The sequence below is a fragment of the Oryzias latipes genome, chromosome 11 (assembly GCF_002234675.1).
Source record: "Oryzias latipes chromosome 11, ASM223467v1".
Lineage (NCBI taxonomy): Eukaryota > Metazoa > Chordata > Actinopteri > Beloniformes > Adrianichthyidae > Oryzias > Oryzias latipes.
The window spans coordinates 11,090,669-11,161,194 of record NC_019869.2 but is presented as its reverse complement, the minus strand read 5'-3'; the positions used below and the strand labels follow the sequence as shown (position 1 = coordinate 11,161,194).

The 70,526-nt window shown below is 40.2% G+C and overlaps 5 protein-coding genes and 1 long non-coding RNA gene across 6 annotated transcripts; 4 read left to right on the top strand and 2 right to left on the bottom strand.

Annotated features, from left to right (window-relative positions):
• Positions 1 to 29,080: 29,080 nt before the first annotated feature.
• Positions 29,081 to 30,941, top strand: LOC101159115 (gonadotropin inhibitory hormone peptides-like). Its single transcript, XM_004073848.4, has 3 exons — positions 29,081 to 29,416; positions 30,084 to 30,460; positions 30,570 to 30,941. The coding sequence occupies exons 1-3, from the start codon at positions 29,252 to 29,254 to the stop codon at positions 30,643 to 30,645; spliced, it is 618 nt and encodes a 205-aa protein (XP_004073896.1). The 5' UTR covers positions 29,081 to 29,251; the 3' UTR covers positions 30,646 to 30,941.
• A 2,497-nt stretch (positions 30,942 to 33,438) lies between these two features.
• Positions 33,439 to 43,369, top strand: LOC101171843 (acetylcholinesterase collagenic tail peptide). The gene is made up of 18 exons (XM_011480866.3): positions 33,439 to 33,607; positions 33,969 to 34,072; positions 34,153 to 34,286; positions 34,358 to 34,477; positions 34,611 to 34,655; positions 34,758 to 34,784; positions 35,531 to 35,602; positions 35,745 to 35,807; positions 35,883 to 35,909; positions 36,424 to 36,468; positions 37,424 to 37,459; positions 37,546 to 37,626; positions 38,288 to 38,384; positions 40,042 to 40,178; positions 40,253 to 40,372; positions 40,522 to 40,651; positions 40,968 to 41,070; positions 42,632 to 43,369. Exons 2-18 carry the CDS (start codon positions 33,970 to 33,972, stop codon positions 42,699 to 42,701), a joined length of 1,410 nt encoding a protein of 469 aa, XP_011479168.1. The 5' UTR covers positions 33,439 to 33,607; position 33,969; the 3' UTR covers positions 42,702 to 43,369.
• A 970-nt stretch (positions 43,370 to 44,339) lies between these two features.
• Positions 44,340 to 47,283, top strand: LOC105355092. The gene has a single exon (XM_023959913.1). The coding sequence runs from the start codon at positions 44,433 to 44,435 to the stop codon at positions 47,190 to 47,192; it is 2,760 nt and encodes a 919-aa protein (XP_023815681.1). The 5' UTR covers positions 44,340 to 44,432; the 3' UTR covers positions 47,193 to 47,283.
• An 850-nt stretch (positions 47,284 to 48,133) lies between these two features.
• LOC101158866 (peptidyl-prolyl cis-trans isomerase FKBP14) lies at positions 48,134 to 50,314 on the top strand. The gene is made up of 4 exons (XM_004073847.4): positions 48,134 to 48,436; positions 49,033 to 49,184; positions 49,615 to 49,742; positions 49,945 to 50,314. The coding sequence occupies exons 1-4, from the start codon at positions 48,243 to 48,245 to the stop codon at positions 50,101 to 50,103; spliced, it is 633 nt and encodes a 210-aa protein (XP_004073895.1). The 5' UTR covers positions 48,134 to 48,242; the 3' UTR covers positions 50,104 to 50,314.
• A 591-nt stretch (positions 50,315 to 50,905) lies between these two features.
• wipf3 (WAS/WASL interacting protein family member 3) lies at positions 50,906 to 67,473 on the bottom strand. The gene is made up of 8 exons (XM_011480865.3): positions 67,245 to 67,473; positions 65,013 to 65,119; positions 63,630 to 63,765; positions 63,217 to 63,348; positions 62,461 to 63,120; positions 61,290 to 61,421; positions 51,402 to 51,503; positions 50,906 to 51,320 (listed from the first exon to the last, which is right to left on the bottom strand). The coding sequence occupies exons 2-8, from the start codon at positions 65,100 to 65,102 to the stop codon at positions 51,280 to 51,282; spliced, it is 1,293 nt and encodes a 430-aa protein (XP_011479167.1). The 5' UTR covers positions 65,103 to 65,119; positions 67,245 to 67,473; the 3' UTR covers positions 50,906 to 51,279.
• An 876-nt stretch (positions 67,474 to 68,349) lies between these two features.
• Positions 68,350 to 70,245, bottom strand: LOC101159597. Its single transcript, XR_909579.3, has 2 exons — positions 69,941 to 70,245; positions 68,350 to 69,542 (listed from the first exon to the last, which is right to left on the bottom strand). It is a non-coding gene; the product is annotated as an uncharacterized LOC101159597 (long non-coding RNA).
• Between the last annotated feature and the right edge of the window lie 281 nt (positions 70,246 to 70,526).

Genomic DNA, 70,526 nt, shown 5'->3' with positions numbered 1-70,526 from the left:
AGAGGACAAAAAAAATAAAACTATTCAACATAATTTAAACATATTTAGAGTTATGAACGAGAAGTAATGTTTTTTTTTTTTTTTACATAATATGGTTTGAATGCTGCTTTAGATGTTTTTAGAACAGCTAGACCAGTGTTTTTCAACCTTTTCTGAGCCACGGCACACTTTAACCTTAAAAAAAATCCCGCGGCACACCAGCATCCAAAAATTTAAAAGAAAGGAGAAACTCATAGTCTGTATTGATCTACAGCCCCTGCACAATCTCACATGCATTTTTGAGATAATTGTTACAGAAAAAGCTGGAAACTGCAGCTTTTTTTTTTCTAAAAGATGCAATAAAAGTTAAGTTAGAAGATTTAAAAACAGTTTGTGTGTTCGTTAGTTTCAAGACGTTTAACAACAGATCTCCTTTTGCGCCGTCACTCTCACAACCCAATGCATCATGGGAAATGTAGTGCATAAAACGGCCGAAGATCGGTTTTCGGAGCTTCATTGTTTTGTTCACTTGTTCCACGGTCTGATACCGGATTCTGTGGAAAGCTACACCGCTAAAGACGAGCTTTAGCTGGTATTTCTGTTAGAACTGAGCGACTTTACGAGCTAAATCGGGACAAGGAAGTGAAGACTTTAAGCACTTCTGATTGGTCAGACCGATGACATGTGATTAACCCCCCCAACACGGGACTTTTCCAAAATACAGCCGAAGGTGCAGCTGAATCACGGTACGTCATTCTTATCAAAATGTCTTTAATAAAATAAAATAAACGCAAAGAAAAGGTATTTTACGATCTTTTATATTCCTAACTCCTCAGTGTTTTATCAGGATGTTTGGATGAACAGAGAGCTAAAATCCTGGAGATGGGAAATGTTTTTAGATCAGTTAATGAGGGCAATTTCCCACGGCACACTTGGCCATCTCCCACGGCTCACTAGTGTGCCGCGGCACACTGGTTGAAAAACACTGAGCTAGACCACAAAATGTGAACGAAAAAATCACTTCCAGATAGATTTTGAGTTAATGTCTCAATGGTTGAACATAATATCTTCTGCCAATCGATGCGTTAATTTGTCTTTCTTTCATGTTTCTGTCTCTTTACATCTCAGTGGATCTATCTGCTGCACTATATATCTGTCAGTCCATCCATTAATGCAGCAACATTTGTCATGTCTCTTGTCATGTAAATCATCAATCCATTAGGCCATCGGTGTTTCAAGCAACAAATTCAACAGACTTCTTACCTATTCATCTTTCCACTCTTTCTTTGTGCACTGGAGCTTTGTTTTGGCTGCAAATGCAAACAGAATTTCTTGTTGCTAAAATGCCACTACTTTGCACACAGAAGGTGAAGTGTTGCACGCATAACTTCCATGCAATGAGTCTAAGCTGAATGAAGGAGGGCCACAAATTTGCTTAGAATGCAAGATGGTTTGTGGGGTTATGCGCTTGAGAGCTGTGTTGGCCTATACAGAGCCTCGACAGGGACATAGAAGTTGTGGTGGGGGTCTCTCTTTTTCATGGGTGAGTGAAATACAGGGCTGGTTGTCAAGGTGACAAGTCCTGACAGAACCCTCCAAGCAAACCATCAACAGCCTCTCACCATGAAAAAAGCACACACACAGAACTTTTTTTCTTGTGCATTCCCTCCACATCGAAATCATCTTTTTTTTAACTGAAAGCTCACTCTGTGCTCACTTCCAAAAACCCCGTCTGTGTTTGACACATGCATCTTTTGACTGCAAGTTCAAACTAGCAGCTGAGTCAAAACATAGCCCAACCTCCCCCCATGCTTAGACTTGCAGTAACACTCAGCACTTCAGAAGTGCTTGAATGTGCATGTGTGAAGTAAATTGTAACTGCAATTTCATCACTGGTCCAGGTGAGGGCTGAGTGCTACGAGATCACAGCAGCTATGGGTGAAAGGTTTTAAGAACTGGGGATGTAAAGAAATTGGGAAGTGAATAATGCTTTTGGTTGTTTTTTTGCTTTTGCCCAAAAGTACATGCAGCTCCCACTTATTCTGCTTTTTCTGTTTTTAGATTTGTTTGGTTGGTCTGTGAGTTTAATAGCTTGTCTGTCTCCATACCCATTCGCATTCAAACAAACCAAATCATCAGGTGTATTTGATTCCCTTGAGTTGTTCAGAATAATCCAGCAGTTAATGCTTTGAACATGTGCCTTTCACAAAGTTGATGGGATATTTGTCCTCTTCCTTAAGCAGCCTTTGCTTCAGTTAGGCAGGTTAGTCACCCTGTCAGAAGGCACATTGGCGCAAGCCGCGGAACATTAGGATTTATTCCCATTTATTCTCGGGACAATTCAATTAAACAACTTTTTAAAAAAATAGATTTTTGTACTAAAGTATTTCTACTGAAAACGTTTCCACATCACACTAACACCTTAGTATTCAATAGCTAGAGTACAAACATTGGAAAAAGGTAAGAAACCAGAATTCCTCCCACCCCTGGCTGTGTAATTCAGTCCATAAAGATAATGAATAGAACGGGTGATAGAGGGTGGCTCTGCAAGAGACCAACATGCACCAAGAGCAGGTCCAACTCACTGGCGACTATCAAACCAAGGTGAGACCATACAGCCCTCATTAAGGCTCCCTGGACCTCATACTAAAGGCCTGTTCACACCGGGACGAATTTCGCCGGCGATTTTCGCCGACGTTTAACGCCTCGTGACTAAACAAAGGGCACCAATGAGAGTGTGCACACCGAGGCGAAAAAACGCCAAGCGCCAAAGCGTCAAAAAAAAAAAAACGCCTCTGGTTTTTCTTTTTTTTTTTTCGACGCGTCGCGTCGAAATCTATTCGACCAATGAGAATGGCGCTTTTGCACACGTGTCTGGAGCTTCTGAAGTTACAGTAAAACACAACTTGGGGGCGCTCCAACACAAAACTGCCTTGCTGAGCACACATACCAGCGAAGAAGTTAGACGCCAAGTAGCGTCTACACTGCCGCGAAGAAATAATGACGGACATTCTTAAATATCCCCTTACCAAGTACCAGTTGGAGCTACTGATGCTTGAAATATTCATGTTTTCTTTGTATGATTCTGACAAGCGCGTAAATACTTGCTCTCTTCTTCTGAGTGAAAAGCGACTTTAAGAATCGTAAAGTTGCGCAGCGCCACCTTGTGTACAGGAGTATTTCTGTTTACATTAAGCGCCATCTAATGTCAGGGAAGGAAATTGCATGTTCGCTCGGCTCATCGTCAGCGAAAATCGCCTGGGTGTGAACACAAAAGACGTGGCGAAAAACGCTGGCGAATAACGCCTGGCGAATATTCGTCCCGGTGTGTACGGGCCTTTACAGAGCACAATGGGGGACATGGTCAAATTCCTTCTCCAAATTAACAAAAAACATACATATGGACTTTATATGCAAACTCTTTTGAACATTCTTGCACCCTATGGAGAGTGAGCTAGTCCACAGTACTACGACTACTATGAGAACTGCACTGTTTTCCTAAATCTGAAGATTAACTTCTGAAGTTTAACTATCAGCCAAACCTTCCTCTCCAGTACTCTGAAACAGACTTTCCCAGGGAAGTTGAGGATTGTAAGTGGGTTGATTACAATGCACCTTCCAATTCTCCTTCATGAAAAGCAGACCCACCAGCCCACTATACTAATCCAGTTGTACCGGTCCCAACTGCCACATGATGCAGCTTGGACATGTCGGCCAAGACAGCCCCACAGCATCCAGAGACTTGAGGTACTTTATTAACCCCTGGTGACTTTCTATTGTGAGGCTCCTTAACAACCTTGGTGACTTCCACTTAGGCAATAGACAAACCCAACTTGGAGTCTCCAGCCTCTGCTTCCTCCACAGAAGATGTGTCACTAGGGTTGAGGATATCTTAAAAGACTTTACTTCACCGCTCAATAATATCTCCAGCCAAAGTCAACAACTCCCCACCAACACTAAAAAAAGACTCACAGCATTTCTTAATTTTGGTGTCCATCAGCAGGTGCATGGATTATCACTGCAACAGGCTACAGAGACCTTATTGCCACAGCTCTGAATAGCTGCTTAGATAACATGGGTAAACAACATGGTACACTGAACATAGTTATTTCAATTATGATTAAACCAATTTTAGCCTAAATCAAAAATACCTGTGTTGTTTTCTTGGACATAGTTTCTGCAGAGTGGCCTAAAATTTTGAGAATGACAAAAATATTAGTTTTCACAAAATTTGCTGCTAAACTGCTTTTAGATTTTTGTTTCAGGAGTTTCTGTGATGTACTGAAATATAATTACAAGCACTTCATACGTTTCAAAGGCTTTTATCGACAATTACGTGAAATTTATGCAGAGTCAGTATATGCAGTGTTGGCCCTTCTTTTTCAGGACCTCTGCAGTTTGACTGGGAATGCTTTCAATCAACTTTTTGGCCAAATCCTGACTGATAGCAACCCATTCTTTCATAAATCACTTCTTGGAGTTTGTCAGAATTAGAGGGTTTTTGATTGTCCATCTGCCTCTTGAGGATTGAGCACAAGTTATCAATGGGATTAGGATCAGGGGAGTTTCCAGGCCATGGACCCAAAATTTAAATTTTTTGGTCTCCAAGCCACATAGTTATCACTTTTGCCTCATGGCACGGTGCTCCATCGTGCTGGTAAACGCATTGTTCGTCACCAAACTGTTGTTGGATTGTTGGAAGAAGTTGCGGTTGGAGGGTGTTTTGGTAACATTCTATATTCATGGCGTTGTTTTTGGTCAAAATCGTGAGGGAGTCACTCCCTTGGATGAGAAGCAACCCCACACCTGAATGGTCTCAGGATGCTTTACTGTTGGCATGACACAGGACTGATGTTAGTGTTCACCTTTTCTTTTCCGGACAAGCCTTTTTCCAGATGCCCCAAACAATCGGAAAGAGGCTTCATGGAAGAATATGACTTTGCCCCCAGTCCTCAGCCATACTTTTTGTAGAAGATCAATCTGTCCCTGATGGGTTTTTTTTTTTTTTGAGAGAGAGAAGTGGCTTCTTTGCTGCCCTCTTGACACCGGGCCATCTTCCAAAAGTCTATGCCTCACTGTGTGTGCAGATGTGCTGAGACCTGCCTGCTTCCACTCCTGAGCAAGCTCTGCACTGGTGGCACTCTTGTCCCGCAGATGAATCCTCTTTAGGAGACAATTCTAGTACTTGCTGGACTTTCTTGGACGCCTTGAAGCCATCTAAACAAGAATTGAACCTCTTTCCTTGATGTTCCTGATGATCCAATAAATTGTTGATTTAGGTCAGGGGTCAGCAACCCATGGCTCCGGAGCCACATGTGGCTCTTTCATCCTTCTGTTGTGGCTCCCTGTGACTGGAAAATAATGAGTATTTTATAAAAATTAAATTTTATTTTAGTTTGTTCATTTTTCATGGCATTTCAAAGGTGCTGATGGCTCCGTACGAAGCGCGTGCCACGTAAAAAACAGCTTTGTAATGAGCTCGTATATATCGGGCGAGACTTGCAGAGCTGATAGCAGGAGGACACACGCGGGGCGGCTTCAATAAACACTCCGATCTTCTGCCGGGAACTTGACGTGCCGCAGGGCAGAGACCAACTCGCTGATGACAGAGAGTTCGCGCCAGTGTTGCCAGATAGAGTCACAGTTTTCCAGCCCAAAAGTTATCTGAAAACCGCCAGGCCCAGCCAAAAACCACCCAACACAAATTTTTGTTGATGTTTTTTTTCGTACTGGACTGATTTAGCAAAATAAAAGATTTTTTTTAAATAAAAGATAGTACAGACTAATAATAAAATGTGTACAATATTGAATATTTCTTCAGCGGGCCGCCTTCTTCCATTCATTTGCTTGACCTGTTCTATCCCCGCTATAACCTGCGTCTGGCTCTCTCATCCTTGTGCTGCGCTGGAGCGCCCCGACTATCGTGTCAACCTATGATGACCGTATTTTGCGCTCTCTGTGTAGGACACACTGAGGAGCGCAGGGGAGAACAACTCTCAGCTGCAGAGGATGTGAACAGGTGGACAGGTAGAGAGGAAAAGCAGGTGGAGAGGCGGAGGAGGGGCTTTGGCTTCAAACTCTGTCAGAGATGGAAACACGGGCGTCAGATGACGCAGCTTTCCCTGCGGGAGTTGAAGCAGAGACTTTCTCAGTGATGATTTCATGAACTCAAACATGGAAACATGATTACCAAGTAGAACTCTTCAAAATAATAAACCTGATCTCTCCACATTCTCAGTGTCTACCATGCATTGATAAACACATCGCTCCATGCAGCGATCAGACCAGAACTAGTAGCTCCTCCCACAAGCGGCCACGGTATCATCCTTTAAAGAACACAATGTGCATTTGCAGCGACGTATGCTTCAGACGATGTCCAATTGCCCAATCTACATGTCAATCAAGTCCCGTACTTCTCAGTGAGGATTTTGATAGTCTGGTGGATTTAAAAGAAGTACTTTTTTTTTTATTATCTTTTCTGGCCCGCGATCTACACTCATGTCATTGAAGATCGACCGGTCGATCGCGATCGACGTAATGAGCACCTTTGAATAATATATACATGCATAATATATATAATGATATCAAAACGGGTTGTGGCTCCGGGTGCTTTCTTTTCATTAGGGGCGGTTCCAAATGGCTCTTTGAGAAAAAAGGTTGCCGACCCCTGATTTAGGTGCAATCTTGGTGATCAAAATATCCTTGCCTGTGAAGCCATTTTTACGCAACCCAATGATGGCTGCACACATTTCTTTGCAGGTCACAATGGTTAAGAACAGAAGAACAATGGTTTCAAGCATCAACATCCTTTCAACATGTCAAGTCTGCCATTCTAACCCAATCACCCTGACATACTGATCTCCAGCCTTGTGTCCATCAACATTCTCACCTGATTTAACAAGACAATCACTGAAATAATCTCAGGGTGTCCTTTAATGACAGTGATAAAATGCAGTGTAAAGTTTTTTTCAGGATTAAGTAAATTTTCATGGCAAAGAAGGACTATGCAATTCATCTGATCACTCTTCAAAACATTATGGAATATACAAATTGCAATTATAAAACTTAAGCAGTAACTTTTCCAGTTTCCAATATTTACGTAATTCTCATAACAACTGTGGGTGTTTGTCTCTGAGTTGTGGTGCGAGACTATTGGTGCGGTACAACCCCTCCCCTTTTCCCTCTCTGAGAGATGGGAGCAGAGAGCTTGTAGTCCGCCCTGCATATTATCCTTATCACAGTTATACTCTCTTTCAAACTGAATATTTTTTCTGCTCCTGATTTAAAAAGATTAGATGAATTAAATACTCAGAAATGGAATTTAAAGCTTAATTTTCTTTATATATGTACTCCATCATTAGAAAAATGCCACATGTCAAAAACACAATTTTCATCAGAGTGGGTCTTTAAGACATCATTTCATTCTCAAAAATCCTACAGTTGATGCCAGAAATAATTGGTCCAATGATATATATCTCTGAACCTGTGGGTGGCTTCACTTGAGATCCAGTTTTACTTTGTCCCACCCAATCTGCCATTTTCAGTTGTTGGGAGGAACAAAACTCAGCGAAAGTTTTTTCACACTTCAGGCATTATTTCCCTTTGTCCAGAATCTTTAACATCAGAGATTATCTGTCAAGTGTAAAAATGCCTATTTTTGACTCATATTAGTAACAGATTGGATACAGTCTTGTCACTGAAATTTTGTAAAACCAGAAAACTTCTAATTTCTCAGCAGTCAATCCAATATTTGTGTAGCTCAAAAAGAATTGAAAGTAAAAATTGTCACTATCCACTATTTTGGTACATGTTTGTCTGCAAGCAGTCATACGCTGTCAGTACATTAAGACTCGGCCCCTAATTTCAACAGGTCATTTTCCAGCAAATAGCAAAGTTTTGTTTCACTTGGATTTAAACTCTTAGAAGATATTTTTTGGACCACCTAAACCTGAAGGCTGAGCTACTTTAAGCCTAACTTTTAAAAGATATTTCCATTTATCTGAGATTTGTGACAAATGTCTCTCAGCAAGGAGAGTTCCACACTTTCATTGTGTGGTGGCAAGCTGCTCGTTATCCCAAAGAGGTCAATGCTGCCACAAAATCTCTCGTCAGTTCCTGTCTCTGCATCAGGCCTGCGGGAAAACTCGAGTGCTTTTCCTGTCTGGTTGTTATGCGCTGACACTAAACACAAAAACACAGTGGCATGCTTTCACAGTCCCATCCATGAGGAACACAATTGGTGCTAAATCGCTTTAAAATCTCGCCTTAAAAGCTACTAACCTGTCTGCACAATCTGCACTGTGTAAACAGTGTGTCAGTGAAGAGTGGGTACACAAAAGCTTTTAGCTGAAGCTGTTGACACTACATCTGCAAATACCAACTGATGACAGCTTGCCATTGTGTGGGATATGGTTGAACAATAGCTGCTGATGACAAGCGATGGTTGGGACAACTCTGTAGGTTTGACTGGGGATGCATTGTTGTGTCTCGTGCCTTTGATGGCAACAGATGAAACCACTGACTGATCATGACTAGAATCTGTCAAGCAGTCATGTATTTTTTTCAATCCTAAAATAAACAAGTATTTTTATTTGTTACAATTTTTGGATTGATCTAAAAGACACATGAGTGTAGCTCAACAGTCTGTGGAAACATAATGACTTGTGATCAAAGCTTTTGCTCACTGTTATTGTTCAATAGCACATTGTTAAAACAAACCACACTGCAAACTATTAGATACTTGCAAATATTTTAAACCTTGTTTTTAGAAACTATTTTTCCAGGTTTGAAGTTGTTTCAACTTCTCTTTGCTCTACACCTTTCCAAGCTTTTCTCTAAAGCAGCACAGTCGAGAATTTTCTAGATTATTAAGAGCAGGGATCTAGAAATAAGGGAACTGTTGTTAAATGGAGTCTAAATTCATTTAGTCCAAACTCTTTGACAAAAGAAAAACTTGATCTAATACTCAAAAAACGTTGTTTTTTTTTTTTTTCAATTTAAAGGATGTTATTTTAAAATGTAATAAATGTTGACGGGTTAGACTGGCGTTAATGGACATTATTGTGGAAACAGAAAATTTAGATTAATGTTTCGACAATAAGTGCTACTTTACTTTTAATAAGATGGGCCACCTTAGATGGGACTGGTTTTTTATTCTTTTACATTTTGTTCTAAAATTAGTCGTTTCCACTTTATACAGACTTTTCTTTGTCAATGTAATCAAAATTGCCTACGATTAGGTTGGATACAAATACACTAAAAAAAATACAAACCTTTTGTGTAGAATTAGCCAAATTCAATTCAATTCAATTCAATTTTATTTGTATAGCCCAAAATCACAACAACAGTCGTCTCGATGGGCTTCGAAGTAAAACATGAAATCAAAAGGATCACGAATACAAAGAGTTCAATAGAAAAATACTAAAATGAACTAACAAACTGACTAAGCTATATTGGCATCCCTGCCCTTAGACCCCCCTTCGCGGTAAGGAAAAACTCCCAAAAAAAACGGATTCCGGAAAAAACGAAGAAACCTCAGGGGTGCCCACATGAAGGAGGGATCCTCCCCCAGGACGGACAGGCGATTTACCAGAAATCTTAGAGAAGAATTAACTTATCTAAATCTACAACTACATATATAAAAGTCCAGCAGACGAGCTTCATCCAGCCGTGGTTATCGGGACAGTCAAAGGCGCGAGTCGAGCCGGAGACAGGAACCACAGCCAGGTGTAGGAGCAGGAGCAGAGACGAGGTACTCGGTCAGGTACAGAGCAGAGACGAGCCAGAGATGAGCCAGAGGCAGGATCCACAGCCAGGTGTAGGAGCGCGAGCAAAGGTGAGGTAAACGGTCAGGAACAGGAGCACGGATGAAACAACTGGAGTCTAGAAGCACTCCCACTCCCCAGGAGGGGAGAGGAAAAGAGGGACAATACATGAATCGCACTGCACCAAACAGAGGCATGGAGAACTAAATGATAAATTATGATCAAGAATAGAGGAGAGGAAGGGTAGAAGTAAAAACAGGAAAGAGGACAGAACCCCAGTGCACCATAGTTACCCCAGCTTCAACTTCTAGCAGCCTTTTAAAAGAAATAGTTATTATTAAGTTTAATTTAAACAAACTAACATTAAGTTAAATAATCTCTGAATACTAACTAGTCTGACAATAAGCCTGTCCAAAGAGCAATGTTTTCAGTCTAGCTTTGAATGTAGAAACTGAGTCGGCCTCTCTTACATGAGCTGGGAGTTTATTCCATAAGACAGGGGCTTGGTGGCTAAACGCTCTACCTCCAACCGTACTTTTACTAATTCTAGGAACCACAAGCAGTCCTGCATTTTGCGAGCGAAGTGTTCTGATTGGTTGGTAAGGGACTATGAGGTCCTTAATATAGGACGGGGCCATTCCATGTAAGGCCTTATAGGTTAACAGGAGGATTTTGAACTTAATTCTAGAATCAACTGGGAGCCAATGGAGCGAAACTAACACAGGAGTGATGTGATCTCTTCTGCTGGTTCCAGCTAACAATCTAGCAGCTGCGTTCTGAACAAGCTGGAGACTTATTAAGGAACTATTAGGACACGCTGCTAACAAGGAGTTACAGTAATCCAGCCTCGACGTAACAAATGCATGCAAATAAATACCTGTATGACTGTATGACATTCCATTTGATGTAATTGTAAAAGTTTTGTTTTTCTTTTCCCTTTTTGAATGCTTTTGTGGAACTCCTTGTTTCTAAATTCTGAAGAATTCTTGTTAAGTAAAAATTACTGGTTGCATGAACAGATCATGTTAGTACTTTCTAGTGATGAATAAGTGTTCTCCAATTTTAGGCTACATCTTGCTGCAGTGTAATGATTAGCCTTGGTCTGATCTGTCCAACATTTGGTGAAGGAGGAAGAACTTGCCCTTAATGCTCCAGATCTTGGTTTGTAAGCTATAAAATGAAAAAAAGCTCTGCAAAAAACAGAGAACAAAAAAAACATTTTCTCACACATCAATCAGGTCACCAAAGCCACAACAAACCTTATAAGACATTCCTAAAATCATAGGTAACCCCTTTGCCACCTTTGTTTTCCCTGTGACAAAATAAACCCATCCTTGCACCTAAAGTCTGCGTATTTGTTTGTGATGTTGGCTTACAACAGTTTTCTTTCAGAGTTCTAAGAAATGAAAGTAAAAGAATTGGAAATTCCCAGGCTTAATGCTGCAGGACTGACTACATTTACGCCCTTTACATAGCTGCTCATGTGTGTGTGTGTGTGTGTGTGTGTGTAGGTGTGTGTGTGTGTGTGCGTGTGTGTGTGTGTCAGCACCCAACTTTTGGGTTTGTGTGCATTAGCTGTACAACTCAATCCTAAATGTTCAAGCTGTTATTGCGTGACATGAATTCATTTTTTGTACTTTTTCTCAACACCAAAAAGGTCACTAACACTTTATAGCTTCAGGGAGATCTGTATATCTGCACACATCGATCATGCTTATGAGCTCAAGCTATGCAAGATAAAAAAGTTACAAATTAGATGAAACAAAAGTCAAAGGCTTTTGCTCTCCTCTTTATCTTGCCATTTACTTCTCTTTGTTTCTTTTTCCCCATGTGTGATGAATGACTGCTGTTATGCTCCAGACTGTGTACGTGCATCTGTGCTTATCCATTCAACGTGTGGATTTTTGCATACATCCACACTTCTTTTCTAACTCTCTACATCCCGCTGTTGTAACAGTTGTTCTCTTTTCATTTGTTGTTAGGCCAGAGACTCACACGTGTTCTCATTCCCAAAATATGAGACTTGACGCAGCGGGACTGCATCCGTCATCACTTCCATTGTGGAAACCTATGTTGTGATCTGCCTTCTCTTCATTCATATTTTTATACAACTTGTCCAATATGCTGATTTCAGACTGCCCTGCTGCTGAATTTTCAAGCTCAGGGGGTTTTGGAGCAGTTGTGTCCCTTCGCCCACTCACTCTCACCAAGAGCAGATGGCCCTGACTGGGCTGGACTGTGTGAATGAGCCCCTATTGTCTTTGGATGTAGCGTAGCCGCCTAGCCCAGATGGCTTTTGTACCTTTTGTGTCTAAGCTGACTTTCTGCAGAGTGAGACAGGGTGTGCTGTCTGCTCCAGTGGGTGGTAGCCCTCCTCTCGCTTTCATTAGATATACCCTGTCTCCCTGTCTTTGTCATTTGATCCTTTGCTTTTCACCCAGTCAATTCAGTTCTCTACAATATATAGTCATGTCAGTGGAATAACACTACGTAAAACATTTTTGTTTTTAAATCAAATAACCATATAAATGTCAAACATGGGTGGACAGCGCAGTAGAGCACAGGATTTGAGTCAACATTTCTGACTAAATCAAATATATTACAAACATGCAAAAATTCAAGGTACATTTATATCTTTTTGTAATATAATTTAAGATTTTTACATTAACATTTTCAAGATGTTCATGTTTTTTTTTCTCATATTCCTAACTTTCTAATTATAATGTACTGTGGTTAGGGTTATTATTGCACAACAACGTCAGTAACTATGAGGCATATGTGGAAGACAACAGAAAATGTGAACGTCTGACCACAATTTAATTGCTCAGATCCAAAAAATAGATAGAATGAGATTGTTTGTGGCGCATTTGATGGTGTCATTTTCCAAATTCCTAATGTTGTCTACTTACCAACTAGTCTGCTTTCACTGAAGAAACTAAAGGTTTTCAATTATGTAAAAACTAAATAAAAAATAAAATTTTAATGGCATAAAGGTTATTTAGAATGGTAAAGTAAGAAGATTTTACAAATATAGAGCTAAATAAAAGTGCTAAATAGATCTCTGCTTTTGAAGCTTACTAATGTCCAACATTGCAGATCAGACAACCAGAATTCTTGAGCCCTTCTCCACAGACCGCTGTCAAATGGGAAGATGTGGTGGACCAAGCAGTATAAGACAAGGACAGCAAACAATTTTATCAAAAACTTTCACATTTATTTTCAAAACGTGTAAATGGGCAAAAATGGGCTCTTAAAAGAGGTCAAAGTAACAAAATTAACTCAAGCTTTAAGTTAACAGAAAACAACTGAACAGACAAACAAACTTACTTAAACTGACCTAACTAATTGAAAACACAAGGGAACATACAGTCAGGATCATATTTGGTTACAATCTGGATAAATGCATTTCTTCACATAGGTCTGCTCTGAAGCACAGAGTTTTACACTTAAATGTATTGACTTTCTATTTTTGCATGACTTTTTAAAGTTAAAAAACCAATGGTATGTTTTTTCTGTGCGCTGGCAGCTATGCGCTAACGTAGATGACCGGCAACTTATGATGACATCATCAAGCAGTAGTAATATACAAATTTATCAACTATTTTTTCCATATTTCTCTGCTTGGATGGACAAATGTAGGGATAGGGAGAAGCCGTAAAGTATGGAAGCAATTTAAATTATGCCATTCTTGCTAAATTGTAACTTTGGTGCCAAACCTGCTTTAACCCCTTCATGTTTCAATTTATTTTCAGTTATACAAGGCATTCTTCTGTGATTTTCCTGTTCAAGGTGATGCTAAATTAAGTGGCGTCTTGAATTTAATGCTACATTGCAACTTAGTGACACATTGCGTGAAGGGTTAGTTTCGGTTACATTAGAGTAGCCAGCAACAAGGCAATTTCCGATTCACATCATAGTCTCATCTCCAGCTGTTCTCTGGAAAAGTTTTAATCGTCTAATTAACATCTCCAGTTTTGCATATAGAAGTCCCAGCATGTGTCCTTTCCCACACAGTGCCGCCCCAACATGTTGCTGTGTTTAAGGGGTTTTTAGGAAATATGTGGCAGTGCTTACTTAAACATTCCTTTTCTTCATGCTTCAGAAAGCCTTGTCGTACAAAGTTAGACGTGTACTCAAGTAAAATTTTCTGTTTGCTTGTCTACTTGTGAGCTGAGAAGTCTTTAAAGATCCACTCCTATAAAAATGTGTTTTGTTGTTTTTAACATGTTCTTGTGGCATTTTTCTGAGGATGGAGAACATATAAAAAGATAATTATGCTTAAAATTTAATTTCTGAGTAAAAAGAAAACTGTATGGCTGGATTGTTCCAATTTTGTTCACCATTTTTGTTGCTAATTTTTGGTAGGGGTTGTGAGGAGCTGTAAGCTACGGGGAGAGCATGTAAACCAGGGTTGCCTAATCCTGGCCCTCGAGATCTACCACCCTGCCTGTTTTCCAGCTCTGACCGGCACTTCTTACTTCTGATTACCTGGACCAGGTGTGTTTAGTCAAGAGACCAGAGTCAGCACATCAGCAGAAAGCAGAGTAGAGAGAACTGGAAAACAGGGCGGTAGATCTTGAGGACCAGGATTGGGGTTCCCTGGTGTGAACAGGTCGGTGACGGGAAGTAGGGGCAGGGATGCTCTGCCCAAATAGTCCTGTCCACAATTCAGAGTTGAACTGCCACTCTGCAGAAACTATGTCCTTGAAAACGATACAGTTTTTTTTTTAATTTTGACTAAAAAGCAGCATAATCATCATTAAAAGACCTCAGAAAAAGCTTTTACAATAGATCAAAAGATGATCGGAGTGGGACTGTATCTCCACTCCATAGGCAGGGTGAATGTTTCTATGTTGCTCTGTGAATGTTCCCTGTGCAGCCATTTGCACCAAACTGCCAAAACTCACATCAGGGCATGACCTCTCTGATCATGACATTTCTACGCAACAGATAATTTACAGATGAAATCAAGTTATGACTCTAATGAGCGTTTTCACGCACTAATATAGACCTCATGGGGCAGTCCCAACATGCACACATCCATGCACATCAGTGCTAGTATGAGCTGGTCTCATCACACGGAGACATCGAATTCTCCGCTGGGCCTCCTGGGAGCCTTCACAGCACGATGGCTGGGGTTGGCCAAATCCCTGCCAGAGACAGCCAGCCTGTCTGCCCGGGAGGCTGGCAGACCAGCAGACTGTATTTACAGCAACCTCTGGAAGAAAAGGATTTGATTACCACATGGAATATACACAACTCATCAGTCAGCGGGGGATTCCGGCAGTCAGGGAGACAACAAGAGGTGTACGGTTCGCTGTTGTGGTTTTATCGCTGCTCTTATGTCTCCCAGACACACTCATTTAAAAACACACACACAGTTTTCTGAGATGGACCGTGGGTCGAGAAAACGGCGTGGTGTTTAAGTTTCAGTCCTCTCCGGCCAGATCAAACACATGAGGCAGCAGCTAAAGATGATGTCACCATCCCACAGCTGTCCCTACCACTCAGTGCTTCACTCAAACCCTGGGTGTGTGTGTGGGAAAGAGGAAGAGAAAGCCTGTGTGCACGAAAAAGCTCCAACGAGGTCAAATCTCTGGCTGTCTCCTTCCCTTTATTTCTGTCTTCTCTCAAAACTCTGGGGATCCTGCACACTGCGCTAAAAGCAGTGGTGTGGATCATGTTCCCCTCTCTATGCATGAGAGCCACGCATGCACACAAACCCAAGCACACACATGCACACAGGCGCTGTATACTTCAATTCATGCTGACGGGAATAGCATCGGTGGGAGAGTGGGAAAGGGAGGGCAAGAAAAGAAAAAGTATAGGGACGCATTTACAACAGCACCACTGCAAGTGATCCAATGTGAAAAAAGGAATTCACAGAAAACAGGCCACACACATTACTGCATGAAGGATTGTGTGGCTGTGCAAAATACCTCTTCACTCTAGACTAATTTTTCTGTCAAACGGAAAATTCTTAGAACTTTCCCTCCAGTAGGTTTATCAATATTTCAACAGAATCTTCTTTAGAAATAATGGGATGGTGAATGTAATACCTGATATGTGACTGCCTTTTCAAAAATGCAACTAGAATTAAATTTGTGTAACATTACTTTTAAATCTTGATGGCTGTTTTGTTTTACAAAACATTATCTTTTCATACAGTTTTTAAAATTTACAATTGGGGCATGTGTTTATTATTCTAAAGACATAAAGCATCTTGGGTATGCGTGATGCATGATGGGATATTGCTCATATCCTTGTTTGTAATGCTAGGAGCTAAGAGCTAAGTCCGGTAGGCGAAGCAGCCAGCCCAATCCTATGATATTTTTCTGATTTCCATCGAGACAATAATAGATCAATCATTCTTGCTTTTATTTTTACCCCTATTAAAAGCTCACAGAGACACGGCAGTAGCGGCAGGAAGCGGCTTTTGCAGCAAGATGGACGGAGAGCGTATCAGGATGTGAATGAACGTGATAACCGATGCTTTTGTGCTTCTTAAAATACAATAATTTGATCTCTAAATATCCTCCGTGTCTTCAATGCAATGTAATGAGACACACACAGCCAGAAATGTGAAAGTATCTGCTGTAAATCTATGACGTGAATAACAGGATAAATGATCGGCTAGTTAGCATGTAGCCTACTAGCCTTCAAATGTAAAGCCACTGCTAAAGAGTATGTTAATAAAAGACATGTCCTGAATATTATTATTCTTATTCGACCCTAAACTACAATATCAGCTGGCTGTCTGTCTACCAGCCAGCTGCCCGAATGCCGGCATGACAAGCAAAAGAGCTCTGCGGCGGAGCTATGTCCGGTGAATCGTGTGGCAAAGCAGCAAGCCTAGGTATCCTCAATCTTATGATATTTTTCTTATATTCATTGAGACAATAATAAATTGATCATTCTTGTTTTTCTTTTTCCTTTCTTGAACGAATGTGGGTCCCAGAGACATGGAAGTACCACTGAAAGCGGCTTTTGCAGCCGGATGAGAGCATATCCGTATGTATGAATGACTTATGACGTGAATGACTATTCAGTTCGCACGAATTAAAAATTTGAGGAAACAAAATAGTATTTTGAGGGAACGGAATATCATCTTGTGGGAACAGAATATTATCTTTTGGGAACGAGATATATTGTAGTTTTCTAATGTCATGACACGGGCTCCGTAGGATGGCGCCAATATTGCTTGCCATTTTGGTTGCAACGCTTATGTTATGTTGGGGGTGTGAAGAGCTGTAAGCTAGCACAATACCATGATGGGTAACGGGAAGTGTTGGCGGGCTTACTTTGCGCCAACAGTCGCGACCACAACTAAAGAGCTAATGCTGCTCTGCAGAAACTATGTCCAAGAAAAAGTTCTAGGATTTTGGCTAAAAATTGCATAATCCTGAACAAAAGACTCATGGGAACTAATAAATCAAAAGAGAATTGGAGTGGGACTTTAAACAATCAATTTAGAATATATTCACCTTTTTACACCACAAATATTATAGACCAATATTATATTTTATATTATGTAACTTGGGAGCAGGAACTGTCTTGACGCTGTTCTTCCTTTTAAGTTATTAATTATCTTGCACTTTCTTGAACTGGGAAAAATACAAAGTACAAAACACAAAAATTATGTTTCAAAGGCATTAACACATCCTCATTAAGAGACTAATACAAAATAACACAGTTTAAGATTGATGTGCTGCTGTGCTTCCCCAGTTCCAAATCCAAAAAGGAAGATGCCAATAAAAAGAAAGGGCAGCTCCCAAAATGCCTCTGACCAATAGGGGGCCAGAACAGCCACATGACCAAAGAATGGCAGGCGCATGTATGCATGAAATATAAGAAACAATCTAATTTCAGCCAAATGGCTTCCAAATATTATTATTTTAGAGAGCATGTAACTTTCATTAAATGAGGAAAAAAAGAGTTACACAAAAGAAAAATGGTAATCGCGGCATTAACTGCTGTCTGTATCTCCAGTTGAAGAAGCAGAGCGTACCAGAGGTGGAGAGCTTCCTGTAAGTGAAACACGAATCCTCGGACTGTAACAGCTTGCAGCCTCAGTAAGTGCTCGGACGTCAACACTTGGGTTTAAGCAGTTTTGTGAATGGTGGTCCTGGGAGAGCTGCTACATTATCTGCATTGATTTGATCAAGGATTTTGGGTGTGTTTCCCATCATTGCTGCGGAAGTCAGCACACATTGGTCACAGAATGGCAGACGTCAGCTACAGTCAGCATTACCTTGCAATACTTTTTTTAATAGGTCAAGGAGAGAGCTTGACAAATTTAACTTAAAAATAAGAGATTGAATTTTTTACTGTAACATTTGAGATCTGTGATATTTTAATGTGATATGCATTGAAAGTATCTCAGGAATTTAACGACTTAGCAAAAAGTAGTTCACTTGAAGTTTCTTTTATTAGGTATACTTGAGTAGACGTACAGCAAGTATACTACAGACCATGTAGTAGTGTGGGAAGTATACCAAGTACGTCTTCAAACTAAAGTGGAACATTTTAAGTTTACAATATAGATAGCATATAAAAAGTAAACTTCAAGTACACTGTCTCCTCACTTTTATCAAAAACTAAGTATACTTGTAATACACTTAATTTGATTACTAAATTGCTTAGGGAACACTTAAATAAATATATTTTTAACATTTTGGGGATTTTCTGCCTTGAAATCTTTTTTCAAACCATTATTTGAGTCCCACTATTTAATTATATTATGTCAAATTAATAAATGCAGCGCTCTTGCCTGCTCTGCTTGTAAAGTTGCCTGTGTAGCACTTAGGGAGAGGGTTGAAGGTCGCAGTGTAGCTTTCGGTGTGGGTGTCTTTGGACCTTTTGACCCCTCACGATCCCCTGAACAGCAGCCAAACCACCCATCCAACTGGGAGCAGTGAAGAGGCCCATAGGTCAAGAGAAAACAATCAGCAAAAGAGCTTTTTCTCTGCTGTGTTTTTCTGGTCACATTTGCCTTAATTCTCACTTTTTTCCTCAAACCCCGTAGCGGTAAAAACATATAAAATGCTGGAGGTTTTATTTAAGCAGAAATAAGGGAGAAAGGGTGTTTATTTTCCTTTTTGACATTAGTGTGTCAGAATTTATGTCAGTTTTTATGTTCTAAGGATCGTGAAAGTCATTCAACAGATAAACGACCATGTAAACATTCAGATCAAGTGAGAGCAAGGAAAGCAATAAAATGACTTGTTTACGTTCCACCCAAAACAGCAGGCATTTCTAAACCTCATTGAACATCAATCTCTCATCAGCAAATCAGCTATCATTCTTCTTTTATTTCATTAACTTCTGTTTTATTTTTGTGATTTACTATTTCCAACATTTTTTGTATTTCTTTGTCTTTCTTTATATATTATTATTTTGCACACTCTAAACCAACTAAAGTCTATTTATTCTGATTGAAACACACATCTGTAAGAAATATTTCTAATATCTAAATTTGTTAAAGACATTGAAATCAATATGAGAGTTTTTTCCTTTTTAACCAAGCATTCACTTTTTCACACAAACCCACACATGTGCCTTTCCCAGGGCCCCTTCCTCCCCCTTTATCCTTCCCATCTTCTTCCTCCTCCTCTTTCTCATCAAGAGGCATTTGCTCAGCTTCCTGCCCTCCCAGCTTTTTTGCTGCATTTCTATTGGTTCTTTCCAGTTTTTTCTCTCTAAACTCTGGTTGGTCAGTGGTATTGCTCCACCCTACTGTTTTTCGTCATCTGTCTATCAAGGTGCCACCTCCATCTCCTACTCCGCCTATTTGTTGAGGCTCCGCCCCCTTTCCACACTCGGATTTAGTGTGTCAGATTGCCACCTGGTGGTGAGGTGTACTTCTGCTATTAAAATTAATCAAACTGTATTTTAATTTAAAAAATATTTTTTTACTATCGTCTATGATAATTTATTCATAAGTAAACATGCACAGATAGATATAATATCGGTTTTTAACAGTTATATGTTAATGCGAATAAAGAACATATGTTTAATCATGTTAAATGTGTTCGATTCATTAACAAAAACATTAAAAACTGAAAAGGAGTTTGTTTTTTTCAAGTTTGTAATCAATAAGTTGGATAAATGTGTTATGATCTATTTTAATTTTTTTAAAGTATTCTGCTCTTTCTAAAGGTTTTCTAGATTATCTAAATAAATTCCTACTATTCATCTTGATTTGAATGAACTTTTACTGCTTTTAAAAATGTCAAATAGTCCAACTAGAATAGTTCATTTCGGAGATGTTCAAAGGGAAAGAAAGTGTCCTCTGATTTTGCCTTTGACCTCTGCAAAAATGTTAACATCGGAGTGGATAAATAAATAAAAGTTCCACTTAGAATCTGTTTCTGTGTCAATAATCTTGACAATCTGAGTTATAGGACAGCAAGGACCACACAGGCAGTAGCACATGCCCGGCATTGGAGAGTCAAAGCATATGTTGTAGTGCAATGATCCAACAGAAATGGATTTGATCATTGATAAAATCCTAACCAGTCACATTCACATGCAGTTGATGAATGGGTCTCCTCACAGAGTGTGCAAGCATGAGAAGTGTTGTGATGTCTAAGTGGAGGGGAAGATAAAACTCCACATAAATCAGCTTGACGTGAGGGATAGGAGCTCATTCCCACAAATCATAGCAGGAATCTGAGGGTGTCCCAGTCCGAGTGAGGAATTCTGGGACTGTTGCCAAATTTCGGGGTAGACTGAAAGATGGGTAGGGAGTGTGGGTCCATATGCTCCTCTTCTTATTTTTTTTATTTTTTGTTTTTTAAAGTGTGTCATGTGGACAGTTTCTTTATTCTCTGCCATTTTGTGTAAACACAATATTTTCAAAGCAAGCAAAAACTGAGACTTATTATTTTTATTTCAACTTTCGTTTTTTTTTCACAAAAAAAAAACATTCAATTAAATAGTGTTATACTTGGATTTGGTTTCCTACTTCCTTAGAAAATGTTATGGTTGAAAGTAAGTGAAAGTTAGGACGTTTTTCATTAATTTTTAAAAAGGTTAATTAAATTAACGTTTAATAGGAATTGTAATCTAATGTTTTTGCTTGGCAGACAATTGACATGCTGTTGATAATAGTTTGCACCAACGTCTAGATTGAAACTTTAATTTTCTTAAGATATACAATCCAATGTAATATTCAGAGTGTTTCCATTAGACGGTTATTTCCAGATTTAAGAAAGCTTAATCTTCTTGGCCCTCTTCCATGTTGAACTATCATGATGTGGACAGGAAGAGACAACACAGCAAAGACCCTTTCAAATTAGCATACAGTGGACTTTTTTAAGCCTTCTGGCTATTGTTGGAAGCAGATGCTCTGGTCTGGTTGGTGTGACACATGGTGGTATTTCAATAATAAAGAAATATTAAGCTATTTGAGTCAATCAGGAAGAAAATTCAACACAACTCAAGAAAACAAAAACAAAAAAAGAAGTGTTAAAAAAAGGACTCGCCTTCCTGTAGATAATAAAAAAATAATAATCAGGAAATTAAAGTTAATTTATATCCTTGTCAATAACTTATTTAACAAATAAAAAGTCGTAATAAATTGATAACTGATATTAGTTTAAAAACATTTTCTATAACACATTTACATCATAATTAGTATTTTTAACAACTGGAAAAAAATGGAAGGAAATGAAAAATAAAAGCAATTTAGTTAAATCCGTCTTTTATATAGAATTAAAGAGATTATAGACTCAAAAATAACACATTTCCCATTTGTTTTGCATCCTAAAATGTATGTGTGATTAATTTTGACATGTTCTGGCTTGATTTTATCACCTTGTCATTTTGATCTCATTTTGATCTTACATAGTCATAATAAACATATCTCACATAATCATAAATAACCTTTTTTTTTTCTATGTATTTACTGTTCTTGCTATGTTTGACTGACCGGTTATTGCCAAAGTTCTGATGTCGTAGCAGAACAAAAATCCCCTCTGATGAGAACTGTGTTTTGGTGTTTTTAGTACGTTCTTTTTTTTTCTATGATGGTTAACATATTATTGATTATTGTTATTAATTAATAATTTCTTATTATTGTCATTATTGTTATTATTATTATTTTATTGATTAATTATTATCAATATATGAAGAAAATTAAGCTTAAATTAGCATTTTTGAGAATTTCTATATACGAATCGTTAGGAAGCAGGAGCAGATGAAATGAACTGTTTGAAAAAGACTGTATTTTTGAAGTAGAAAATACGCTGAGTGGGCAAAAACGCTTGCTGCTCAGGGCTGTCAGCAATGGCGAGGGGAAAGGGGGGGCGGTGTTGTTCCGTTGTCCGGTCCACAACTCAGAGGTAAATTTCTAATGAACCACAGTCGCTTTGCAGAAACTATGTCCTAGAAAATGACACAAGTTTTCTTTTTTATTATTTGGACTAAAATAATAATTAAAACACAAGTAGAAACGCTTTTAAAATTGATTAAAAAATGATCGTTGGCCTTAAAGTGGTCAACACACAGTTCAGCAAAGTAAGTTGACCCCAGTTTATTGTAACTACTGTAGCAAATAGACAAGAGGTTTTTAACTGCAGCATGAGAGTAAAACAGTTGTAAATCTGTTGGTTCTTCAGGATAACTGCAGGGATTTTTTTCAAACTTAAGTGTCTAAAACTGCCTCCACTTGTCGTGAGTTCATTGTGATGATCACTTCTTGAGCCACTAGATGTCACTAATTCAGCAAAGAGAAAAAGAAATTCGGCACTCAACACTTTTACTGCCTAATTTCAAATCCATTTGAACAACATACACAAGCTAGCGCAGATATATATCACAGTTAAAACAATTATAGACCAGAATCTACAAGTGTTATAAAACAAGGTGCTGAGATTTGTCCAAAGCAGATGTTATTCATTGCAGACAGAGGTGTTGTAAATCAAAGCGGGGCATATTTCTATCAAGCCTGCAGCATCTGTTTTCAAGCATGTAGGAGGAGAGAGAGGACGAGGGAGGCCCAGGAGCATGTAAGTGGAAAGATGAAAAGACTGTCAGGGTGGTGAAGGATGAACATTAGCAAGAAAGAATTACAGTGGCAGAGTACAAGGTCCTCAATGAAGTACTCAGTCGGCTCTGTGAAAGAACAAAGAGAGGGCTTGCAGATAGGCTGCTGGATAAATATTGGATGTATGATCGTAAATCCGAAACCCCAGAGTCTGCAAGCTGGGTCAACGAGAGGGAAGCACGAAGACAGGGAATGAGGAGAGGTGGACATGCAATCAATAGGACTAAAAAAGTAACGTTTTTTTTCTCCTAAAATGTGTTTTAGACAAAAGGTCTAAAGGTCTTTTTATAATGCAAAAAAAATCATTAGCACAATTGACGCACAGCTGATGTTGCTGCTGATTTCCTCTGTTCATCAGAGAACCTGCAAAAGCCACAAAGTCTGGGTCGGCCTGCTCTAGTCATGTTGATGAATGGAGGCAGTAATCCTGCTGGGGTCATAATTTGTGACGGTTTTGCCAAACTGGGTGGGTTACTTACAGCCCAACTGGTTTCTTGTATGCTGGGCTGAATACCAAAGCCTCAGAGGATTTGATTAAATTTGGTTTAGTTTCAGAGGTTTCAGAAGTTTCAGAACAGATTAAGCTGGAGAAAATATTTGCAAAAGTTGCAAATATGGTAAACCTGTTTTTGTTTTGTTTTTTACCAATGAATGGCTGTTTCCTCTTACCAATACTGTAATACATTTTTTTATAAAAGGAAAAAGTGATTACTTAAAGATCAAAATTGTGTTTTAGGTGTTTTAAGCATGTTCTTGTGGCATTTTTCTGATGATGGATGACATACATAAAGAAAATTAAGATTAAAATTGCATTTAAGTTTCGTTATTCAAATCACTGTCAAGCAGGAGCAGACAAAAAAACTTGGTTAGAAAAAGCTTGTAAGTGGGATGTAGGAGCTACAATTGTTGGGCCACAAGCTCCCTCCTCTCCATTCTGTTGCATGTGACTAGATCCCTGTACGTCTTTGTTTTCCTCGTCCGAGCTGGCATCTGGCTCCAGCTCGGACGAGGACAGCCTGGACCCTGGACAGCTTGCCAGGGCCCATTGTAAAACAACAGAGTTCATACTATGTACATTCAGGTAAATAGAGCTAAACGACAGCGCCTGTTGTGAAACCATTACAAACTGTAGATCTTTTCATGACAGTGCAGGTTCATTTTTGCATCCAGCATCTACAGTATTTGCCTGTCTGCACATCATCACCTTTCTTCTTGTGCATTTACAATACATGCCTTTGAACCATTACAATGTGAAAACTAAAATCAACAGAATAAATCATTCGAGGAAATAAAATGCACAGGGATAAAACAATGTGAAAGAAAAACAAAAACAGGCAAATCAAAGTACATCTTTTCCATTTGTCCGAAAAAAAAGTGTCCTAATGTCCAAGGTGTTACATTTGCAGTTTGTTCTTTGTACTTCCTACAAAATGAAAGACTAAAAATCTTGTGAGATTAATCATATATATCTGAACATATTTTAACTGATTTTCACAGTATAATTTTAGGAAATATAAATCAAATTTAATTTGACCAATTCCACAACTTATGAACAACAACAACAAAAACATGTAGTTTTAAATCTGTGGACTTGTTGACGTGCGGCAACAACAGCAATGAGTGTCTGAAGCTAGCAGAAAGTAGGAGGAGGAGCTTTTTTTGGCATCATTCTTGTTTTAGTTCATAGTACAAAGATCTCAGAGGTTGTGGTTGGCACAACAACCACAATTATTCTGTTAACTACAACAGAAACATAACTACATTTGCACAACTATTTCTAAAATATAGATGTGTTTGAAACAGTTTCTTTTATTTCTTTTTTGTTGTTGTTGCTGCTGCTTTTTTTACGCAAATAACTGGAAGGAATCCAGTTGCTGTCATAAAAAGTAAACAAGAGAACAGTGTCTTGGTGTTTGGATGTTACATTTCAAGACCTGGATGACAATTAATGACCTCCCCCTAAAGCCAGAAAAAACTGAGGTCATCATACTGGGTCCTAAAAACCTCAAAGATGCTCTGTGTGATCAGTGGATGGCGTAAGTATAGCCTCCAATTCCACAGTTGGAAACCTATAGGGTTTTATTTGACCAGGAATGATCATTTAAGGCTCACAGGCGCGTAAAGGCCCGTACACACCGGGACGAATATTCGCCAGGCGTTACTCGCCAGCGTTTTTCGCCACGTTTTTTGTGTTCACACCCAGGCAATTTTTGCTGACGATGAGCCGAGCAGACATGCAATTTCATTCCCTGACGTTAGATGGCGCTTAATGTAAAACAGAAATACCCCCTGTACACAAGGTGGCGCTGCGCAACTTTACGCTTCTTAAAGTCGCTTTTCACTCAGAAGAAGAGAGCAAGTATTTACGCGCTTGTCAGAATCAAACAAAGAAAACATGAATATTTCATGGTCCGGGGATAATTTAGAACGTCCGTCATTATTTCTTCGCGGCAGTGTAGACGCTACTTGGCGTCTATCTTCTTTGCTGGTATATGTGCTCAGAAAGGCAGTTTTGTGTTTGAGCGCCCCCAAGTTGTGTTTTACTGTAACTTCAGAAGCTCCAGACACGTGTGCAAAAGCGCCATTCTCATTGGTCGTATAGTTTTCGACCCGTTGCGTCAAACCAAAAAAACGAACCCAAGGCGTTTTTTAAAAAGTGACGCTTTGTGGCGTTTTTTCCCGTCGGTGTGCACACTCACATTGGTGCCCTTTGTTTAGTCACGAGGCGTTAAACGTCGGCGAATATCGCGGGCGAAATTCGTCCCGGTGTGTACGGGCCTTTAAAACTGCATTTTTTTCACCTGAGCAATAGAGCTAAGATTAGAGATATACTCTCTAAAGGTGATGCTGACAAAGTCATCCATGCATTTGTTACGTCCAGACTGGATCGTTAGCAGGAACTAGCAGAAGAGATCACATCACTCCTGTGTTAGTTTCACTTCACTGGCTCATAGTTGATTCTAGAATTAAGTTCAAAATTCTCACACATTATTATTACCATCCGCTATAAATACCACAGTGCATGCAGCTTACTATTAACATTTTTGAATTAAATGTAATAACAATAATAATTAATTGTTAGTCGGCTGCTAGAAGTTAGAAGCTGGGGAACGTGTGGTGCACTGGGGTTCTGTCCTCTATTTTCATTTACTTCTCCACTCCTCTATTCTTGATCATTTATTTATCATTTCAGTTCTCCGTGCCTCTGTTTGATACAGTGCCATTCATATATTGTCCGTCTTTCCCACTCTCCTCCGGGGGACTGGGAGTGATTCCAGATTCCAGTTGGTTCGTCCGTGCTCCTGTACCTGGCCGTGTACAGTGATCCCTCGCTATATCACGGTTTACTTTTCACGGTTTCGCTACTTCACGGATTTGGATTGTGCATTGTGTTCTGCATTCTGATTGGCTAAAAAGTCACACAGCGAGTAGCTCAAGAATGGGACCCTTTGATGAGCCGTTCATTACAGTTCTCCAACATAATCGATGGGGGCATGTCGGTGTATAAGGATCTTATAGCAAAGAAGAAAAAAGAGCGACAACAACTGCCTATCACTATGTTCCTCTCCCGAACAATCACACCTGCAGCTGCACCGCGGGCTTCAAAAGGAAAAAACGCTGCAGAGGATGCAGCGGCTCAGTAGGAAGAGCAGTGAAAAAGAAGACCGGAGTCACTATCTGTCCCACTGTACTTTTTTATTTTTTCCATAATCATTTTAAATTTTCTTCCGTTTAATCCACTCGGGTCACGGTGGGCGGGGCTAATCTCCGCAATTTAAAGCCTACTGTTCTTATCGATGATTGAAATTATTATTTGACAGCACACTACAGAAGTTATTTGTTGAAAAAACGTTTCTAAAGTACTTTTATTTGTTAAAAAAAAACAATTGATTTAGCCTGTTAAATGGTTTGTTCTTTCTTTTCAATGTATAAAAGTGTATTTCATTGTACAATAATTGTAAAAAAAATAAAGGTTTCTACTTCACGGGTTTTGTTTATCACGGGTTCTATTTGGAACGTAACCCCCGCGATAATCAAGGGATCACTGTACCTCGCCTCTGGATGCTGCTGTGCTGCTGCTCCAACACTTCCCTTTGGACCCTGCTTTCCCCCAACTCCATCTGGATGAAGCCCATCCGCTGTAATATTTAAACATGTAGTTGTAGTGTTAGATAAGTTAATTCTTCTCTAAGAGTTCTGGTACATCGCCTGTCTGTCCTCGAGGGAGGATCCTTCTTTCATGTGGACATCTCTGAGGTTTCCACAAATTTTTCCGGAATCCGTTTCTTAGGAGTTTTTCCTTACCGAGAAGGAGGGTCTAAGGGCAGGGATGCCCACTTTAGCCTAGTCTGTTTAGTTTAGCCATTACTTATTGAATTCTAAGACTTCATGTTCATTGTACAATTACCGGTATGAAGCCCATTGAGACGACATGTTGTAATATTGGGCTATATAAATAAAAGTGAATGGAATTTAAGTTTTTATGGATACAAAAACATATTGTGGTGCAAAGTTCCAGGATGTAGAGGTGCACCTATAAAGTCAAATAATAGAACTGTTCCCTCCACTTGTTTGAAATCTACTTTCTGAGAATTCACATGCTAAAACACAGCCTTAAGAGATATGATAACAATTTATTTGATCCCGAAAATACATGCTGCAACTTTTTGGGAGGAAAATAAACGCTAAATCAATTGTATCTTTGAATAAAACTTTGCAAAAATGAAATAAATAAAAAACAAAAATAAATTACTTCAATCTTTCTTGGTCTTCCTTTTTGTGTGTCATTATTCTACTTATTTTGTATAAAGATTTTAGTACTTGAGTCTCAGCAGACCATTTTATTGGAGGACGACTATAAAAAAACAAGTAAAGTATTTTCTTCCGTTCAAAACCTAAAAACTCTTGTCATAAATTGCTGACAACATTACAGCTGTTTGCAAAGGCAGAATCAGATGATTTTAGCTCTGGTATACACCAAAGAGGAACATGGCAGCATGAAGATAATGTCAGCGTCATGATCAAATTAAAACTCTTTGCCAGTTGTCAGCGTCAGCCTTTCTCAACAAGCATTCCTTCCATTCAGCTCTGTATTAACTCTGCAGTTCCAAAGCGTCATCGGTGCAACTCTAAGCTCTGCTGATTCCTAAAAGAAACAAAGGATGCTTCTTTGAATAGACTAGACTAAACTAGACTAGACAAGACTAGAATAGAACTGAGGAGAAATAAAAAGGACACTTTAAATAAAGGAAACACTGCTGGAAAAAAAAAAAAGAAATGATGGCGCAAATAAAAGACACACTACAAATAAAAAGAAATGCTGCTCCAAAACAAAACCAAAATGATGCAAACAACAAAAGCCACTACGGAAGCACCGCTGTGATAAGGAGAATAAGATCAGGAATTGGAACACAAACGAGACAGTGAGTGAAGATGTTAGTGTCTAATGTCGCCGTGTGTGCCTTCTAATGTGTTGTTTGGTTAGGCCATAGCCCCAGGTTTTAAGGTAAACTGAAGGATGCCGGTTTCTTGTTGGCTTCACCTAACATGGAAAATCCAGTGTGTAGAGAGACCATTAAGGAGAGGAGAATCGAGTTATTTAGCTTTACTTCAACATGCAACGAAGCACGGTTACATGAACCACAGCACAGACTCAAAGCAGAGTGTACCACAGACATACACAACTCACAACAATTACTGAGCCTGGAACAAAAACACAAACGAGTGGAAACAATTGACAGATAAATACTTCCAGCAGCCTATTAACCCACCACAATACTTTTTCCTTTCATGGGCAAGTGGTTTTTTTTCTTACAATCTAAAAGAAATTACAATCATCTGACATTTATTTGATCATTTTTATCCTTTTTTTACACACACTTTTTTCATTTTTCCTATTCATACATTTACATTTATTTGTTTAAGTATGCGTTGAAACATTTTCATTTAAAATTGCATAAAGTTTGTGTAAAAATAATTACAAAAATGTTGCATTTATTGTAAGAAGAAGAAAAAAACACCAACAAGGAGAACTTTCTAGTCAAAGAGGCTCAAGGTTATAATTTTAAAACATTTGTTGGTGTTTTTTCTGTTCTGATAGATGACTCCTATCTGGTAAACCTGGATACTACAGTTTACGCTAAATATCTCTTAGTTTTCTTTTGACTCAAACTAATTGAGGTTACAGATTCATTTAGGAGTCTAATTAGTAAATACCTTCTTGGAGCTATTCTTCTGAACTGCATGGTACAGGATTGGTTGAGAATTTGCCTTATTTTAATGAGGCTCAGGAGGTGGGTGCATCTTCTTTTCTTGCATGTGTAGCATTGCTTTGATGAAAGGCCGCTGGTGACGTGTGTTTACAGCGGTTCTTAAATATCAGGTGAAACAGTGCAGGGCGTTGTAAACAAGGCATGAGTCCTGCAGAAGTTGGAAGAAGCTGTCAGACACTGATGTTAACATGTTGACAATGATGATGTTGTCAGTGCTTCTGGTGCTGGGAGGTCTGGGGGGGGCAGCAGCGTCCGACCTTCATGTGTTTGGGAAGTCCTTCCACGGTGATGACCCCTTGGAGAGCAGCCATGACAGCCAACTGAACATGCTGAGGAAGCAGCTGCACCAACAGGTGAGAAGCAAACAGGAACTCCTTCATTGTTCCATCAAACGTATTGACGGTTTTCTGCTCTGAACTGGTCTGTAATAAATGCTCTCAAACGTATAAATTGTAAATTAGACTGTAAATTAAACTGTTTGTTTTTTTGTAATTCAGCTGCTTCAAACAGCAAAAAATGAACTTCCTATGTTCACATTAGGGAGGTGACAAGGTTAAAATCAAAACAACTTTTTTACTCAGCACTTAAGTCAAAGTTGGAAACCAAATTTACTTTTGCTTTTGTGTTTAAGTCACTTGAGATGAGGTTATTATTGCACCTAAACTAAACTAAGCTAAAATGTCTTAAAACTAAAAGATCTTTCCATTTAAATCATATTTAACTTTAACAGAACTTTTTTTTACAGTCTTCACTGTTAAATTTTACCAAACAGCATTTTATTTTGAAAATTGATTAAAATTATATGTCATAGTTGGTGTACATAGGCAAAATGCTTCGAACTTGCTTGAAAAGCACATAAAGCAATCTTTATCAAGTGGCTAAAACAATCCACAGTAAATTAAACTGAAAATAACATATATAATATAATACGCAGCCTGGTAAAAATCCATCTCCTTTCCTGGTCTCCCTTAATCTTTTGGTTTAATGATGTTTTTGGTTTACTAACCTTTTTTTTTTTAGACAAAAAGGGGAATCCGCAGGAGTTTGGATCTGGAGAGCTTCAATATTCGTGTGACCCCCACATCCAGCAAACTCAACCTACCAACCATCATAAAGCTGTATCCACCCACAGCCAAACCTCTTCACATGCACGCCAACATGCCGCTCCGCTTCGGGAGGGAGAGCAGTGCCAGTGATGACAGGGTGTCAAACTCTTCCCCCAACATGCCGCAAAGGTTCGGGCGGGCCTGGGAGGTCCTTCGCATGTGTGGCGGCTGCCGGAGTGTCCGTGAAGCACCAAGCCCTGTGCTGCCGCAGAGATTTGGTAGAAACACTCCTCACTGGGGCTTTCTGAACACTCTGGCCAATGAACAGCTGTTGAACCCTGAATTGCGCTGGTAAGTGATTAATCCAACATGATGACTTATATGAACTTGCCTCATGGAGGAGCAGGAATTCCCTGACATGCTTTGAATTTTCCATTTCTGTGCATCTCCCTTCAAACAGGAACAAAGACATTGACCTTCCAATCAGCTCAGAAGAAGAGGAAATGGAAGGAAAAGACATTTACAACATGAAGTGATCTTTTTAAGTTTACCTTGACGTTAAAAACAGCCAATTCATATTTAGATTGTTTGTTTGCTGTATTGACAAAAATGTTCTGCCAATACATTTAAGCCTATTTATAGACCATTATTAAAGGTACTTATGCTGGAAAACGTGTCTTAAACGTGCAAATAAAGAATAAAAATATTATAAAATAAACCTTTAAGCATTGAGACAAAAAAAGAAATCTCTGTTTTCCCCCTAATTTCACCTTAACCTCACTTTCATAGCCTAACTAAAGGCATTTTTGCTTTATCAGACACAGAATTTGGTTTTATATTTTTACCAATAAAGATTATTTCAAAGATTATAGTTATTTCAAAGTAAGCAAGACCAGACCTGTCTGGTTAAAAAAAAAAAAAAAAAGTCTGTGCCTTTACTTCCAGTAGATGGCCACTAGGAGGAGACAAACACGCAGATGTGATCTAAAAGAGTTTTCTTTTCAGACTTTCACAAAAACATGAGAATTATTTTTTAACCCTTGTGCTATCCTCTGACCACACTCTTCCATTGACGTGTTCTCCCTACCATGACAAAGGTGGATAAAGGTGAAGAGGATTTCATGTAATGCATGAACATCAGTGAAGATCACAATTCATCCAAAAAAAAAATTGTTAAAACTATAAAAGCACAGCAGACTATGGTGGATGCCTGAAAATGCCCCACAATAATAGACTGTCACACTTTCAGTGGAGGAAGGATTCCTACAACAGGACATTTCTGTCTGAAGGCTTTAAATTACATCACCACAGCAGATTATGTCTTATTTAACTCCTCGCATCAGTGAAGCCTTTGTGAGTTAGAATTTGATTTTACAAACCAGTGTGCGGCATGACATTGTTTTTTCTCTGATTAACAGTCCATAAGTCTGAAGATTTTGTTATCAATATTGTGTTATTTTTCCTTACATCTAAAACGTTTTTAAGCTAAAATGTAACTGATTGTGTGGCTTATCTGAGCCATCACCTCCACTCAGGACAGCTGGTCATGACAAACATTCAGAGGAAAATAAGGAGTCTGGACAAAAATCATGAAGATGGAAGATGTGTCTTCTAATCATTAACATGATCTGTAAGGAAACAAACAAAAATATATGTGAAATACAGACACTTAAAGGATCCAGAAACAATTCTAGAGCCTTAAACCAATGATAACATTTTTCTTTTTTAGTATACCCAACCTTCAGTTTTTTGCATTTTACTAGGAAAACAAATGTTAGCTTGTATTGTGTTTCGTAGCACTTCTTTTAAAATGGTAATCAGAGATCTTAACTTCAATACGTCCTCTTTTGTATATTACTGTGGAAGTAATTAAGGTGTGGGAAAAGGTGTTGGAAATTCTATTAAACAACAATCGTTTAAATGAGTTTGAACGTTTTGAAGTAACAGAGATGAAAGTTGAACTAGCAATATTAACCAGACTGGAGGACATTTGAATCAAAAGCCTTAGGGATTGCTTTCAGCAAATTATTATATTATTTTCTATCATTTAATTTAAACTTACTGGAAGAAGCTTCAAATGAGATCATCATTAACTCGATACCCCCTAAATGAGAAAAAGGTTTGGAAGGTATATGAAACCAAACATTTCTCCCATTTTTAGAAGAGACCCAAGGCCATTTAATTTGAATTATACCATCCAAACTTTTAAACTCTATGGCTTAAAGTACACCTTCACTGTAATCCTGAATTATTGTTCCTTTTTTTAAGTAATGAGTCTTGTTTTTCCATATGAAGTTGACTCTGACCAGGTTTATTGCTTTTTCCGCATACTTAGAAATTGACAGTGAATGCTGGATAAATTAATCTTGATAAACATTCCAGTTTGGTGAGAAGCACTCTGTCCAGAACAGAAATGTTATGCCGTGACCACATGTTTAAATTGACTTTACACTTTTCTAAAGTTTTACCTAAGTTTATTTCCTCCATTGTGTTGCTATCTTTGGTAATGTGAACACCAAAATATTTCATTAGCTGTAAAAGGTATGTTATGACTGACGAGAATGTTGTATTGGAGCCATTCATTCATCTTCTAAACCCGTTTTATCCTTTTCGGGGTCAGGGGGCTCCCGGTCACTTGTGGGCGGAGGCAGGGGACACTCTGGACAGGTGGCCAGTCTGTCACAGGGCCACAAATCACACACGCATGAACTCTCACATTCTCATCTATGGACAATTTACAGTATCAAATTAACCTATGAAGCATGTTTTTGGACGGTGGGAGGAAGCTGGAGTCCCCGGAGAGTACCCACGCATGCACAGGGAGAACAAACAAACTCCACTCAGAAAGGTCCCCCATTGGTGTTCTGTGTCCACCCAGCTGGGACTTGAACCGGGGACCTTCTACTCACTGTGTGCAGCGTATTGCAGCACTTTGTAAAATGATCAGGAAGAGCTCTTCTACTGCTCCTAGTTGAGTGACGATGTACTACATGGTAGAAACTAAAGCATGGACCAAGTTTATGCCATCAAGTTTAAATTTTGGATCATGCTAATGAGATAAGGGTTTTAGAAATATATGTATCCAATATGATATGAGTAATCATTTAGGGTTAAAATAGAAACGCATGTTCAGAGGTCTGGCGTTTATTTATTTTGAAAAATAAAAATACAACTCTTGCAATATTTGTTGTTGCTACAAAGGTCCAACAGGCGGAGCCATTTCTCCTCCAGAGAGGCCATAAGGATTCAGCACGTTTATGATCACAGATCCGACAGCAGTCCTGAAGTTGATCCACGTGACCGGGGGGGGGGGGGGGGGGGGGGGGGGGTGAACCGCTGATCCATTTGACCGGCTGAGGTTGAAGCATCCTTGCTGAGCTGCCTCGGTTCTGCTGTCTCTGTTCAGCATCGAAGGGGGAAAAAAAGATTTCAGGGGATACAGACAGATCTGCAGAGACGCCAGCCTGTCTGTCTGCACCTGCACATTCCAAGAGGGAGGTGAGAAAAATCCTGATGGTGTTTTTTAATTCGTTTATATCTGCAGAAATATAACAAGAAAGGAGAGGATCTTTGATCATAAAGGGGCTGGGTCAGCATCTTTTAGCACCTCTGACTGGACATGACCAATGTTAAAATCTCTCATTATTGCTGACGTGACTTGTGTCAGTCGATGCACTTCTGGCAAGCTGCAGCACGACTGAAAATGCAGCTGCAGCGCATAGCTTCAACAAGTTCATTCTAACAAGAGAGAAAGATGGAGCACAGACTCCAGAGACACTCTCAAGAAGTGATACTCTGTCCATCCAGGTGCAGAAACATAGGTTTTCTGCATCACCCTGTGATTTATGCAAATTCACAGAATGGAGCTGGTAAAAATTGCTGTGTCCGTCCAACTCCTGCTGTGTCCTGCATGGGGCCTTTTCCATCACTCGTACATGGACAGCTTCCTCTCGGCCCGCTCAGGTAAGACCTGCAGCTTTGAACCTGCAGCAGATCTGAGTGTTACAGGGGGGAAACATGTTGCCCTGGCTGTGAAACCGCAGGGGTGCAGAGGGGCACACTGCCAGTGATGTATGTCCCAGATGAGCTGTCGAGGTTTGACCCATGTTGTCTCACGGCGCCTCCTCCACCACCACTCTTCCCTCCCCCACCTAAACTTTGGAAACGGGGCAGTCCTGTAAGTATTCCTATAATCCATATGTCTACTGTCATGCAACAAAACTGTTTATCTCTGGTTTTGGTTTGAAGGACATTATAAGCCTGTTAGAACCAAGCATTGAAGGAGAAGAGGTCCAGAAAAAAGAAAAGGATGTGTCACATGGTTGTCCACCAGGACCACCAGGTCCTCCAGGACCACACGGACCTGAGGTGAAATTCATGTGATTTTTTTTACAGTCTGATTATCAGTGGATGGAAATGTGGTTCATACAACAGCAAAAAACCTACAATAGTCTGTGCAATGTTGGAGAAATGAGTATGAATATGGTGAAATATGTTTTAGGGTCAAACTGGATTACCTGGCATAAGAGGGCCAAAAGGGGAGATGGTGTGTGCTTTTAGGATTCATCTTTTTTTAAATATTGTATTTTGATAGTGCTTTCAACCTTGTCCTCATCCCTTTTTCCTCTATTCATTTGTGCTTCTTAAGGGAGAAATTGGACGTCCAGGAACAAAGGTGTGCAGCACTTCCTGTCTGTCTGGAACCCCATTTCAGATGTCTTTGGAATAACAGGACCTGGATTTTTCTACCCTGTGCAAACATTTCAAATCTTTAGAATTTGATTTGTCTATTGGTGCACTCTGAAAATCTAGTGTTGAGCTGTGGCGTTTTTGTCTAAGGACACTGTTACTGCAAACATCTCTAAATGTTGTCGTTCTTTATGTTTTCTTTAGCCCTTTTTCTTCTTTAGTTCATCTCTGCTCCTTTTTTTCTCTGGTTTCAATTCTTTTGGCCTGGTTCCATGGGTCCCTCATGCTGGACATGAGACTTGCTGATCCAGCCTCTCCAGCATTGCACTGCATTTTAATCTCTCTAAGTGCTTTTGCTCACTGATAAATCACTGCCTTCATACAGAAGGTTCACAGTGCCTCTAGAAGAAGCCGTTTTAATGACAGACAGCGAAATGAGAGCATGCCACACTTCAAGCACGAACGTTGTTAAAGTGTCACTGAGATGTAAAGCTGCTTCCTCCCTGTTGATTTTCGAGGAATTTTTGTAGTTGAGTGTATTTCAAAATATAAGTTATTACTTTTCCACCTATCTTTAGTACTGTTATAAAAAACTTTTGTCGGAGACCCTTTTTTATGATTATGATCAGTGATCAGTGTAGAAGAAACATATCAATGAAAAGAAAGAAAACATACAGTAGAAAACAATGCTGAATCAATTTTGTGATTGCACTGGTGTTTGTTTTTCCACAGGGTCGTACTGGAGCTCCAGGCCTTCCAGGAAAGCAAGGACTTCCAGGACTGCCTGGTCCAGAGGGTCCTAAAGTAGCTATCATGACATTCCCTCCCGGCAGATATTTTAAAAAGCAACTGAAGCTTGATTTGGGATACAAAAGTCGTTATAGTCAGTTACATAACTAATTCATTTTATGAGAAGTGACAGTGGATTTCCTTTCTGTCATTTAAGGGTGAGAAGGGGGACCCTGGACTTATGGGTTTACCAGGACTGCGAGGTCCACCAGGGATGAAGGTCAGTCAAGTCTATGTGACACAAACATACAAATGCAGAGGAGGTGTTGGTCTCTAACTGTTCCTGTCTTTTTAGGGTTTACAGGGTTACAAAGGTGACAAGGTGAGCTTAAAATACAATGTCCTCATTATTTATTGTTGTTGTTTTTGTTCTGACAGAAAGTTTGAATGCTGTACATAGAAGAAAAACATAGTTTGGGTTGATTTTAGTTATATCATATCAGTGAAAATGTTACTTGCTCAGTATATTTTTCTGTTACTTTCCAACCTGATTGCACAGTTACTGTATGAAAAGGACATTTCCCTTTACGTTTTATTTACAAACAACAAATTTACAAAACGTACATTGTAAATATAAGTACGTAATGTAATGTCATGTATGGGTACCTTTAATGTAGGCAAACTCATTAAGGTTTGGAGAGATCTTTAATTTGATCCAAACCACAGGCAAACTTTAGCAGGACGTTGCAAAAGTCTTGGTTGCTGTTCAGACCATTTTACACATGTGTGCAAACATTTAAGAGTTAGTTTTTTTTTCTATTTCAAAAGCTTTTTTCTTTTTGGGATAATTTTAATGCGTTTTCTGCTATCATTCATTTATTCGTGTGTTTTACAAGGGGGCCCGCGGAGACACTGGCTTCACAGGACCAAAAGGAGAGAAGGTTTGACAAAAATGTTTTTTTTGGTTTGATACCAGGTCATTTGAGATAAATCTGTAGTACTTATGTTTGATAAAACTTGGAGCACCTTGTATCTTTTTCAAAGACTATATATTTGTTGTTGTTCAGATACAAAATCTCTTTGAGTAATTTTAGTTTGAGCATTTATGCTTCTTTTTTTTTTTTAGCCTTGATTTGAGTGTTTTCTTGTCTGATAAAGGCCATCGTGGATATATTCACAAACAGTGTAGCATCAATGATCTTGATGATGCCATTGACTTGTTTTCCAAAAATAAAAGACGACAGTCAAACATTTTACCAGCCTCTGTTTTGTCTTTAACCCTTGTGCTATCCTAGGCACTTTGAAATTGGGAGTTGGGTCATCTAGACCCACTAGACAGTGCTCTGAACCTTTTTTCTTCAATGATTGGTGATCTTCACTGGTGTCCATGGATTACATGAAATCTTTCCACATTTATCCACCTTTTCATGGTAGGAAGAACATGTCAATGTAAGGGTGGGGTCATCTAAGATAGCACAAGGGTTAAACAAGAGCCTAAAGTATGGAAGGTTTTAAGAATCGTAATTCAATGTAACATCCAATTCTCAATTGACAATTAAATTTGCAATTTGATCATCTGCATTAGGATTTACACTCTGCAAAATGCTTTTCAAAATGAATGGTCAATTGCATGTTGAATTGTAAATCGCAAAATGCATTGTCATTTGAATCATGACTTTTTTTTAAAAAACAAAACAATTTAGAATGCAATTGATTTTGTTTTTACTTAGTATTTTATTTTTAAAAGTGTCATATTGAATTCTAAATGGCAAAATGTATTTTTATATTCCAAGCCTGGATTGCATATTGAAACGTCAATTAAAAAAATGCATTTTCAAATTGCATGATCAGATTTCAAATAGAATTGTCAATCAACCAGTTTTTCTGTCTGCTCAGGGTTCCATTGGTTTGCCAGGGATGTTTGGACAGAAGGTAAGACTAATAACAAAGACTCAGTCAGAAAACTAGTTTCTTATTTATTTACTGTTTAATATCCCTCACCTTTGGTCTTTTTCAAGGGTGAGATGGGACCTAAAGGAGCGCAAGGTTCTCCAGGCAGGAGAGGACCAACGGGGCGTCCGGGAAAACGTGGGAAACAAGTAAAAAAAAAGACAGACAAGGATTTGTTTCTGAGAAGCTTTGTTTATTTCATGTTCCAAACACTTGGTGGCATCACTTTTACATCAAATTCAGTTGATGTTTACAGATTTAGAAATTTAGTGCAAAAGGCTGAAGGTTTATGGAGCGATTCTTTTCTTTATTTGCTAGACACAGATATAAACACATGAGCAGTCTGATCACACAAGGATCTAAAAAGAAAACAAGTTTGTGTTTAAAATTATCAGCACACATGTAGACGCATGCAACCTTTCCCAAGACCGTAATTGAAAATGAGTTTCAATTACAGTAATACTTGAGTATTTAGTATTAACATACTAAAGTTTATAAATGTTTTAAGTACTTTAAGTAAGTATTTATTAAGTATTACGTATTTTGTTTTTAACATACAGTAGGCCTATTTTAAAAGCTTTTTTTTCTAATCACCGGGGAGTGTAATAGTGGAGAATTAAGAAACTGGGCTAATATCCTCGTCGCTGTAGTGCTAAAGTAATTGTAGTAGTTTAATTACAGCTTGTGCATTCTGTGCTTACTTTTTTAGATTTGTTTTTTTAATCTGGAAACAAATACATAAAGTCTTTTGAGTCTTAACTATAAATCAGATCAGATCATCTTTTATGTTTACTCCTCTGATTTTTACAGGGCATGAAGGGCCATACTGGAGCCCCAGGACTCATGGGACCCCCAGGACCTTCAGGTCCCATTGGGCATCCAGGACCACCTGGACCTCCTGCTTCAGGTAAAGCATAGTCATCCACCTCTCCTCTAATCACACTCATTCTGAACAGGGGTAAATGTGTAAACTTCCCTGCCATCCTTATCGCGGGCAGTAGTCAAAGCAAAGACTGCCCAGGCTTCTCTCCACAGACTTTCTCTGGTACTGTTGGGGGAACCCTGGGTGGCAGTGGCTCAGGTGAAAGAGCAGGTCGTCGGCGGTTCGATCCCCGCTCCCCCCCTGCCAGCTGTTGTTGTGTCCTTGGGCAAGACACTTCACCCTCCCTGCCTCCAGTGTGGCTCCACTGGTGTGTGAATGTGCATGAATGATCCCGGTGATGGTCAGAGGGTCCGTAGGCGCAAACTGGCAGCCACTCCTCTGTCAGTCTGTCCCAGGGTAGCTGAGTCTACAACAGTAGCTTACCATCACCAAGTATGAATGAGGAGTGAGTGAATAATGGACACACTGTAAGCGCTTTGAGGAACAAGAAAAAGCGCAGATAAATCTAATCCATTATTATTATTATTAACCCTAAGGGGCTCCCAAGGCAGCCGAGAGACATTGTTCCTCCAGCACCCTGGGTCTGCCTAAGGTCTCTTCCTGGAATACCTTTCCAGGGAGGCGTCCAGGAGACATTTAAAAGAGATGCCCGAGCCACCCCCTCAGAGTGCAGAAACAGTGGTTCTATGCTGAGCTTATCTTGGGTGACCAAGTACTTCACCCCATCTCTGAGAGAATGCCCAGCAACTCTGCTGAGAAAACTCATTTTCAGCTGCTTGAATCCAGGATATTTTCCTTTTCCATGAACTCCATAAAATAGCTCATGAACATAGGTAAGGGTTGGAAAATAAATAGACCACTAAATTAAGAACCTTCCCTTTTGTCTCAGCTCCATTACAACGACAGATCGATATTTCAGCTGCTGTATTTATCCACCTGTCAATTGCACGGTAAATCCTTTGCTTACGTGTGAATAAGAACAAAAGATACTTAAACTCCTCCACTTGGTTTCAGAAGCTTTTTTTTAATCAAGAGCCATGGCCTCCAACTAGGAGGCGCTAATTCTCATTCCAACTGCTTTACACTTGACAGCAAACCGACTCAGTGGAAACTTAAAGGTTCTGGTTTGACAAAGCCAATAAAGCATAATCTTCACATCAAGTACATCATCTTTACATCATGGACTGGCAAACAGGGGTGATGGTCCACCTGGACGAGTAGAGGGTGTGCCCCAACTACTCCTTGGGTAAGAGTACTTCAGGGTACAGGAGGGCAGGACTTGTCTGATAGTTAAACGTCTGATATGCAAGGGAACAGTGTGGTTTTGCTACTGGAACAGCGCACCAACTCCACTCTTTACACAGAGTATTCGAGGATTAATGGAAATTTCCCTTCTTAGTTTACATGTACTTTGTGGATTTGTAGAAAGCATTAAACCAAACCCTCTGGTTGTTCTCTGGGAGGTAGGATGATGGGGTCCAGTGCCCCCTGCTAATGGTTGTCCACTCCCGGTATAACTAGAGCAGGAGTTTGGTTTGTATTGATGGCAGTAAATTGGACCTTTTGCCTGAGCATTCCTGCCATTCCATCTGGCAGGAATGGCCGTTGTGGAATCCTTACACACAAAATTTTAAAACACATTCATATAAACTAAAATGTAACATTTGTGTGTGTCTTGCAGGTGTCTTCCTCGTGGGTGAGAAGGGGGAGAAGGGCCTTCCAGGTCCACCAGGCCTTTGTGACTGTGGTGGTGCTGTTAGACCACATAATGCCCCTTTTGGCAGCTACACTCAGCGTGACTCTAATAAAGTCACCACTGTAAGACCATAGATTTTCATTGAACCCAATAAACCTATATCCTCTATCAGTTTATGTTTTATTTTTTTGTACAGATATTTGTGCTGAGCAGTGAGGAAGAGATGAACCGTCTACATCAAGACAATGCAATAGCATTAAGGAAAGATCAAGGGATACTGTATTTTAAAGACAAAGATGGATGGAATCCATTGCAGGTGATGTCTAAGTTGTATTCCAAAAGTTAGATATTACATGGTATGTAGGAAGACAAACCAAAGTTTAAGGAGTTTGCATTGGCCTGTCAGTCTGGACTGTAGCTGAGTGAAAACTCTTAAAACTTTTTCACTTCTCAAAACTCTTTCAGCCTTTTCAGCCCTTCCAGTCTACTGAAACAATCCCAGAAAGAGTGGGTGCTTGTGGAGATGGAAAGGTACAGGCCCAGCATGGAGAGGAGTGTGACGATGGAAACCAAATTCCCACAGACTCATGTCTCAGTAAGTTTGCATTGGACTGGATCCTGATGCTATTATTTTAAGTATACAGAACCAGTTTTTTTTTTTTTTGCTGAATAACACCAGAAGGTACCTTGTAGTAGAAATTAACTGCACCTCTTGATCTTTCAGGCATCTCCTCCTTTACCTTTCGCTGCCAGCTTTTCAATTTTTTTCTGCTTCTGTTCAATTAAATTAGTGGAAAAATGCTGTACTGGCATCACTGAAAAGGACTACAGTGCCAAAAAAGTTAGTAATGTCTTATGTCTCCCCTCCCTACATCTCTGCTGCATTCATCACCTTCTTCTGGGGACTGCAGACTGCAAGTGGGCCTACTGCGGTGATGGTTACCGACACGAGGGTATGGAAGAGTGCGACGGAAAGGACTTTGGTTATCTATCCTGTAAATCTTATCTTCCTGGGTATGTTCACTGCCTATCACTCTAGATGTGCATGTAATATTTACATTTTTAGCATAACATAGTCAGACAGCACAGATATCACAATGATTCTTCAATGATTGATCTTGTTTACTGCTAATTTAATTGATTTCTATTGCCTAGTGTTGTAACACACTGGAGAAATTGTTTAAATGCATCAAGTGTGAGGGGCAAACAAACGAGCATCTCTTTTGTTCCTCATCTGACATCATCACATGAAATTTCTTAGATGACCTTTTGTATCAGATTTTTTTTGTGAGTTAGGTCATAGAGATTATTAAAAATGTAAATTGACCAGATGAAAGACAGAGGGCAGAATATATTTTTTATATTGATCTTCTGCATCTCCTTTTACATTACTTGTACCTGGAGACAAGACTGCAGTTATAGATGATTGGATCAAATTAGGGTTACAAAAGGTATCCAGAGTGGGATTACACTAAATACTCTAAAAAAAATGGGACATAATGACTCCCTGCTTGACTCTCAGCATCCTCCAATCAAGTGTCACACTAACTGGCTTCAGCTTGGACACATGAAGCACAGGGTGAACCCGCAGGGTGGTAGAAAGAGCCAGTTAAACCACCACAGTATTAATGATCCTGGAGACAGAGAAATGTCCCAGCTTTTAGGACTGCGGTTCACTGGTATCCAGCCTTGAGTGGCAGGTCAGTGGGGGACAGCCAAACCTTGTCCCCCACGCAATACACAGGAGAGGAGGACCAGCAATTATTGGCTACCAACGCAAGTCTTCCCAGGTTGTGAAGGAATGGATAAACCTGTGAAAGGGTATAACACGGGGGGGGAGAGATAACATGGGGGGGGGGGGGGGGGGGGGGTAAAACTCAACCTGGTCATTGGGTTGGGGATATAAACCTAAAGATAAAATAATGGCCATCTCCAGGATTTTGCAAAAGTCTGTCCAGAAGGCAATGAAAAATATGCCAATTTCCACTCCTCCTGGAAGTAGTGGCTGTCACTGTTGACTTTTTTTATCTACAATTGACATTTTAAAAATGAGGTAGACGGTGTTACAGCCATTCACAACGGCTTGAAACGTAATTTAGTTAACCACAATAAAGAAATTGTACACATAGATTTTAGGAAATGCTGGGGGCCGTGTATTATGCAGGCCGGTTGAAATTTTAAACACAGGCCACATTTGGCCCATGGGCCCGGACTTTGAACTGCTTTAAACAATGTACTCAATTCCATTAATTCCTCTAAATTGTGAGCTTAATTAAAAATATTAATAGTAATATCATTTCAAATGAAAGTACACATAAATTAATTTTTGACGAGAACAGTTGTTTACAGATGGGTTTTGTAGCAAATACCAGTAAGATTTTACAAAATTTTGCTCTCTTGCACTAGAATTTGCAGGGATTAACTCATTTAGAAAAGTGGTTTTGTATTTTTGCTAAGACAACAGAGTCAGAGATTTCAAGTTCAGGTATTTCAAAATGTATATCACAGTGGTAATAACTGTCTGCTTACAAGTTGTACTGCTTAAATACACTCAATATTTGTGTTTCTTTTTAAGATCATTTGGACAACTGAGATGTTCTGACTCATGTGTCATTGATTCAACTGGCTGCAAGTACTTCACCTGAAGTGAAATGACACAAAGGTGGCTGCGTTGGATCGTTTTTGCATTACGCTACTCTGATCGTGGGGGATAATCTTCAGATTTCTTCTGTATTTCTCCACCTTTGATGACCTGCTTGGAGCCATGCATCAGTCACAGGGGTCAGTTTTAAAATCAGCTTGGGTTTAATCTTCAACTGTCACACCACTGGCTTCAGCACTGTTACAGACTGTGGAGACAGAGCAAATGAATAAACCAGTTAATGATTGTATCATGAAAAAGTTACAATGCTTATGACTTGATGACTGTTAATGCAGAAATAAGCTATGTCTTCTTGAATGCAAGACACAAAAAACTACACATTATACTGTATAGATCTAAGTACTGTTGTATGCACATCAGGGATGTATGAATGTATTTAGTCCTGTGCAATGTCTTACAAAACATAATTGTCAAGTGCAATGTTGTGATATTGCACGTAAAGATGTTTCAGTGACCTGAGTCTTATTATCAGATGAGTTGAAGTAAATTTATGAACACCTCGATGGTTTGGTGCAAATAATTTAGTGAAAAGAACGCATGTATTTTAGAAAAAAACATTTTTATCATTGTACAAACAGCATGCACTAAATATGTTGTTGCATGACAGTTAATTTAATAAAGCTGATATAAAGAACCAGTCTGATGAAAATCGTGTTTTTAACCAGTTCCTGCTGCATTTTTCTCACAATGGAGAACATATTTTAAGATAATTAGGCTTCAATTGGCATTTCTGAGTATTTCATCAATCAAATCGTTGTGAATCCCAAACAGACGTAAACATGCTGTTTGAAAAAGATCGTATTTGTTATGAAGAAAATACGTGCCACAAACTCCCTCCTCCGCTCCATTCTGATGCATCGCCTTGCAAACAAATACATCCATCAACGTCTTTGTTTTCCTCGTCCGAGCTGACATATGGATCAAAACCATATGGCTGGAAAGCTCTAATATTGCTCGCCATTTTTGTTGCACTTTTAATGTTAAGTTGGGGTTAGAAGGGGCTGTAGGAGGAGAGCATGTAAACCATTGACTGTATAATAGATCTGGACAGAGCGATTCCTACCCCCTCACGTTTCAAGGAAGTACCCGCGAGCTGGCTTCCTTATCGCGTGTTTAAAAGTTATAAACCTACCAATCAGATGCCTCAGTAAAAGCGGTGCCCACTGGGCCCCCCTCATACGTTTGACAGATTCTCCTAAAGCTGATTTCAGTGGAAGGGGGTGTGGACTTCGAACATGCCAGAAACGCTGAATCAGACCACTCGGACCAATCACTGTCGAATGGCTCCAACATGCCGACGTCTGTATCACGGATAAATAGAGACTGAATTGGCTTCATTTTGCTGGAGCCGAAAGTAAGGCATTTTCTATGAGTGACGTCACAGCCGCTCAGTCCAGTTTTCTCTTTTTCAGTCCATGGTGTAAACAGAGGGCTCTCAGCATTGGGGAGGCGAAGTGGGGGCGGGGTTGCTCGGTGCCAACAGTCCCGCCTTCAACTCACAACTCAACTCAACTCAACTTTATTTATAAAGCGCTTTTAACAGAACAAGTGCTGAACAAAACAAAAATTAATAAAATCACATGACAATATAAAGATCTCCATCCGGACGGACCTAAGGTTAAGAACTCATGCAAACGGACAAACGACAAACGTGATATGTATTTGCGGAAAGCTGTGCAAGAATCATCGAGGCCTAAAAATCCATCAGGCCAGAATGAAATGCTTGGAGCGGGAAAGTGAGGTGCAACGCACAGGTCTTGAACCTGGTGAGACGCAGGAGGAGCCCGGCCAGGAGGCAACCCACAGAGCCCAGTCCCTCCACGTACCAAAGCCTCCCAACCCCAGCAGAGTAGTTCTGCAGCAGCGGATTAAGTGGCCCCCAGCCAAAAAACTGAGTGAGTGGCGCCAGTTTGATGAGGATGTGTCCAACATCATCCAAGCCGCAGCCAAAGGAGATGCTGAGAGCCGACTCCAAACGATGACTACCATCATAGTTAGCTATGCTTCAGAGAGATTTGGCCACATAGAGAAAGGACAGACCAAGCATACCCCCTACACCAGGAACCGCAGGGCTACTAAGATACATCACCTGCGTCAGGAGCTGCGCACCCTCAAGAAACACCACAAGAAAGCTACTGAGGAGGAAAAACAATCATTATCAGAGCTGAAAAACATCCTGCGAAAGCAGCTGACGAGCCTACGCAGAGCTGAGTGGCACCGGAGACGGGGTAGAGAGAGAGCCAGGAAGCGTGCAGCCTTCATCGCCAATCCCTTCGGCTTCACAAAGAAACTGCTTGGGGACAAGCGCAGTGGTCAGCTTGAGTGCTCAACAGAGGAAGTGAACCAATTCCTCCAGGACACATTGAGTGATCCCCTGAGAGAGCAAGAACTGGAGCCCAACAAAGCTCTAATTAAGCCAGCCCCACCTACAATTGAGTTCAATCTGAAGGAGCCAAGCCTGAAGGAGGTTGAGGAGATCATCAAGGCAGCTCGCTCGGCATCTACCCCAGGCCCCAGTGGTGTACCTTACGTAGCATATAAACGCTGTCCACAACTTCTCAGACACCTGTGGAAGATCCTAAGGGTGATTTGGCGGAGAGGAAGAGTTCCTGACCAGTGGAGGTGGGCTGAGGGAGTGTGGATCCCCAAAGAGGAGAACTCGAAAAACATCAACCAGTTTCGAACCATTTCGTTGCTGAGTGTTGAAGGGAAGGTGTTTTTCAGCATCGTTTCACGCAGACTGACAGAGTTCCTCCTCAAAAATGACTACATCGACCCTTCGGTGCAGAAGGGGGGGATTCCTGGAGCACCCGGCTGCTTGGAGCATACTGGTGTAGTTACACAACTCATCAGAGAAGCACATGAGAACAAAGGTGACCTAGCTGTTTTGTGGTTGGACCTGGCCAATGCCTATGGATCAATTCCACACAAGCTGGTTGAGCTCGCCTTACACCTCCATCATGTTCCCAGTAAGATCAAGGACCTGATCGTGGATTATTACAATAACTTCAGGATGCGGGTCACTTCTGGTTCAGGAAAATCTGACTGGCATCGAATTGGGAAAGGAATAATCACAGGCTGTACCATCTCTGTTATCCTTTTCGCTCTTGCCATGAACATGGTGGTTAAGGCAGCTGAGGTGGAATGCAGAGGGCCCCTAACCAAGTCAGGTGTACGACAGCCCCCCATAAGAGCCTATATGGATGACCTTACCATCACAACGTCATCGGTCCCAGGGAGCAGGTGGATCTTAAAAGGTCTGGAGAAACTCATCACCTGGGCAAGGATGAGTTTTAAGCCTTCAAAGTCAAGGTCCATGGTGCTGAAGAGGGGGAAAGTGGTTGACAAGTTCCGGTTTTCCATCTCAGGGACGGCCATCCCGACCATCACTGAACAACCAGTTAAGAGTTTGGGGAAGTTTTTCGACTCAAGCCTAAAAGATGCTGCTGCCATCCAGAAGTCCAACAAAGAACTTGGAGTATGGCTCACTAAGGTAGACAAGTCTGGTCTGCCGGGTAGATTTAAAGCTTGGATCTATCAGCATTCCATCCTGCCTAGAGTCTTGTGGCCCTTGCTGGTCTATGCAGTCCCAATGACAACAGTAGAGTCCCTAGAAAAGAAGATCAGTGGCTTTCTTCGGAGGTGGCTGGGCCTTCCACGGTGTCTTACCAGCTCGGCGTTGTATGGGACAAGTAATGTCCTGCAATTGCCCTTCAGTGGCCTCACAGAAGAATTTATGGTGGTACGCACCAGGGAAGTCCTACATTATAGAGACTCCAGAGATGGCAAGGTGTCAGCAGCGGGCATTGAAGTGAGGACAGGAAGAAAATGGAAGGCTGGAAAAGCAGTGGAGGAGGCAGAGTCACGTCTGAGACAAAAGGCACTGGTGGGCACCGTGGCAACAGGCAGAGCGGGCTTGGGCTACCTCCCAAAGACTGTGGTCAGCCAGGCCCATGGCAAGGAAAGACACCGTCTACTCCAAGAAGAGGTCAGAGCAGGTGTGGAGGAAGAGCGAGCGAGCAGGTTGACGGGTCTTCGGCAGCAGGGAGCATGGACTAGGTGGGAGAGTACACTGCAGCGCAGGATTAGCTGGGCAGACATCTTGCAGGCAGACTTCCATCGGGTCCGTTTCCTGGTACAAGCTGTCTATGATGTCCTGCCAAGCCCAGCAAACCTCCATGTCTGGGGAAAGAGTGAAATGCCATCCTGCCTCCTTTGCTCTGGGAGGGGCTCATTAGAACATCTCCTTAGCAGCTGCCCAAGGGCTCTGGCTGATGGTCGCTACCGCTGGCGCCATGACCAGGTGCTTAAAGCACTTGCTGAGAGTTTAGCCTCAGCCATAAAAAGCCAGCAAAAACCAGCGCGCTCCAAAGAAGGCAGTACCCTTCATCAAAGCTGGGGAAAAACCTCATGTGCGAAAACAATTACCGACAAGCCTTCTCCACAGAGCCTTGGACTGGCAGCTGCAGGTTGACCTAGAAAAACAGCTAAGGTTCCCTCAGCACATTGTGAGAACAAATCTCCGCCCAGATATGTTATTAATCTCGGAGACTTCAAAACATCTGATCATGCTGGAACTCACGGTGCCCTGGGAAGAGCGTATGGAGGAAGCAAACGAGAGGAAACGCGCTAAGTACCAGGAACTGGTTGAGGGGTGCAGGGAAAGAGGCTGGAAAACATTCTATGAGCCTGTAGAAGTTGGCTGTAGAGGCTTTGCGGGACGTTCCCTTTGTAAAGTCCTCTGCCGTTTAGGCATCACAGGGGCGGCCAAAAAGAGGGCCATTCAATCTGTGTGCGAAGCCGCAGAGAAGGCCACGAGGTGGCTGTGGATGAAGAGGGCTGATCCGTGGTCTGCTGCTGGGACGCAAGTCGGGGTCTGATCAACCCCGGCTGGGTCGCCTGGGTGAGGGTGTATGATGTTGTGAGACCCGAAACACCCGATGACCTCAGGATACATCACTGAGGATGCGTCCCAGTGCATCCATGAGATGTTTCATGTACAAGCATAAAACACATAAAATAGGTCCGGATTCCAACTCAATTAAAAGCCAAAGTGAAAAAATATGTTTTAAGAGCAGATTTAAAAATACAGAGTGAGTCTTTCTGTCTGAGGTACAGGGGCAATTCATTCCAGATTTTTGTACCGAAGACTGAGAAGGCTTAGTCACCTCTCACAAGTGAATTTTTAACGAACTCCTGCTTCTCTGCTGAGACTATGTCCTAGAAACTGACACAGATGTTTTTCTATTTAGGTCCTACATGGAATAATCATAATTAAAAGACCACTGGGAGCAATTTGAAAATGAAAGATGACCAGAGTGGGACTTTAAAAGGGACGCAACCTAAATCAAACGTGAGTGTTTGTGGGTGGAGCTAAGGAATGATGTAACCAATTAAAATAAAGCGACCTGCAGCAACACGCAGAAAGGGGGCGGGGCGTCTCTGCCACGTAGATGCCTAACTGTGCTTGATTCTATCGGTTTACTTTCGGACTTTTGGGTATTAAGGAGCCGCGTTTTCATACATGTTGCTGTCCGTGTTGAGCTGGTGGTGCAGCTGGCTGTTGGTGTCCGTCAGCGGGGCGGGAGCGCCCGAAGCGGAGATGAAAATGGAAGTTCTGCACAAACCTTTCATCTGTCACCGGAAGTCCAAAAACGGAGACCTTCTCCTTCTGCACCATGAAGCATACTTTGAGAACGGGACGTTGTTGCTCTCCAGGTAACGGATTTTGTAGACTAACACTCTGAGTAATGGTTATTAAATGTTTTCCTTTCGCTAATGGTGTTGGTGCTGTTGCTCCAAAAAAAAAAAAAAAAAAAAAAAGCGTCTGTTGGTTGGTGTCACGTGACACAAGTCTAAGCGCGAGTCCAGAAACCCCAACAAACCTTTTTAAACATCATCCAGAATGAATCACAAAGACAAGGTTAGAGAGGTACGTTTGAAATCAAGCAAATATAATATTTTGAATTTTAATATTTTTCACACTATGCTGAAATAGTTGTTTGTAGGATACTTCTAAAATTTTCTTTTATTTTACTTTTTTTGGGGTCTTTTCTGTCATTTTTATTTCTTTAGTAAATTGTGGACTTTTGTGGTTCACCACATTTGTAGGGGGCATTGCACCCCCTTGCCAGTGCCTGTATAGACCATACAGTCCATGATCTAGGCCTCGAGTGCTGGTCATGTTAAAATAATTCTCCAAAATCTACACAGGCTATGAAAAATTACTTGAGTGATCCCTGTGCCCCCTTTAGTGTTTAATCAGCATAACAAACATTCTATTTTTGCATCAATTTGTTTGTGTTTCCCACCAGTCGAACTATTGGTGACAAACAGCCAGTGTGGTTCACGCTGGGCATCAAAGAAGGAATAAAAGGCTGGGATCTGGGCCTGAGGGACATGTGCGCTGGAGAGCAGAGGAAGCTGGTAATCCCACCATCTCTGGCCTATGGGGAGGAAGGGAAAGGTACTCATTTCTCTTTTCTACAGACTTTGCTCTACTGCATGAGGATGGACTTATCGGTCACATCAACTACTTGAAAATGCTCCTTCTCCCCAAACCAAACTCAACACGTGAGGCATTAAATGGACGTGAAGCATGTCAAAAGTGTTTGTTTTGTTTCGAATGGCATCATGGGAGTTCTACACTGAATGAAAAGTGACTTTAGTCTGCTTGGAGCATGGGAGCTTTGTTGTTCTCTACTCTGGTAAGCACCACCATCTCTAAAAATCTTTCAATTTCTGTTCCAAGTAGGTTGTGTTAGCCAGAACAAAGATAGCTGCTCTTATTTGGGGCAAAACATTGTTGAAAATGTACATGTAACACTCCCACGGATCTCTGGCAGCTTGGTTTTATTTGAATGTTTGACTTGTTGACTTGCATTGTCTGCCATCAGGTAAAATTCCTCCAAAGACTACGCTGACTTTCAAAATAGAACTGGTTGAAATCAGAAATGGACCAAGATCGCACGAGTCCTTCCAAGAGATGGACCTGAACGATGACTGGAGACTCTCCAAACATGAGGTGAAGTCCATGTAAACTAGGTCGAGAACAACTGATCGTTTTTCCAGTAAAACTATAGGTATCCATTATAACATGCTGGGATTTCTTGTTATCCTGTTGTATTTGAATAAAACAGAGGTTAACAGTTATTGTATAGTAGATTTCTATCCTTTTTGAATGTGTCTACTGTACATGAAAGTACCTCACCTTTCATGTCTTCCAGGTTAAAGAATATCTGAAGAAGGAGTTTGAGCGTCATGGCCACCCTCCCAATGATACTCTTCATGAAGAGATGGCCAATGACATTTTCATCAGAGAGGATAAGAACAAGGATGGCTTTATATCCTCCAGAGAATTCACATACAAACATGATGAACTGTAAAGAATGAGTGTGTGACGCTGGCTGTACAGTTACGTTTTTCAAGATTTGTTTTTGGTCTCTACTAATACTCCAGAGTCACACTTAAATGAATGTGATTGAAATATTAGTACATCATTTGTATTATCTGCGGATGTCCATGCATTATTAATGCCAGTGCAACCTGTTAAATCTTTTGTTAAAAAAACTTGCTACTAAAAATGTTAAAAGCTTTGTTTAATGTGTTTCTTTTATAAAAAAACAAAAAAAACAATGTACAATTCATTTTATTACATTTACATATCACAGCTGTATTTTCTTTTTACAAAAATGCATATTTCTCATAGCCAGAACAAATGTCTTTCTTCACATAATGTGACAATAATACACCTATCAGATTGAGTGTTGATGGTTGTGGACTGTAAAAAAAAAAAAAACTTTTTTTTATTAACACTTGGATTTATGCAGTTGTTATACTAAAATTTAACCAGCAGGGTGCAGCACATGACCATAAGAAAACAACTGCACCATGTTATTGAAAGAATAAACTCCATTGATGATCCAGATAAATTCTAAGACTAAAAAATAACAAAAAACAGGGAGGCACCACTATAGCATTTCACAAATATTTTAGAATACAAACTGCATTTTCTGTTGGATTTTCATAGGTTAATTACACATTGGCCAACACTGTTTCAGAGTCTAACATTTCAAAAACTCTTAAATATTTTTCTGTGAAAATCTTAGGTATCAAAAATTAAACCAAAAAAAAATGTAATGCATTTTAACTGAAATATAGATGGATTTTAAAGAATATGTACCAAACTTCATGTTTGCAAATTGGTTTTAATGTTGCTTCAAAAACACATCACAAAAAAATATAGTTTAAAAAAGTATTGTATGGGTTTTCTGCAGTTCATGAAATAATCACAGACACTTTGATTTTGTCTTCTCGTTTAGTCTATATGTGGCTCATGACGCTGACAAGCCCTCCTCCTCCTCAGACAAATTCCGCACTGGAAAAGGTTAGAGGTCAGAAAGGCAGAATGAGGCGGGACGCTGTCTTCACACTTGCAAAGAGGCATTCAGGCCCAATGTATGAAAGGTAAACGCACACAGTCTTGTGGCAGTAAAGCTGTGTGAGTCTAACACAAAAATTTCTGTTGGAAAGAAACAGTTGGTTCATTTTAAGTCCATGATTCATCTGAGGTGTGTTCGTATCCCAGGTGGTTTGGGGTTGACTATAAGAGGAAGCATTAAGGAAAAATGAAAACATGAAAACTGCAGCATTTGGGGGAAAAATGGAAAAATAGATATCGTACCTCTGTTTTCTTTGCTTGGGTAGATGCGAGGAAAAGGCTTGAATTCATCAGGTGGTGGTAAGTCTTCCACAGGGTGGAACTGGAACTTTGATTCAAAGTCGTCTGCACAAAGAAAGAAATTAATTTCTTCAATGCTTTTTTTTAGTTGACAGTGAACACTGTAAAACCCTTAATGCTCAGCTTTCTCTTTCAAGCTTTAATGTTTATTATAGATACACTTAAATAGTGGGAGGAAGAATGTAAAAAAAAAAATACAGTTCAGGAAATCACATTTTCCAATTTTAAAGAATGTATTTGTATTAGGGTGCAGAAAATATGCATTTGCTGAATAACTAAAGTCCACCTCAATACCTTGTAATGTAACCCAGTTGTCTATGACAGTAGGTTTTCACACACTGTAGCTGCTATTTTGGCCTATTATTCCATGCAGATCCTCTGTGCAGCTGCAATGTTTTGGGGCTCTCACTTCCCTCCACAGATTATCTATGGATTGAGGTCCAAAGACTTGATCCAACCACATTTCATCCTCACTGATGGAAGGTTTTTTTTGTCTAGAATCTCACCATAAGGCCCCATTCATCCTTTCTGCCATACGGATCAGTCCTCTTGTCCTGCCTGTAGAAAAGCAGCCCCAAACCATGATGTTTTCACCCCCATGCTTTACAGTGGGTTTGGTTTTCTTGTGATGCAGCTCAGCATTCTTCCTCCTTCAGACACGGCGAGTGTAGTTTATGCCAAAAAGTTCTACTGTGACCACATGACCCTCTCCCAATCCTCCACTGGATCATCCAGAGGAGAGCTTTAGATGGACCTGGACATGTGCTGGCTTCGGCAGGATTTGAAATGCCATCTTACTAATAGTAACCTTTGTTACTGTGGTCCAGCTGTCTTCAGGCCATTGACCAGTTCTCTGTGTTGTAAATGGAGCTCCAGATGGTGGGAGATTGTCAGATATCTTGAATTTCTGCGATTTTCTAATAATTGATCCAATGGTTGATCTCTTCTCATCAAGCTGTTTGCTTATTGTAGATTAGTTCATCCCAGTCTTGGTCAGTATGGAGTGTATAAATGTACCAAATTCTTTAAGCAATTCCTTTTTCGTCTGTCAATCAAAAGTTAAAAGTTGTAAAAGAAAAATCTCAAGTGGCTCTGAGAATAATTGTTTATGCACTTTGATTCGCACAAAGGAAAAGATTTTTAGTTTCTTTCCAACAAAATCGGATTTGTTCCGGCTTCCCTGGTTTTGATTTCACAGCTCAAACTTGCCCTCAGGTTTTTCTGTTGCGGTTCTCACTTGCAAATCCTGGTTGACGCAGGGGAATTGCAGTGTTTGGTTGTGATATACCTGACCAGAACCAGGAAGTATAATCACATTAGTCCTGTGCTCAGGTCTCTGCACTGGCTCCCTGTACCTCAAAGAATAGACTTCAAAGCAGCTCTGCTTGTGTACAAGTCTCTCCATGGCCGCGCACCAAAGTACATCTCTGACATGTTAGTGCCATATGAAACATCTCGTACTCTGAGGACCTCAGGGACCGGCCTCCTGTTGATTCCCAGAGTCAGAACTAAACAAGGGGAATCAGCGTTTCAATATTCTGCAGCTAAAATCTGGAACAGCCTCCCTGAAGTCGTAAGACAGGCCTCTTCTGTGTTCATGTTCAAATCTAGACTTAAAACATTTCTGTTTAGCCGTGTATATGACTGAAAAGTCCTATCTGCACTTTTCTTTCTTTTCCTTCCTTTATTTTTAAATCAATTTTCAATTTTTTTTCTTTTTTTTAAAGTAAATTTTACGTTGATTATTTCTATGATGTATTGTGATTTTAATGCATTTTTCTGTTTTGTGAAGCACCTTGAATTACTTTGTGTACGAATTGTGCTATACAAATAAACTTGCCTTGCCTTGCCTTTGTTACCACTAGCTAAATATGTTTAAGTAAATGACATACTCTGGTCCCGTTATGCGACACATATTGGCTTTTTTCTGAAAGTCATGTGTGTCGGCTGCAGCAGAAGCATTCGGAGCAGAGCCCATGCTACATATCATAATTAGCAGTTTTGTCTTGATATAAATAAAGTTGGAAACAAAAATAAGCAACACAAATGGCTGTTAGAAAAAAGGCGAGTGAGTGCCGCGCAAACAGGGCCAGAGTATGTCCAGGTCTGACATCTCCCACTCAAAAACATTTTCCCCAGGTAAGCTACAGAAACCGCTCTGATTAGCTCTGCAAGAATGAGGATTTGCAAATAGGAGAGCAGGTAACACAACTGCAACATATGCAATTTTATGGCAAGTTTGAGGGATTCAAATAAAACCAGAGAAGCTGAAAGTAAATTATATTTTGCTGAAAGGAAACAAAACAGCTGTTCTTTATAAAAAAGGTGCACAATTCATGTTTGCAACTGGAAGGGTTGCATTTGCAGAAACAATGATTCTTAAGAATCACTAGAGATTTTAACTCTTGCAACTTCTTGCTTTTGATTGATATACCTAAAGAATTGCTTAAACGGTTTGACATATTGTGAAGGAAATTGTTTTATTATTATCATTGCTTAAATGTATTTGGTTAAATGTATGTTTAAATGTTAACTCAGATTGATCTTTTTACCTCTTCTGAAAACAGTTGTGTGTTTGTTCATCTGCTTCTCATCCCCCACCCAGGATGAGGGGTTTACGACACACTGTCCTCAGCTGATAAGGGATACTGTTTGAAGTTAGAATCCAACCAAAAGGGTCATTTGACGACACCCCCTAATGAACTTTTCCTCTTTGTCTTGAAAATGTTACCTCCTTCTTGTGTTCTTAATAAAAGGTGCACAGGGAGAGGCAGACCTTTGAGAAGAGAAACGTGGTGGACCTTTTCCAACACATTTGCTCCTCTCCCTCGTGCATGAGAAACTTGATTCTTGTTGTGGTTTGTTGTTTATAATTGTGTTTTTCTTTAATGTCTAGATGCATTTATCTGACATTCTTTGGTCCTTCGAGCCGGATGACAACATATCTGCGTCCTTGGGGGAGGACCATGCCGATTGAAGTCTGTGCACAGCCCGTGAGACTAGGTCTCCGGAGGAAAGTCCGTCGTAGTGAATTCTACGCCGGCCAATCGACTGGTCTGATCCCTGGGTCCGGATTGACGTTATTCGTTAACCAGTCAGACCACAACGACAAGGCAAGTAAAAGCGCTTTTTCAGGGGTTCGAGTCCCCGAAGTGGCCCAGAATTCTGAGGGACAGGTTCAAGTCCTGTTGCCTAAAACACGTGTGGGTTTGGAGTCCCGGAAAAGTCCAGAATTCTGTATAAAAGTGTAGGTTCGAGTCCTGCAGCCTAAAACGCGTAAGAGGGCTCAAGTCCCTAAAAGGCCTAGAATAACAACAAAAATAAAATAAAAAAAGTTTTTTTTTGGTGTGAATGTATGTGCATGTGTAAATGGAGTGAACTTGTTCGAAGCAGTGAGCAGCTGGAAACCTTGCGGTGTTAACACAAGGCTGCTTGTTGGAGTAGAACAAGATTTCATCTCATTAGGCTTTAGGTGAAAAGAACTCAGAGTCTAAAACGGGTTTTGCTCCTGGGAGGACCCTAAACGTGTGACCGGATCAGACAATAGGTCTGACCTAGAAGCTTGTTGCACGGGGAGTGAAATTCGGTCCTGAGAGAAATTCTCTGTTGGTTCTGATCACACTCTGTGACTAACGTAAATTAAAAAAAAAATTAAAACATGGGGAATTCAAATAAAAAAGTTGAATTGACATGAGATTAAAAATATATGGAAAGGGTTCATCCAGGTTCAACTACATTCTTGGTAAAATGGGATAAAACTACAATTTTAAGGGGAATGTACTGAATTAGTTCAACAGTTACCAATTCAAACCAGAATAAAAACTAAAAAAGAAACAAAAAAATAGTGACAAATTAATTTGTGCAAAACTGTGCTTAAATGAAGCAATGAAAAATAAAGAATGGCATTCAGAAAAGTAAAACTAGAGAAGCATGTCTGATTGCTAAAAAAAGGAGGATAAATCAGTTGTGAGACTCAGACCCCTGCAACAGCAGGCTGCAGCAGGCTGCAGACCGAGCAGGAGCAGGAAGAAAGGGGGGGAGAGCAGAAACCAGCTGATTTCTCACCTCCTCCCTACCAGGGGACAAATGCTCCTCTGTTGACGGGTTTTTACCCACCAGTGACTGATTTAAATACACCAGAAAAAGAAAAAATAATGTTAGGAGGAAAAGGGAAAAAACTTGAATGGAGAAAAAACTATGGGGGTTGGTTTGGAAGAAGCTGGAGAGTCATCTAAAGTTGCATAGACATTTACAATCATTGAAGTGCCCAATCCCAGAGCTGGAGAAGATGGCCAGAGAACTACACTTCTTTTGTTTAGCACCTGGACATTAGAGGATGTTAGGAAGGCAGTGAGGGGAGTTATCTCTCACAGGGAAAATCCACAGGATTTTCACGGGCAAATGATGGAAGTTCAGAGAGCTTATCATCTGAATGGCATTAAATGTCAGCAAGCATGTATGACTGCTATGAAAGCAGACTGGGCAAAAGTAAAGGGAAAAAGGAATCCTATGAATGATGATGATCCACCCAGACCTTTTCCGCATAACAGTCTAAGATTTGATTCAAAGTCTTACACTTTTAGGACAAAGAATTAGAGAAGCCTTTCCAATGAGACCTGATTATGGAAAGATTAGTCAAACTAAACAAAAAGATGGAGAGGTAGTGTCTGATTTTAGAGTCAGATTCGAAGAAGTTTTAAAGCTAATAGTGGACTCAGAGATGATGATAATGATGAAAGTCCCTATAGACAGCAGCTGAAACAAGCTTTACTGCAAGCTATGAGACCAGAGATTGCAGACTAGATAAGGAAACTTTACTTTGATCTACCAACAGGAGCACTACAACAGTTTATGAATTGTGCTGTTCATGCAGAAAAATTGATGGTGAATAGAAAGAAATTTAGGAATCAAGGTGTAGATACATTTTGGCAAGAGGAAAGTCGTGATGTGTTTTTTGGAAGGAATGTGAAGAGAAGAAGAAATCGTGGTCGTGGTAAAGGAAATTTGTGAAGAAGGTTTAGAGGAAGTAGCAACAGAGGGTCAGAGCAAGTTGATGATGGATGTTGGATTTGTGGACAGAGAGATCATTGGCTGAGAGAGAGATTGTCCTGAAAGGAAGAAATCAGATTGATTAGATGGTAAAAGAAATGACAAGATAAAAGATGAATCTGAACCAGAAATTCAACCAATTGGTGATGAATTTTTAGATCTCACTGAAAGAGAAATAGTTTTTGTTGATGGGTCAGCAAAGAAAGATGAAACAGGCAGAAACAAAGTGGGTTTTGCTGTTGTAACTGAAGATAAGGTTCTGAAGGCAGGACCCCTGTGTGGAAATTACTCAGCACAATCAGCAGAGTTGACAGCTTTAATTGAAGCATGCAAACTGTTTAAAGATAAGCCAGTTACGATCTATACTGATAGCCAATATGCGTTTGCTACAGTGCATTTGTTTTGTCAACAGTGGAAGAACTGAGGATTAAAACGTCAACAGGAAAACCAGTAACGCATGTAGACTTACTGAAAGAATTATTGACTGCTGTGATGTTACCATCTAAAGTGGCAATATGTAAATATGAGGGACACACACGAAGAACAGATGATATTTCTAAAGGAAATGCCTTTGCAGATGCAACAGAAAAGCAAGCTGCAACAAAAGATGTAGAAATATGCACAAATGAGGATGTGACTGCAGATGCACCCGCTGATGTTTTAAAAGAAATGCAACACAGTGCACCAAAACAAGAAAAAAAATTTGGTTGAAAAAGGGAGCAAAGTTAGAACAAGGTTTTTATGTCAGCACAGAAGGAAAACCTATTTTACCAAAATCCATGAACAAATGGGCAGCAATTTTGAGTCATGGGCTTTGCCATGATTCAACAGGGGGGAGGATGAACTTATTAGAGAAATATTAAACAACTTACGGATTTATGCTCTATAAACTCTATAAAAAAAATTTGTAAACAATGTGTTACATGTATGCGTCATAATCCCCAAGACAATTTTAGAGAGGAAAATTTCCTGAATCAACTTTTCCTTTCCATACAATCAATATGGATTTTATTGAATTAAGTAAAAGCAAAAAAATTGAAATATTGTTTAGTGATTGTTGATGCATTTTTCAAATGGGTTGAAATGTTTCCATGTGCAACACAAGATGCTATTATAGTAGCTAAAGCTATTTGTAAAATAATAATCCCAACTTTTGGCATACCACAAGTGATAAGAAGTGATAATGGTACACATTTTGTAAATCAAGTGATAGACAAAATGGCTCAACATCTTTGTTTTGATCTAAAGAGACATTGTAGTTATCACCCACAGAGTGCAGGATTAGTTGAGAGAACTAATGGCACTATCAAATCAAAGTTAAAGAATTGCATGGAAGAGACAAACAGAATGTGGCATGACTGCATAGACTTAGTTCAACTAAGCATGCGTATCACACGCACAGCAGGTCAACCTTTATCGCCTTTTGTAATGTTTAATGGACGTTCTTATAGGTTACCAGACATTGATCCTACACAGCAACATTCTCCAGATGATGATGCAAATTTAGTGGATTATTTGAGAAAAATGTTTACCACTAAAGATGTGCAAAGGACAAATCAAGTGCCAGATTCCTTTTTATCTTCACAGGACACTTCACCAGTGCAGGTTGGTGACTGGGTGTTTGTGGAGGCCATAAAAAGGAAGTGTTGGTCCAGCCCACGGGGGGAAGGGCCATTCCAAGTCCTGCTGACTACACCAACAGCTGTAAAGATTGCTGAAAGGACGTCTTGGATCCATCTATCACACTGCAAGAAAAAGCATCTGGGTGAGGCTAATTCCAACTGCTAGGTGGGGAAGTCTGACTACAAAGGGAGGCAGCCGTATAGAAGCTGCTTGTCTCAACGTCAGCGAAGCCGAGACATCCACCTAGTCTTAGGGAAGAAAGCACACCAGAACTCTTTTGCACTACACGGATCCTACACTGTTAGAGGACTTGAGGAGGTGATGTGCTAGTAACCTCTCCCTCCCGAAGATAGGTACATATCCACCATGGCGTGTCCAACTGGGCTAAGAGACAGTTTATTTTGTTTACTGTTACTGCTATTCCTGACAGGAGCCACCACAAGGATTTGGTTCTTTTGGAATCATTATCCACCTGCAAGAAGAACCACCAACGAGGAAAGACTAAACATTTCTCGACGATGGCTGAGTATTGATGAACATGATGTTTTGAATAGTCCAAAAATGAACATAACTCACCTGTATATGACAAATTCTTGGTATAGGTATGTTATGTTACTGGCTAAGGAAAAGAATAGATCGGATTGCTATGTTTGTTCTGTAATTGAAGCTTCATCCCTACATCCTAATTTGCAGGCAAAGCAATTTTCTGAGTGGAAAAGCGACTGTGTTATTGAATATAGTACCAGAGGGTATATAGTACTGGAGCCGTCACCACTTCAAATGGTACTCTTGTAAGACCGAGTTGTAAGAGTTTGTATCAGTTTAAAAAACTGAAATTGACAAAATCATTAGCTCCATATGGTAGTGTGGAACCAGGAACTGTGTTTCCACATTGTGTAACTAACGATGGCACAGAGTTTTTAGGAACTTTGCCGACGAAGATGTGTCATGAACTTCTTGTTCCCTTCACAGTCCAGATAATCAATGACAGAGTTTCCCATGGTTATGCTGTTCCCTGCCCCAGAGGACGTTGTGTTGGATCTAATCCAGATTTAATTCCAGGTAACAATGGTACTTATGTGGTTGATCAAATGTTTTGGTTATGTGGGCAGGCCCTCTACCTCAGTCTGCCTAGAGACTGGAGTGGGATTTGTGTTTCTGTAAAGGTCACAGGTCACACTTTCATAGTTTCTGCAGTCCATGAGCCTCACCTGCGTCACAGACGTAACCTTATTGATGTCAAGCCACATGATTACATTTGGGGATCAGATGTTCCCGAAGACCATAAATACTGGAATACTGGGGAAAAGGTAACTATGGCAATGTTTCCCTAGGTGGGAAATGCTAAAAACGCTCTCAGAATTGAGACCATTGATTATAGATTAGGTTTATTTTTGAACGCTACAATTAAAGCATTTAAAGGCTATAATGAAGAAATGTCAAGCATGAAACTTATGGTTCTACAGAACAGATTGGTTTTGGACTTATTGGTTGCTCAGGAGGGAGGTGTTTGTAAAATGTTAAATGATACCTGTTGTACATTTATTCCTGACAACATCGATGAAGGTCACAGCACCACAGAAGCATTACATCAACTTGAAAAGGTTCAGCAGGCAATTCAGGATGACAGGAAACCCCAATCTTGGGATTTCTTCTCCTGGCTTGCTTTTGGTTCCTGGTAGCAACTTTTGTTAAAAATAGTGACACCTATTCTTATGGTACTGATCACATGTTGTGTGTTCACTATGTGCATTTTTCCTTGTATTCAATCTATGATTTCCAGAGCAGTGAATGGTGGAGTACAAAGTGTTCTTATGAGTCAAGAATACAACTTGTTATTAAAGGGAGAACAAGATGACTGTAATGATTTTGAAATTGAAATTACTTGAAAAAAAAAAAAGAACTTCTCATCTGAGTGTAAATTGAAAGTTTTATGAAAATGAAGATGTCACAGAAAACTGAAAAGAGATGTGATATTGGATGTGAGATTTTGACATTTATCAATGATAAAAAGGAGGGAGTATGTGAAGGAAATTGTTTTATTATTATCATTGCTTAAATGTATTTGGTTAAATGTATGTTTAAATGTTAACTCAGATTGATCTTTTTACCTCTTCTGAAAACAGTTGTGTGTTTGTTCATCTGCTTCTCATCCCCCACCCAGGATGAGGGGTTTACGACACACTGTCCTCAGCTGATAAGGGATACTGTTTGAAGTTAGAATCCAACCAAAAGGGTCATTTGACGACACCCCCTAATGAGCTTTTCCTCTTTGTCTTGAAAATGTTACCTCCTTCTTGTGTTCTTAATAAAAGGTGCACAGGGAGACGCAGACCTTTGAGAAGAGAAACGTGGTGGACCTTTTCCAACACATTTGCTCCTCTCCCTCGTGCATGAGAAACTTGATTCTTGTTGTGGTTTGTTGTTTATAATTGTGTTTTTCTTTAATGTCTAGATGCATTTATCTGACACATATATATAACGTCATAGTTCAGGTCTGGCCCTGGTGTACTTTGACAGCTCTTTGGCCTTGTACATGGTGGAGATGTTGCAGTCTGACTGTTAAAGGGTGTAGACAGGTATCTTTATAACCAGTTCTATCAAGTGTCAACATTAAAGATAACTAGTGGAGCATTGAAAACCTTCTTAAAGAAGAAGCAACGGGTCTATGAGGAGCAGAATTTTTGCTTGTTTGTCAGATATAAATACTTATTTTCTTCACCATTATAAAAATACATTTTTTTTTAAATCCTACAATGTGACTTCCTGGAATCTTTTTTTTAACATTCTGTCTCTCACTGTTAAAGTGAAGAATCTGTGACTGAAAAATATATTTTTTAACTTCTGTCATTCAAAGAATTGTTTTTAATAACATTTCAGGTAACTGGACTCAGGTTTTACTTCCTCTTCATTAGTCACAGAAATATTGCTCTGATTCATCTCCCACCTTCACACTACCCCACCAGTTTACAACCCTTTTGTAAAGACTCTTATTCATCCAATAAGGTTCACAGGCAAACAGAGCTTTTATAAAAAGATTTTTACCTTTGTAAAACAAGATACTTTTTTAAAGCCTCCTGGGCAAGAGGTGAAACATGTTCATCTTCAAAAAGATAAGCACAGACGATCTTTTCCTAACCATGTGGTAAAATGTCTCACCTAAGCCATGAAGGTGTCCGTTCCTGAGACTGAATGGGGGCAGAGGTGGGGGAGGCGGAGGAATGCGACAGGACAACTCTGTGGTGGGTGACCTTGCCGGAGGAGCTGGGGGAGGAGCAAGTCGACTGGCACCTGTTGCAAAATGATTCTTTAAAATCTGTTTTCAATGCCAGTGGATATTAAAAATGTTACGGGGTCAAATCAGGATCACCATAACGGGAATGAAAAATCTGATTATAAGTTTGAAAAAAATAAAAAAATAAATTTTTTGAACCCAAAAGTACTCAATGTAAATGATTTTTTTTAAATAAAGTTGACGAATAAAATTGTAAATAAAAAAACTTGAAAAAATGAAAAATTTAGAAATCAAATTATGCATTTGAAAAAAAAGTTTAAAAACTTAGAAAAAATTATTAAAAAGGAAAAAAGATTTGTTTATATATGTTTATGTATTATAATATTATATATTTGTTTTTAAAAATTATAAACCTAAAATTGTTACCTAATTAAAAAAATAATGTTCATTTTTAACAGCTGATGTTTTAAATTTTACAACTTTTGTTTTTTTGTTTCTCTCCCTCTTTGCTTCAGTTCTCAATTTATAGTTTCAATTGAGACTTTTTCCCTTTGCATCTGACCCTAGTTTTACCTCAGGTAATATGAGCCTATTAGCTACTGGGACATGATTGACATCAGCGGACAAAGACTATATTGATATCATTTCCACTACAGAACATTGTTTTTGCCGCCTGTGTCATTCCTCTTTTTATAAGTCACGTTTCAAATTTACATTTTTCTTTTTCACATTCCAAAATTTCTTATAAGTTGACCTTTTTTCAGATTGACAATCTGATTTTTCATTCAGCTGATTCTGATTTAAGGCAATAAAAGTTGTATTTCTTCAATGCTCAGAACAGAATAGAGGGCTCTGTGCTTTGAATAAATCTCAAACATATTTATGAATCAAAGGTTAATAATCATTTAATCTGCACAATCGCGTTGTTAGATTGGGAATCTTTGTCTAACTTTATTCATTTGTAAATATTTTCTGGAAAAATATTATAAGCATATTCATCTCGGTGGACCTCAGCAGTTCAGACAGGATGTGATTATTGTCTTTAAATGAACACAGCTCAGATAGAATAAAACATCTGCATTTGTGTCCACATACCTGCACTTCTGGGCACAGCAGGAGGCCGTCGAGTGGGAGGGTTGCAGGGGTATGATGGAGGTAACGAGCGCACAGACAGCGACGGCGCTGAGGGGGCTTTAGGTGGTGGTGGAGGGAGTGTGGATGGCCAACTTGGAGAGATGGAAGCTGGAAGGGGAGGAGCAGGAGGTGGAGGAGGAGGTCCTAAGGGGCTGTCGCGCAGTATAGGGAACCTGGATGGCTCAGAGTAGACTACAGAGGCAGGAGGAGAGTAAAAGCAGCCTGAGGACCGGTCTGCTTGGACAGGCGGAGGAGGTGGAGGTGGGATAGAGGGCTGGGACACAGAGTGGGAATGATGAACAGGGAGCCATGTCGGTTTGGTAACCTGGTATGGAGGGGGAGGTGGGGGGCAGGAGGGAAGAGGCGGAGGCTTGTTGGCTGGACGGTCCTGGAAAGCTGGAGGAGGGGTCGTCGGAGGTGTGGAGGGAGATGTAGTAGGAAAAGGGGGTGGGTGCTTGCTGCCGTGGGAGGGCGAGGGAGGAGCAGAGGAAGAGCCGAGCAGTCGCTGAAAGGAGCTTTGGATCTCCCCTGTCCTGTGAAGGTCTACAATGCTGACCGGGACAGCTGAAGCAGGGGGGTTCCACAGTGGCCTCAGGGTGGACGACGAGTTTGATCTAGAAACTTTAGACAGACATCAGCTGAAGTCCCTTTGATAGTTACCATGGCAGCAGATGGGTTACCGCAGTGATGGATCAGGACACAGGAGACTGCACAAACCTGAGGTCTTGCCTGCTAAGTCTCTTTGTGCTATCGGCCTGAGAGTGGGAAACCCCGCAGCAAACAGCCCACCCAAAGAGGGTCCCATAGACACCTTCCCACCTGAGGTGTCTCCAGTGGTAACCTTAGGTTCTATAAAACAACAGATATGCATATTCTTTGGATAGTTTTTGTGTTTTCTCCTTTTATGGCAAAAAAATACTTTAACCAAATATGAAGTCTGAAAATAATCACAGTTGAAAAATACTACAACATGTGACTGACGTGGTGAGGAGTTAAACCAGCAAGCCTTCAGAGACGACAGCTCTACCTCTGAGCCACAGTCAACACAACATCCTCACCTAATCCATCTGCCATCACTTGTGCATCCCTCGGATACTTCTCCTAGTAAACTGTAATATTTTGACACTTACTGTCCACAATGGGAGCACTGCGGTCGTTGATCTGTGCGACTTTCCTGAGCTTGGCTCCTCTCTGGATGTCAGCCAGCAAGGCACTCCGTCCACCTCCTTTGTCTCCTGATTGGAGCCCTACAGGATCTGAAGGCCACTGTCACAGGCCACAAATGTCAAAAAAACTAAACACAACAAGAATAATAAGATTTTTATGATTAGTACAGAGTATATCCTTTATCGCTGACAAACGTCATCATACAATCAGCTGTGGGGGAAAAATAATACAGCCTTTTAAACATAAAATCTTTTTTTCTTCAGCTTTGGAATAACACAAATAAAAAAAACAAGAAACACAATAAAAATAACAAGAAACACAATAAAAAAACAAGAAACACAATAAAAAAACAAGAAACACAATAAAAAAACAAGAAACACGATAAAAAAAAACAAGAAACACAATGAATAAAATGCATTCTGAACCATTTCTTTTTATTGTTTTTTGAGGGGCTGAAAAAAAGTATTTGTAGGTATCTTTAAGAGATGCCACAATTGTCAGTTTAAAACTAAACCACTTGTTGCACTATTGAACCAAATAAATCAGATATGTTTGCATATATTTACATTGAAAGTGTCAAACATGTGTTGTGTTATATTTAATATGGGTTTTTTACATTACACCTGGGTTAGTATAAGCCAACTAAAAGATTTTTCTCTATTGTTACTTGCTTATTAGCCAATTTAAAAAAATGATATATTTTTTCTGAATGTGTGAAAGAAAAAACACACAAATCTAACCGAAACAAAATCATGACCCAAAAATGATATATTTAAATATTTATTGCATTGTTTCTAAATTTAGTTATAAAACACACACATATATGTGATTTTTTTGCCTGAAAATGGACATAGAAGTAAAAAAAAAAAATAGTCCTGGTTTCTCACGAGCACCACTTTTTTTCTCATGCACACGAGAAAGCTGTACTATTTTTTTTCTAATTCCACGTCCCTTTAGGGGCTCTGTAGATTAGGTTCCTTTTATTTTTCAAAAGCAACTTTACTGAGTTTTCACTCTTGAGTTAGGATTTGGTTCGACATTTGTGTCGATGCAGTTTTAGTTTTTTAAACTTTGAATCTGTAGTTCCTGCTGTATTCCGAGGTGAAGTGTGCCTTCCTGTTTGCTGGCTGCAGCAGCTTATTTAGCATGAGGACACTGTGAACCTGCAGTGGAAACATAACACCCTGCTGCCACTGAGACTCTGCTCTCTGTCCTGCTGTCTGCGTGGAAGAGGGCAGCTGTGTCTGTGTTTGTGTGTGTCTCCATAAATAATGCAAATAACCTCCAGGTGTTTGGTTCATCCGAGTTAGTGTTCACAAATGCATTAGACGGACTTGGAGACTCACCTGTGGTGGGGCAGCGCTAGGTGGGGGTGGGGGTGGAGGGCCTGAGGGAGGTGGAGGAGGTGGAGGAGGTGGCGGCGGCGGCATCGGCATGCTTATGTTTCAGATACCTGCAAAGCGTGCTCTGTTACAACCAGCATAGCCTTTATTCCTCCTCAGCCCAAGCCAAACTGTTTAAAGGGGCACATGATGACACCCCCCTGCCCTGAACAGGAAGAGTCTTCAGCAACGTTCAGCACAAAACAGGAAACAGCAACTCCATCCTCTGCTCAGAAATGTGACACAATCCCCCACCATACCCCTGTTGCCCCCCCCTCCCATAATGCACTGCAGCAAGACTTGGGATGAGAACAATGGTGAGTGTTGTTTGAAAATAATGAATCCCAACCCTTTAGTCACTCTCAGTTTCCAAAAGGTCTATGGAGAGAAAAATGCAAGGAAAATCTAGAGGAAAACGCCACAACCCGCACACATTCTTCTTTTTTTTTCCACTTAAGGAACACACACATGCTATTACAATCAGAATGTCTTCTTTAATCAAAGGAAATTTTCAGGAACTGTTCATGTCCGGGACTGTGGGATGCTTCTGCAACAGGCCGTGTCCGAGGTCAAATCTCAGTCCAGGGAAAATCACAAGGACCTCCACCCACTATCACACATTTCACACACACAGTTATCTGCTGCTTAGAGACAGGAACCACCCTGATGTTTGTGCACATTCAGCTCTCTGTGGAATGTGCACATGCTCCTTCTAGGCAATTTAATAAAAACACACCACAGGTATGGCTCTTGTTGAGTCTCCCTTCTCTTCTGTATGTTGGCACTTTATCCATCCATCTATATTCTGCTCTTACTGTCTCCCATGAAGGATCACAAACGCAGCAGGAGCCGATCCCAGCTTTAGGATGAAGTCAAGAAAAACCCTCTGGACAGGTTGTCAGTTTACAACAGGGCTGCAGTCAGACAAACACACTCACATTCCCGCGTAAGAATCAACAATCCACTTATGAGGAATATTTTTGACTGTGGGAGGAAGCCATCCAGTGTACAAAGAAAACCCACGCACGCAAAGGGAGAACACGCAAACTCCACACAAAATTAGAGCCAGAATTCCAAACCAGGCCTTCTCACTGTGAGGCCTCAGTGAGAACCACCACACCGCCATCCAACCCCATTTCACGTTCCCCCTGGTTTATATCTGGCAGGCTGTCCTGTGTTACTATTTCTATCTTCCTATCTGTGACAAGTAGCCACTGTAGATCCTTAAAGGGGCAAATCTGGACATTGGATAGGTGAGCTTTTGGGAATCGGAAGGGACAAAGAACAGAAATGTGCCTTTAGTTGCTGTTTGTCTCCATAGAACATATTAATCCTCTTAAGTGGATTTATTGTGTCACAGACACTCAACTGGAGGTGCTATATATGTTTCCTCAAAAACATTTCTTTTCCATTTTCTATGTGAAAGACACTGAGACGGAGGATGTTTTCAATGCGTAACATATTTCCATCACATTCAAAACCACTTGAAAATCATAGTGCCGTATAGTGGATCAGACATTTAACTCCACTTCGCCTTCATGTTTAAAAAGCTTTCACTTAATGACAAAATGCAAAAAATCATTGATAGTGGTGGGAAAATGCATGTGATAGGTTGTGCAACAGTTATGAAATTTATTCTAAACAAGTGCAAAAGTCAGTCAGACTATTACTATACTGAAAACTCTTAAAACTTGATTGCCTTATAATCTGGGCCACCATTTATTGACCCAGAAATGATTTCCAGTTACAGGTGTGCAGATCTTTAGAAAAGACTTGACAGTTGACAGTGGCTTCACACTTTTAACTGATAAAGCAGGAGCTGTGAGTTTTCATCAAAGCTTATCTAAGTTTAAATTTGGAAAACCGCAAGCAAATCTCCAACTATGTATTCATTTTGCAGCCACTGTGTGAACCGAAGCAACAGGTAATGTTACGTGTGTCATTTTTGTGGCACCTTGGATCCTTTTCCCAAAGCAAGTGTGTGTAGCTCATTAAAAAACAAGTACACAATCTAAAAATGTTCAAAAAGTTTACCCCTTTACTTTTTGTTTGATATTAGAAATTTAATATAAAAAATAAAAACAATGAGAATGAAATGCATGTTTTCTGTCATTCAAATATTTGTCACATACTGTATTTGAGTTTCTCTTCCTTTAATCATCTCGACACAAAGATCATTTTAAGTTCTTAATTTACCTTAAAAGTGTTGAAAAATCCACCTGTTTGCAGAAACAGCTAATGGATGAAGCGCAGGAGCTCACAGGCGGTGGGGGACCCAAAGAGTGATGTTTGGGTCAAACCACGCAGCCACTTATGATTGACCTGTGGATAACAGAAGTTCTGCAAGCAGAGAAAGACGTATTCGAGTCTGCGTCCAAACGCTGGAGGCTTGGTCAACAACTCCGGTTTCGGCTGCGCGCGGCGCGCATTTCTGTGAGGGCGCACTACAGGAGGCGAGCGCTGCCAAGCCACACCTCACCGCCCCCCTCAGCCAACCCAGGACCAGTGGTGGAGAGGAGGGGGTGACCCTCCAGCTCAGTGTCTTCACTCCATTTCAGTTTGTGTCCCATATTAGACATCTATACTTTGAAAGTGTGGATAATTTTAAATTTTAATTTGTGTCCCAACATTTGCATCCAATCCGCTATGATAATCAATGTTTCTGCACTGAGACAGCACCTTACGCCCTCTTGTGTTAGCGCTAAGGTATTACATCCCTCACACTCTGTCCTGGCTACTTTTGGAAGGAAGGGTACACAATTACTCCCACACATACTCACACACCTGGACACTTTAGAGTAACCAATAAACATATGAAGCATGTTTTTGGACTGTGAGAGGAACCCAGTTGTCAGAGAAAACCCACACATGCACAGAAGAACACGCCAACTCTCAAGCAAAATGACTTCGATCAACCTGTTATTACTCCCGTGATTAATTGCAGAAAAAGTCTGAATGTGAGACGTAGAAAGAGACGTAATAAGTCAAACACACCTTAACTTTGAAGTGAGACAAAGGAATGTGGTGACACAGGCAAGCCTCTCCCTTCCCTTGACAGTATTTTTAGGATTTTGGCTCCTCGGGTGACAGGCACTCGTGCGTAAACACTTTTTTCAGAATTGGTTTCAGACGCTCAGGAGTACTTACTTATTCGACATCTGGACAAAAGCAGAACTCCCTAAAAGCTCTTATTAATGCTGCTTGTAGTTTTCACTCTCATCCAGGACTAAAGTTCCCTAAACATCTACATTTCCTACAATCCAGGTAAAACATTGATAGCACATTAAAGGGCAGAGAAGTATTCAGATGTAGTAGATTTATTGCTCAAAATATTACTTCATTTAGGTATTCACAGGCTATCAAAATACAGTAGTGTTCCCATCAGTAGTGTTCCCACTTTACCAAAGACCTGATAAAACGTGCCCCATTTAATCCTTCATGAAAAAAAACATTAATGTCTCTGTTTCTGCTGGCAAGTGTTGCACATCTGACTCAAAGCTGCTTCATCATTCTGGGGCATAGTCATCAATTACATCCTTCAAACCCTTTAGAATTAACATGTTTGTAAAAGTATTGAAAATATCCTTCATAGCTAAATATTCATAATCATCTACAGAATGTATACATAGCTTTAGCAACAGTGTTGTGAAGCACATCACCCACCTGGAGAGAAAATGGCATTGCATGATTGTGCTTCTTTAATTAAAAAAATTAAGAGACTATAATTTATGAGCTGTTCAGTTTCCTGAACTGAACTGGGTTCATAAGTGCTCACAGGCTTCCCCATTATCAGTCTTTAGCTTTGACTTGTGATTGATGCTTACAAAATGGTTTGAGATTTCATTTGGCATTCCTTCTGTGACCCTTCAGGCAGGTCAAACTATAAAAGTCCAAAAAACATATATTAATTTATTGCACCACATAATCCTGTTCCTGTATGATTGGGGTAAAACCTGAATATCATCATCACCCTCAAAACCAGCACTCTATACAGTACACCAGCCTCAATATTATGAGGCGTCATCAATTTAAATCCCTCTCAGTCCTGGCAAGCATCTCTTCAAAGCAGTCTTTGATTACATCCACCTCCTCATCACCGCTTGTCCTCCTTCCCTGCTGGAACATTTTCAGTCCCTTTCTCCTCTATCGGGAGGGTTGAACGCGGCCTTCTTTTCTCTTTGAATCGACCTGAGCGAGACACCTTCATGTGCCTGCGACACGTTTGTTCGTTGAAGACAGGTTCCAGCGCGGAGTCATCAAAAGTTTCGTCGCTGAGGAGGTTGGAGCTCTTGCTGGACTCATGCACGGTCAAGGTCTGGTCATCAGATGGCTTGGAACCTACTGCAGTTGGGTTGTTCTGCTTCTCTGCGAATGGGTTAAAGTCTGGGCCAACTGAGGCTGGGCCTAAGTCTTTTGAGCCACCGCTCTTCTTCTTTGGCAGGAATGCTTTCCACCATGGGGTCCTGTCTGTCATGTTGGACTAGTGGGAGGGGCCTGTAAATTAAGAACGAATTTGATTACATGTTGATTTGTTTATGTTCTTGTTCTCTTTAGTCTTTGCACCATCTATTGATTGCTATAACTCAGCTTTCCTTTGTAAAACAACTTCTCTAAAACATTTACGATGTTGATGTCCTTTGGACCTCCATCCCACCACCTTGAAATATAAGTCATGTTAAATCTATTTTAAAACGTTTTTGTGTCCCCGTCTAGATGTCCCTGCAGGTGAGACTAAAACCTCTCAATCTGATCTCATGAATAACCACTGCAACCATATTTAGCTTCTCTGCAAAACTGGTTTAATCAGTTGCGAGTACACACAAAAGCAAATCACAGCTAGAATCAAAGATGAGCAGTCAAAAGGAAAAGAAAAGCTCCTAGCAAAAACCGACCTTTGCTGCAACAGGAAGTGTTGACAGCTAGAACGATCCAAATAAAGGTGAGACAAAGTGCCAGGCCTTTGATGGTGCTGCGATATATCCGAGTATTATATCCAGAACATTCAGTGTTTTCTTTAAACTTGGAGTAAAAACTGATCCCGTCAAAACGTCGCGAAAGTGTCCATTTTACGCACAGACTTGGTGCCTCGGTTCTTTATATTTCATCTTATTTTTTATGTCAAAAAATGTCTTCTGTTGCTCATAGGTTCTCCAGAGGATCCCTTATGAACTGATACATTTATAAGGAGCGGCTTGTCTAGTGAACAAGCAGGTTTCCGCCTCCGAAACTCTCATCTCGAAGTACCTGTCCTGAATCGTGATTGGATGGACCTTCTGAGCACGTCACGTGGGCCCAACTCAGGTAAATGCACCTCAGTGGGTGGGTGGAGTTAATGGTTGCGTGGTAACATACCTCAAGAGAGTGTCCGTCTCTTCCGTAACAGATTACAAAAAACAAGAAAAAAAAACTCTTTTGTGTGAACCAAACCAAGCCCATGTCAGAGAGCCATATTATGTTTAGGCTTTTGATACCGATACA

Excerpts from the sequence above, each read along its gene's own strand:
- LOC101159115 (XM_004073848.4), top strand. The coding sequence starts at position 29,252 with ATGTTGACAATGATGATGTTGTCAGTGCTTCTGGTGCTGGGAGGTCTG. Across the intron at positions 29,417-30,083 it reads GGAAGCAGCTGCACCAACAG|ACAAAAAGGGGAATCCGCAG; the intron begins GTGAGAAGCAAA and ends TTTTTTTTTTAG. Across the intron at positions 30,461-30,569 it reads TTGAACCCTGAATTGCGCTG|GAACAAAGACATTGACCTTC; the intron begins GTAAGTGATTAA and ends CCCTTCAAACAG.
- LOC101171843 (XM_011480866.3), top strand. The coding sequence starts at position 33,970 with ATGGAGCTGGTAAAAATTGCTGTGTCCGTCCAACTCCTGCTGTGTCCT. Across the intron at positions 34,073-34,152 it reads CTTCCTCTCGGCCCGCTCAG|GGGTGCAGAGGGGCACACTG; the intron begins GTAAGACCTGCA and ends GTGAAACCGCAG. Across the intron at positions 34,287-34,357 it reads TTTGGAAACGGGGCAGTCCT|GACATTATAAGCCTGTTAGA; the intron begins GTAAGTATTCCT and ends TTTGGTTTGAAG.
- LOC105355092 (XM_023959913.1), top strand. The coding sequence starts at position 44,433 with ATGAAATGCTTGGAGCGGGAAAGTGAGGTGCAACGCACAGGTCTTGAA.
- LOC101158866 (XM_004073847.4), top strand. The coding sequence starts at position 48,243 with ATGTTGCTGTCCGTGTTGAGCTGGTGGTGCAGCTGGCTGTTGGTGTCC. Across the intron at positions 49,185-49,614 it reads CTATGGGGAGGAAGGGAAAG|GTAAAATTCCTCCAAAGACT; the intron begins GTACTCATTTCT and ends GTCTGCCATCAG. Across the intron at positions 49,743-49,944 it reads GGAGACTCTCCAAACATGAG|GTTAAAGAATATCTGAAGAA; the intron begins GTGAAGTCCATG and ends CATGTCTTCCAG.
- wipf3 (XM_011480865.3), bottom strand. The coding sequence starts at position 65,102 with ATGCCGATGCCGCCGCCGCCACCTCCTCCACCTCCTCCACCTCCCTCA. Across the intron at positions 63,766-65,012 it reads CTAGCGCTGCCCCACCACAG|TGGCCTTCAGATCCTGTAGG; the intron begins GTGAGTCTCCAA and ends GGCCTGTGACAG. Across the intron at positions 63,121-63,216 it reads CTTAGCAGGCAAGACCTCAG|TTTCTAGATCAAACTCGTCG; the intron begins GTTTGTGCAGTC and ends GTCTGTCTAAAG.